Below are 71,830 nucleotides of genomic sequence, written 5' to 3' on the forward strand. Positions count from 1 at the left end.
CAAGCGCCCTCAAGAAGCTCGCAGCAAAGTCACAATGGAAGAGCAGGTGTACTGCCGTTTCTGGGCCTCCAGGATATGCATGAATGACCCGTATAGCTAGATCGCGATAAGCAAGGTACAGTGCCTCCCAGATGAGTGATAGGCTGGGTAGCCAATGCAAGAAGGCTGATTACTTTAACCGCTGATGATTAGCCGGCCTGCACGATGCGTGCGTGTCAAAAGAGATCTTTCTCCCCGACGGCCCGCCCCGACGAAGCAGTCGTTGTGGTTGTGGATGATCTAGAGTCGCAGCTCAAGGTCAAGCTCCTCGCCGGAATTGGAGGGCGCGACGGCGGTGTTGGCGATCTCCGGGGGGGCAGAGATGTGGGAGGCCGTCCTCCAGTTGAGCATTTCCACCGTGCCACCGCTGCTGGCCCCCGCCCCCGGGTGCAGCACGTGGTCGGCGAAGAGCCGCGCGCCGCCGCCGTCCGGCGCTTCGACCTTCACGTCCGTGACGCCGTGGGGAGCGATCGGGATCGACAAGCCAAGCGCGTCCAGTGAGGCGGCGGCGGCGGCGTCCTCCTCGTGGCCGTAGACGTGGGGGTTCCAGCCGGCGGCGGCGCGGTCCTTCTTGTGTGCGTTCTGGTGGCCGCCGAGCGCCTGCGACTTGAGGAACGTCTTGTCGCAGAAGAGGCAAGCGAACAGACGCACCTCGTCCACCTCCTCACGGCGGCGTCCAGCCGCCGGCGCCAGGGCCAGGGACAGGTGTAGCTCCTGCTGCTCCATGGCACTGCAAACCTGCCTTGCTAACTGTTCCAAAAAGCACCCAGCAGCCAAGCTTGCTGTAAGCAGTAGCCAGTAGGAGAAAACAATTAGATTGTCAGTCCACACCGGCTCCGACCAATCGTGCTTGGTTTTGCTAACAATGGATCGGAGCGAGATGGCGGCGGCGATTCTCTGTCCAGAAATGGTACGAGCTAGGAGCCTAGGACGAACGGGACAGACGCATCGCTGGGGGCCGGGGCCGGGGCCGAGACGGGAGCGAGGTGTGTGATGGGCACGCGCTAGTCCTTTGGCAAGAGCGGATGGTTTGGATACCAAGTCGGCGATCAAGTACATCATTTATAGGGCGAAGAACAGCACTGTTATTCTCTCTATAACCATTCTTTCAAAAAAAAATTTCTCTCTATAACCATTTTGTTTCATTAGAACATATACAGCACTGCTAAAGTTTTTGGGAGAAATCTTCTATTATTTCCCATTAATTGCAATCGCTTATTTGCGAACGGTATGTCATTGATGCAGGAGGCCATAGTGCATTAACAGTAAACAATTTGGAATTGAGCAAAGATGATTGAGTCATATAAATATATATAAATATTGCTTTTGGTGGTGAATTAAATTGAGTAATATAAAAATATTTTGTAATACTTTAATACCTTAATAGATTACGGCAGACTGAGTAATTAAGAACATCTAGTACTCCCTATGTCAGAAATCCTGTATCCAGACACGGCTCAAAGCTTATTGGAGATGAAAAAACTTTAAAACCCGTGTTATTAAAATGCATCTCCTGTATAGGGGCTGCTATCGGAGATGCGTCTCAACAAACACGCATCTCCTTCTGCTCTCCATATAGGAGACGTGGGCTGTTAAACCGCAGGCTCCAATATTATCGTAAACGCTTGCTTTTAACCCGCTTTCTCGGATGATTTGTCATAGAGACACGTTTCATTTTTGGAAGCCTAGGAGAACATATTAGAAACACGTTTAATTAAGGCACGTCTGTGATATTGTTTTGGAGACGCATTACAAAATCAGTGTCTCCAAATAGGGTGTCTTACATAGTGACTCAAATTAGCTTTACATCATAATTTTACTTAGATCATAAAGCAATGGAAGCCCAACCAATTTAGTTCCCTATCTAAGGGCGTCTAACAAGGGCCAAATTAGCTTTACATTGTCGGTGTTTCGATCACCAGCGAGTAAATTTTCGCTGCACTTCTTCATAGCTCAATGGCTAACACTTAAAGACAAGAGCTTAGACGGGTTCGGATAACTTCCCTACATCCAGTATAGGTGGTGGTGCACTTCGTATTCCTTGCGTTCGAGTGCTGGATGCTTACAATGGTGCACTTATAAACGGGTAAAAGTGTCTATCGGAAGTGTTCAGATCAGATCGTTGGAAGAAGGCCTAGCTCCACCTTGTATATCTCAGTCGGCTGGGCTACAATGCGAGAAGAAGGGATGCCTCGCCCCCCGGGTTGGCATCCTGGTAGGGAGGTTGGGGGCCCTACAGGTGTCCAAGCTAGGGCACTCAGTTGGTTCTTTGTCCCGGCCCGAAGCCAAGTCTCACGTCCACTTGTTGTGCGGCACCGCCTATGAGGTAATTGATACTGACAATTACATCATAATTTTGGTTATTCGGAACAAAAATCTAGGGTTTATTCCTGTCCTTAAAAAGGATTTGACGACAATAATAATCTCATAGTTCTAGGAATTGGGTGGTCATAACCACCTTTAATTTGATTATATTATTGCAGGTGTGATTGTGCATCTACCAGCAAGGTTCAATGCTGGTTCGAGCCTTTTCCAACTCAAAATTTGGTGTCTGTTTCTTATACAAAAATGATCCGTGACATCCAACTCTCATGAAGATTCTATCATAAAGTAATTCCAATAAACAGGTAGAAGTACATTTAAATTCTCAAAAAAGGCATGTTTTTGCATAAAAAATATAATTCACAAACATGCCAGGGAAGATGAGTATCAGGGTGAGAGTCGGAGGAAGTAAAAAAACGGTTAAGCCCACAAGGTGCAAAGCTACCATACCAACTACTTTGTGAGAGTTGTTGATCCTTCATGGGAGTTATGCAACACTCTATGAAATTATATACATAGTTTCCAAGAGAGTGTTGTGATCACCTGCACGAAAACAAACATTTCATGATGGTCCATATAATACCTTCACAAAATATGTTCTCATGACAGTTCTTTTGTCACGTTCACAAAAATAAACATTTTCACGAAATTTCCATTTTGTGGTAGCTTGCGACCAATAGGGGGTGGGTTTGTCGGGATGAAATGAAACTTTCGTCACTACACTGGTGTGGAACACAAATTCCCGATTTTTGAAAAGAGTTATATATACACTGTTTTATCTAGAGGAAACATCTCCCCCTCTTTCTTTACAAATATATATAATGTCATATTTTCATATTTACTTATATGGCACCCAAGTGTAACTCCCAAAACCTAGCTAGCTAGTTGGAGCAAGCAAAAGCAAGAATACACCAAAGCTGCCGGCGCCGCCACCTAGTCCGATCCACCTCCGATCCTCACGGCGTCTGGCCGCTGGTATGCCAGGGACCAGGGATAGGTGTAGCTCCCCTGGCTCCATGCCACTGTAGGAGAAAACTAGTTAATAAATTGTCAGTCCAATCCCCCGATGACCAATGTCCAATAGTGCTTGGTGTTGCTAACAATGGAGATGGCGGTGGCGATTCTGTGTCTAGAAACCACTTGGGAGTAATATGTTGACACTCAAAATTGTCACGATGAAGGTTTTCTGGACAATCTGGGCAGGACCGGTCAGACCTCTCTCTTGAACCGGTCAGACCTGTCAAGTTTGTCAAATTGCAAATTGGACTGCACCATTGCGTAGATCTCGTCGAGACGATCGAAATACATATATAGAACGTCTAATTCGGAGTCCGGATGAGGGAGTTATGCCTCCCGGAAGACCTGCACCCCGGTCCAGACCGGTCTGACCGGTCCGAAATGCCCAGTCCGAGTTAGGAGTTGTATTTTGACACGAGATTTGACAGGGTTCCAACTCCTAACGGGTACAGACCTCCCCACCCTATATATATTAAAGGCCACGGCCGATTGAGGGTAATCCCAATCGATTCACACATTTATCCTTTACCTTTTACCTCCAAACCCTAATTTTTCCATTCTCATCTGCTGTTCTTCGCTCGTCTCCACGGCGTTTGATGGCATTCTGAGTGGCCTGCCGACTTCAGAACAACCCTAGATCCACGAGCTCCGACGGGGTCCCTCCCGAGCTCGAGGTTTTAGGTCTTCGCGGCGTTCTCTGTAGAACCGGTCTGACTGGTTGCCATTACCGGTCTGACCAGTCTGTGCGCAGGGAGCCCGTTGGTGAAGATCGTGTCGACGATCAACGCGCGTTCTATCGCATTCAAGTGTGTTGGCGCAAATTAGTGTCAACATACTTTTTGTCGACTCCGCTGGGGACAGATTAATCTGTTTTTTAAACCGATCTAATCTAGTTCTCAAAGACGATGGGCATCATCACCGACCTCGACGAAGGCAACATCTCCACATCTATCGAGGATCTCAGCGAGGAGGAGCGCCAAGAGTACTTGGTGGTCAGGGAGCTTCAAAGCACAATTCTTGAAGGGATTCAAGAAAAATCAGCAAGGCCAGGTCACGAGGGTTCAAGAATTTGTGATGCCATCCTTCACGCTCAAGAATAAGCAAGTCGAGGTAATAAGCAATGTAAGCACTTCATCTTCCGACTTGTTTAGCCAATTATCATCTATTATGGATAAGAAAATTGCTGATATATATAAGCCCATGAATGATTTAAAAGATCAAATAGATATCATGAAAAAAGACAAATCCGTAGATGATAATTGTGCTTTCCAAACTGCTAATTCATCGGCTATGCCAGCATCTATTCAAGAACCACTATATGGCATGCCGACGAACTATTTTGCAGGGCAAACATCACCATTGCAGCTGGTACAGCCGAATGCGGCTAGACCGGTCAGACTGGTCCAACAAACCGGTCAGACTGGTCCAACAAACCGGTCAGACCGGTGCGATGGTGGTCAACCCAGTAACATCTACACCGAACACGTCTCCTCTTTGCTCGGCAATCCTTAGCCGAACCAATGAGATGACAAATTGTGTGCAGCCTTCTCCTTCACAAGAATCTGGTTCTCCACATGAACCGATTTTTGTTAATGTACATGAAAAATTTGCGGGGCATGCACCGATAAGTTCGGTTCAGACGATGGTACAAGATAATTCTATAGAACATCGTCTTACTTCTGTAGCACAAGCATCCACGAGTGGTAGATGCAAAGCCGATCCCGCTAGGTTAAAAGAGGATCCGGCTAGTGCGATGAAAACTATATTCGGTGTGGATATAGGTAATTCTACATTATACCAAAAGCCATATCCTCCTGAATTTGATTTAGTTTCTTTTCCTGCTGGTTGGTGTGTTCCTGATTTTGTGAAATTTAGTGGTGATGATAATAAAGCACCTTGGGAGCACATTGACCAATATATCTTACAACTGGGAAAAGCTGGTTTTCATGAGGCTTTGCGCATTCGCTTATTTTCATTATCTTTAACTGGAACCGCTTTTTCTTGGTTTTCTTCATTGGCCCTGAATTCTATTCAATCTTGGAATCAGTTGGATCGTAAGTTTCATGATCGTTTTTATAATGGGCACAATGAAGCTAAACTGTCGGATTTGGCATCGTTTAGGCAAGGCCAAGATGAGCCTGCTTCGGATTACTTCCGAAGGTTTAAAGATATAAAAAACCGATGTTTAAATTTAACAGTTTCTGAAAAGGAATTGGCTGATTTGGCTTTTGATGGTTTGTGTTCTTATTTGAAAAAAGAACTCGAAGGCTTTGAGTACCACACTGTTAATTATTTGCACATGAAAGTCTTGGGTTTAGAATTTAGACTCCAGAACACAAAAGATGCCCATAATACTCATCGGTCCATACATGTTGATTGTAAATCTAATTCGGACGATGAGAAAAAGGAATTTGCTCAATTCATATGGCCATCAGAAGCTAAGCCATGTTCTTGTTCATCGCTTAAGCCGATTCCGAAGAATCGGCAAGAACAAGTTCGTTTCACATTTGATGTTTCTAAGTGTGATCGCATATTTGATGAATTGCTTAGAAGCGGAAACATCAAGTTGTCACATGTCATACTGCCACTTGAGGAGCTAAAGCTGCATGCATATTGCAAGTGGTATAATACTTTTTCTCATGCAACTAATGATTGCAATATCTTTCGTCAAAAAATCCAATCAGCCGTTAATGAAGGACGATTGGCAATGCATGAGGTAAAAGATGACAAGGCGTCATTCCCTGTCCATATGATTGATTTGGATAAAGCCAAGGTACTCATTCGGCCGGAACAAGCCGAAGGAGCAAAAGGAAAAATGTTATCATTGGTGAGCCAAGGTCGAAAAATGTCAATGACAAGGTTCGGGCTAGGGAAGTAACGATGGAGAAGACTCCTAATGGAGAGGAGTCACTGAAGATCACTGTCAAAGCTTCAAGGCCCGGAGGGCAAGAGAGTTCCTCACAAGACACTAGTCGGCCTGCTGCCCAGTCACGATTGGTCTATCGATCGCCTTAACCGGTCAGACCGGTCAGGCAAAAAGCCGACCCAGAACTTTCAAGTCTAAGCACCCAGAAGAAGGTACTAGGAAGGTTAATGAGTCAAAGGTGCATGGGAGTTTTACAAAGCAGAAGCTCACCTTTGCTCAGCTACTGAACAAGTACACAAAGACCGTTCCAAAAGATCGGCCACTAGAAAAACAACCAAGTTCACCTCCGCGTCAAGGCAAGCATTCTTCTCCTAGGGGAGAATCCAGCAAGCATAGGGGTGATAGCACTACAGTGTTGCCTCCTCAGAAGGTGTATGCTGCTACGTCATGGGCGTCACCGGCATCGGGTTTTTCTTGTCCTATATGGGGGCATGAAGGAATTTGGATGTATTGTTATCCGATGCTATACCCACCATCTCACCACAGGGAGGAGGATCACAGAAGGCTTGTGTTCAGCAAGGTTTCACGACCAGAGCACGACCGATTGGGACCCCACCAATCAGGTCAGAGGTGGCAGCCTGCACCGGTCATACCGGTCGCCACTGACCGGTCATACTGGTCTCATCAGAGACCGGATAAAACTCATTCTCCAAGACAGGTTTACAGTGTCAAGGAGAAGAAAGAAGAGGTACAACCCACTATTGATCCAGAGAAAGATAAAGCCGATGATGTTATGCAAATCGGCAATATCAAAGTGGTTGTCAATGATGCGGGTACAAGACCGATGGTTCCTGGTAAATCGGTCAATCCTTCTATCTAAAGGCCGATCATGGCTAATGATCATGAGGCTAGCAGCAGTAACTCGACATCAAAGTGCTTTCAACCAAGATGGTGTCCTTCGGGGTTGACTCGTACTCAAAGAAGGAAGCTGCGTGCTCAGGAGAAGAAGGAAAAAGAGTTCAAGAGGCTGAGGGACAAACAATCCGACCACTACAGACCAATGGTCCCACAAGGCAAGGTATGGAGGGTCAAAGTAGTTGACCAGCCAGCACGACCGGTAGAACCACCTCAGGAGACCGGTCTAACCGGTACAAGCGACCGGTCTGACCGCCCAGAGTAACCGGTCATACCGGTTGAGGTTGCAGTAGAACAGAAAGCCGAATCGGCAATGCCTGTTTCGGTTCTTTGCGATGGAGAAGCACCGCTAACATTCTGGGTACAAGGCAATGAGGAGCTAGTGGATCATGAGGCTACACCAAAAGAGCACCAATATGGAGCTCGACGACATTTAAGTGCTCGGGGGGCAAAATATTGGAAAATGATAATTTACCTAATGAAGTTTCTATGCAACAGATCAGTTTGCAAGGGGCTCTCAAGACTTTGATCATGTATTTGAGGTCTTGAGCTGCTTGAAAATTATAACATCAGCGAATAAAAGCCGAATTAGAAGTTTTTCAATTCGAGCTAGAAAATTGGCAAACTATTTGTAATAAGGCATATTGATGCTCTTACTTCTATTCTTCGGTTAAAGAATGAAACCGAATTTACTTGGGGCCAGAATAGCAAGAGGTCTTTGAAAAGATCAAGGTTTATTTGTCTTCACCACCTGTGCTCAAGGCACCTAGGAGAGGGGTTCCTTTCAGGCTTTATGTGGCTGCTGAAGACAAGATCATTGTGGCTGTTTTGACTCAAGAAACCGAAGACAATGAGTATGTCATCACTTATATATGCCGATGACTTATTGATGCGGAGATAAGGTATACTCTTACTGAGAAGTTATGTTTGTCTTTCTATTATGCTTGTACCAAATTGAAGCATTATCTACTATCTAGTACTTGCATATGTGACATCCCGGAAAATTTACCAGATAAACAACTCGCTAAATTATTTTCAAAATTAATTTCCGTCGTTGAGCTCAGAACATCTCTTCCGTCCGAGGCTCCTAATTTTTTTCGAAACCCTTCCCAACGATTTTCGCCATCCCGACACATGAATTTGGTTGTCGTCCCATATTCTTTTTCCCACTCCGCGCGACGCGCTGTGTGTCGCCCGACAATGCGCGCGTGGCCGACCAGCCACGGTCGCCGCCGCGGATTTCGCTAGCACGCGCACGATCTCTCTCTCTCTCTTCTTTCCTCCCCCCTTCTCTTTTTCCTATTTTCTTTTTTTTCTTCTTTTCTTTTTCTCTCCCTCTCTCTCCTTCCTTCCCTCTCTCCTTCCCCGAGCGCTGCTCAGCCCGCCGGCCACCCCGGCCACGCCCCGCTCCGCGACGCCGCGCCATGCCTCGGCCGCCCGTATGCCGCCTCGCCCACACGCCGCGCACCCGCACGCGCAGCCCGGCCCGGCTCCCCCTCAACTCTCCCGCGCGCTGCAGAGCGGCCAGCTCGCCGCGCCGCCCCTGGCCGCCTGGGCGCAAGCGCGCGTGCGCACGCCCACGGTGCTCGGTGCGCCGAGCCGTGATGCCACGCCACGCTGCGGCCGCTCGCCCATGCGCTCCACGCGCACACGCATGCACGCGCCACACGACACGCGCCGTGCCGCTCGCCGCTTGCGGCTCGACGCCGGCCTCTGCTCCCGGCCCCGCCCACGTGCACCGCCCCTGTGCACGCCCACGCGCGACACTGCTCGCCGTGCCACCCGCCGCCAACCACAGCGCCGCTGGCCTACTCGCCACTGCTGGCGCTCGCGTCCCATCACCGCTGCGCCGCCTCGCCGCTCGTGCGCCGCTCCGCGACAAGCGAACGCGGCCGAACGCCATTAAGGCGCGCCGCTCGCCGGCCGCCACCACCTACTACTCCCCTCCCCCGCCTCGCCACCGCCTCTCCCTGCCTATAAAAGGAGACCCCGACATCGCTCTCGTCCCCCACGACTCCGGCCGCCACTCCCACTGCCCGCAGCGCCGCCAGCGAGAGCCGCCGTGGCCACCGCCGCCTACTCTCGTCGCCCCACCTCCCTGCTCCACCCCGGCCTGAGCTATGTAGGGGAATAGGACCCCCGCCTCCTCCTCTCTCTTTTCCCCCTCCTCTCGAAGCACCATCGAGCCCAGGGCGCTGGCCCAGCACCACCCGCCGCCCGCTGCCGCCGGCCATCGTGGCTAGGCCACCTCGGGCTGGCTCTAGCCGAGCCGCGGTCGGGGATCGGACCCTCCCTCCTCCCTCTCTCTTTTCCCTCACTCCAGAGCTGCTCCTAGGCCCAGGCCGCCAGCCTAGGGCCACCTCGGGCATGTGCCACCCCCTCCCCTGTTTCTCAGTGCGAGGGGAGGACGAAGACAGGGCAAATATGCCCATACACCCCTGCCCTTTGTTGTTTTTTTTAAAATCCCTACACCCCTTTAGCCCTTTTGCTAATTAAGCCCTACCCTTTATAATATTTACAAAGAAAACCCCCACTATATAAACTTATTTGTAAATAAAACCCTACCCTTTTCCAGAGTAACCCAAACCTTCCCCGAAATTCTAATCAAGTCCTTTCACTAATTACAAATAAGTCCCTGACTCCTTTTTTAACCCCTAAACCTTTATATAACCTGTCATTTCATGCGCCAAACAACCTCGGATTGACCTAAAACTTTACCATGCCTCTCATAACCTAGTTTTGGCCATGACATTAGGAACCTGCCCTAAAATATTACTTCTATCTCCATATCTTAATTGTTTCCGATTCGAGCTCAATGATAAAGCTTTTACTTCTTTTTCTTGATTATGTGCTTGTTTGAATGCGTCGTAGATCACGGTGTGAACGAAGGAGAGGCCGTAGACGAGCAGTACTATGAGCAAGCGAACGAGGACCAGTTCTGCGACCCCGAGCCCGAAGGACAGCACTTCGATCAGGAATCCCCGGAAGGATTTGAAGACGGCAAGTTCAATCCCGCCCTTTGATGCATGTTTTGTCCCAGTTTTTATAAACACAACCTATTGGCCTATTTTATGAAATTGTATATGTTTTGCCTGCTGAAAACATGGTTGGATAGCCACCCCTTGATTTGTTATAACCATTCCTTGACCACCTAGATTAATGTCCGAATGCGTTTGGACGTTGATCGCTGCTAGAACGCTTAGGATCTTATACACAATACAAGTTGTTTTATAAAGAAAAGGTGTGTGTGGGAAGGGATAAAAGTGGAATTTTCGAAAGGTAAGTTTAGACGGGATGGATGGCATTTCTGTGTGATTTGCCGATTGGTGTGCTCGTGCCTGTGTGGCAGGGCAAGGAAGGGAGATATCCATCTTGTCACAACTAAGGACCAAGTTGGTGTGTCGTCTCACCTAACTCCACTATCGTGCAAACCACTCGACCATTGAATGGGCAACGGCTTAGCATAAACCCCACTAGTTAGTCTGATAGCCATCAGGAGAGCTGAGAGCAATGTGTGATCAAGGAGAAGGGATTAGCTCTGTGTGACTTATACCCTGGTTGAAACCTCTATGATAGGTCAATGACCCCTTGGTGGATCCCGTGATGGCTAGTTAGGTCTAGCTAAGGTGGGTAATGGCTTTGTTGGGATCTGCACCGACACTAAGGTGATCGAGTTGCGGTACCCCGCTTATGGGTAAAGTTGCACACCTCTGCAGAGTTAAAACCTATTCGAATAGCCGTGCTCACGGCACTGGGCGAGTTACGGTGTGGTCACATAACTAGTGTTTACTTTGGGATGGGTTGGCGTGAGTTGTTTTGGAATCGAATCTGGCAGTTGTGCCGTGTGCTACGGCGGATGAGGAGTCCGGTAGCAGCTTAAAATTTGGGTCCTGTATGGGCCAACATTATGGGTTAGTCGGTACAAAGAGAACTTGCAATGAAAAATCATTTCTTTCAAATGAACCCCTGCATAAAAATTTGCTTTCCGTAAATTAAACCCTAGCCTTATCCTTGATTTACCCTGTGCATTATATTCTGTTTATACCCCTCCGTGGGTGTGGTTGGACTTACTGAGTACGTTTGTACTCACCCCATTTCTTAATTTTTCAGAGGAGGATCCAGACTTTGTTCCAGAAGACGTCGAGTAGGGTACCGTCCTGCACCCAGCCTAGCCTGTGGATTAGGGTCACCCGCAAGAGATACCGCATGGCGCAAGACTCTGATGACCCTCTTTTTATAATTAATATCGTTGTGTGGGTGTGGGTTGTAATCATCGCGATAGTGGCGCTCCTCTGTCCATTACCGCGTTGAGTTGTACGGTGATGAACCATCTGATGTAATAAATGTGTCATCAGCCTCCTGAGACTGATGTTTGCATCACATTTACGTCTTCTCTTATGAGGGGACGCTTCAGCATAGTAGTATGTCAAACCGATGTGCTCAAGCGCATGTTACAAAAGCCAATTTTAAGTGATAGAATCAGCGAGTGGGCTTATGCTTTAGTTGAATATGATTTGGCTTGTGAATCCTTGGAATCTATGAGAGGCCAAATCATAGCGGATTTCATTGTTGAGCATCAGATTAATGATAAGCATGCTTTGGGAATCGGCTATGTTACTTGCACACCACGGAATTATATTTCGATAGATCGGTTTGTGATGATGGTCAAAGAATTGGTGCTGTCTTGATTTCTTCAAGTAGTGGTATTCTGAGTTCTCAAACCGATCAAAGGAGGATTTCATAAATAATCAAGTTGAGTATGAAGCCCTCTTATTTGGCTTGGAATTTTTGCAATCTACAGGCGTGAAATGTGTTCTGATGGTGATTCACTTCTGATGGTGCAGCAAGTATTCGAGGTATGCTAATGATATAATGGATATTTAAATGCATATCTTGACAAGTACCTCGATATTATTTCTTCCTTCAATGAATTTGTTATAAGATATATACAAAGGGAAGAGAATGGATAGGCTATTGCTATGGCTAAGCAAGCATCTGGTTAATAAATTATGAAGAAATATTTTCATATTCGAAAGCCGATGCAAGCAAAAGCCAAATTGCAGGATCTGGACGAATCGGTCCGACCGGTCAATGCAACCGGTCTGACCGGTCATGAGACCGGTCTGACCGTCCAGACTGCTGGAGACACCAATTCGGCTTTGAAAGGTGATTCATCACTAAAGCCGAAGATCAAGACTGGAGGGTTCCTGTAATCTCCTATCTAAAGATCTTGGTCGCGGTGCAGAAAAGGATATTTGGCGGATAACATTTAAAAATGTTTTAGTCAACGATAAGCTCTATCGTTGAATAGCCGAATATTTATTTCTTAAATGTTTGAGCTCAGATCAGGCCAAAGTTGCCATGAGGAACGTTCATGAAGATATTTGTGGTATACATCAATCGGCTCCAAAGATGAAGTAGTTGTTTAAAAGAGCCGATTTGTACGAGCTTGCCATGATGTCTGATTCTTTCAAGCAGTATAAGGGGTGTGAAGAATGTCAGCGGTTTGCCCACTGTTTTGATACATCCTATTATCAAATCATGGTCGTTCCGAGGTTGAGGATTTGGATTTCATTGATTAAATTAATCCTCCATCTTCAAAGAGGCATTGCTTCATGTTAATTGCTACAGATTATTCTACTAAATAGACCGAAGTGGTTCTTTTGAAGAACATGATTCATAGCCGAGATAATTTATACTCAGGCTTATCCTACTTGCACCAGATGACATGGTCATACACACTATCGTCATTGAAAGCAAGAGATGATTGGTGCGTAGGTGCTTCTCATTGTTCAAGTGCATTTTTGGGCTTGGAGATATATTTCTTAGTACGCAAGCTTTACCAAGAAATAGGGGGTCATATGTTGACACTCAAAATTGGCACGATGAAGGTTTTCTGGACAATCTGGGCAGGACCGGTCAGACCTCTCCATTGAACCGGTCAGACCGGTCTAGACAAGTTTGTTAAATTGCAAATTGGACTGCACCATTTCGTAGATCTCGTCGAGACGATTGAAATGCATATATAGAACGTCTAATTCGGAGTCCAGATGAGGGAGTTATGCCTCCCGGAAGACCTGCACCCCGGTCAGACTGGTCCAGAGCGGTCAGACCGGTCCAGAGACCGGTCAGACCGGTCCAAAATGCCTAGTCCAAGTTAGGAGTTGTATTTTAACACGGGATTTGATAGGGTTCCGACTCCTAATGGGTACAGACCTCCCCACCTTATATATATGAAGGGCCACGGCCGATTGAGGGTAATCCCAATCGATTCACACATTTATCCTTTACCTTTTACCTCCAAACCCTAACTTTTCCAATCTCATCTGTTGTTCTTCGCTCGTCTCCACGGCGTTCGATGGCGTTCTGAGTGGCCTGCCGACCTCAGAGCAACCCTAGATCCACGAGCTCCGACGGGGTCCCTCCCGAGCTCGAGGTTTTAGGTCTTCGCGGTGTTCTCTGTAGAACCGGTCTAACCGGTCGCCATAACTGGTCTGACCGGTCTGTGCGCAGGGAGCCCGTTGGTGAAGATCGTGTCGACGATCAACGTGCGTTCTAGCGCATTCGAGTGTGTTGGCGCAAATTAGTATCAACACAATGCTCCCATCAGTCCCGGGTCCTCTTATGGACGCAAGAGGACTTTTAGTCCCAGTTATTAACACCAACCGAAACTAAAACACCCTTTAGTTCCGGTTGGTGTTAATAATCAGGACTAAAAGTACCTCTGTCTTTAGTCCCATTTGGTAACATCAATCCAGACTGAAGGGTCTTTAGTCTTGGTTGGGGTTATTAACCAGAACTAAAGGGTCTTTCACGGGTTAGTTTAAAAATGGAAAAGCATTCTATCTAGTTACTTGTGCTGTGTAGGTGGGATGATAAAGAAGTTGTACACGAGGAAAAGTATCCTATGTTCAAGTCTCGTAGACCACATAATTAATTTAGTTTTACAGATCCATTAATCATTTACTCCTGGTTGCTACAACTGGAACTAAAATGGGTTGCCAACCCGGATTAAACCCCTTTTCTCTGGTAGTGTGACCACGAGGTCCTCTTAGGCAAGAATGGAAGGTGGGCTGGAGGAGGAAGAAAGGTGTGAACGGCTATATATTGTGTCATTTGTGCTGGCGGTTGCTTAGTGGCCCGCCAGCAGAAATGATGTCTATTAGTGTGCTGGTGATTGCTTAAGTGGCTCACCAGCATAGATGGATCGGTGCTGGCCAACTGCCAGCACCGTAAATGGGAGGCGCCAGCACAAACTATTTCTGTACTTGTGTGTAGCATCTCACACCGTAGGGGACACACCACTACGTAGAATTAAGAAAGAGAGAAAAAGATTACTTGTGGTTAACTGATTTAATTCTTTTGTAATGTTTGTAGAAATAATATCACAAGCACAAGATGCACAAAATGAAAAGAAAGCTACTGGTATGTTATTTTCTTTAATGACAATGGTGGTACTTTATGAACATGTATTAGGGCCATTTTTGTTTTGTTCTCTAGTTAATTAATATGGTAAACTCTGGCCTTGATGGCGAATGATATGATGCTTTTTTCTCCCCATTATTAAAATATAGTACTTATTAGACAGTTAATTATGGGAGAGTTTTCGCACGCGAACCAGCGAGGTCATTCTGGGATTGAGTACAGTGTTCCCGTATTGGGATATGGTATCTCCTGCGTGCTACTAGCATTGAACAGGCGTACGTGTCGGCATACATACCCAGGGCCTTTCGTTTGGCCAAAAGCCCTTTTCCGTGTGGGTCACTGGTCAATTATTGGATCTTTCCCTGTCAAAGTAACTGTGTGTGTTCTGGGCGAATCACATGCCTGCCGATAGATGTGCTCCATATATAATATATGTACAGCACCAGTAAATCATATCAGTATGCGTATATCATTGGTCGTTTTCTGGTGATCTAAGCTGGGGCCCTGCCTTAATTTGTTCGCTAGCTCCCTCTTTCATTCAACAGTTAGCGTTACTTGGGGACAAAATCACGTGGGAATGCATCAGCTTTCGCTGAATGCTAGCTTTTTTTCCATAACTGCTGGAGCTGTTAATACACTGTTAGGTATAGTTCTGTGACTTCTGTATCTTTGTCAAACAGAGGGGAGAGTATGTTTCTAATCACTGTAGGCAGACATCAACATGCATTAGCAATCTCTCACACATTGCAGGTCGATCGAGTGCAAGGATGGCAACGAGGTGGCTTCGGATCGGCTGGAGTATCTTGGCATTCAAAACCGAAATCTGAACTTAAACCCGAATCCGTCCCGAACACCGATTAATCCATCCCCAAAACTGAAATCCGCAGATCTTCAAAATCCGATTGGATACCCAAAACCCGCTTTGTATGGCAACATATAGTAAGAGCAATAAGTACTTTCTATAAACATATAAATGATATATATAACATTCATATGTATAAACAAGAGGCGATAAGTACTAAATAATTTCTTGAGTCAAACTAAAATAAATTTAATAATCTATGCAAATAAATTAATTATTAGTATACTATAGAACATGAGTTTTTATTCCAAACAGATATCCATTGGGTATATATCCACGGGTGAAAACCAAACCTGAAATCGAACCCGATAGGTTTCGGGCCCGAACCCTAAAACCGTGGGTGAGAAATCATCCCCAAACCCAAACCCGCTAGTCCCGAAATCCGTGGATATCTGACCTGAAACCGAACCATTGACACCCTTAATCGAGTGACCGGCCAGTGGCTAGCTGGCACGCACCGTGGTAACCCCGGCAAACAACGCGGTCACGCACGTTGCCCAAAAGGGAATCGGATTAAGATTTTTCGAGTAGAGACATGACGGTTGATGGAGACATTAGGAAGCCCGACGACGCTAGTGAGGGCCTCAAGAAGAGTTATCTTTTGTGCTTAACGACTTGCCAACCCTAAAAATAATGGTTCAACCGGAGATAGGGTCCAGTGGTTGAAAGACCACCGCACGTAGAGCACTGTTCGATGTGCCCCTATGGCCCATGACAATCCGAGGGATTGAGTACCTTCCACACCTAGTGATGGGAACAGGGGGTCCCGATCTTCTGTCAGGTTCTGGATAACTATCGTTGTGTTCGGAGAGCGACACACCAATCCGGCTTCAGATCAACAAGATCCGACCCTATAATCTTAGCACTACAACTCCTCTGGCTATCAACCGTATCACAACCCGGTTGACCTCACCATGAAGGATAATCCCTGCAAGCGCAACAAAGAACACAAGTAAGAACTCGAAAGAACGCAGCTCAATTGAAGTGACTCTGCAGATGAATGATTAATCTCACAAGTTGGGGTCTCACAAACCGATCTAGCGGCGAACTGTTCATGACAGAATAACTTAAGCAAAACCCAAATCCTAATGGTATGGCGGCTGCTGTTTATGAAGACTCTAGGGTCGTGCAAGACCCCCTGGACGCACCCTAATGGGCTCCAACACGATACAAGGCCCAAAGACCGAAAGACGGCGTCGCAGCGCCGAAACAGAAACTGGACGTCAACTTGTACAGACGATTCCTGTCGACTCCTGATGAATTTAGGCCTGAAACCAGTGCCATTGGAAGCGTCTTGAAATTATCTTTCCATCCATATAAAGAACGTCCAAATCTAACTCTGTATACAACCTGAGCGATCGTTTTAGTGCGGGCTATTCCTGGAGTCCGAAACTGAAACGAAGTCGAATTGGTTTGGGCCTCCACCTTGGCTGGGGCTACTAGATTTTAGGCCTATTGCAACGGTCTCAAAATAGTAGCAATAGGGCAAAAATAGATGCAATAGGTTGAACATACAACTAAATCAGTTTGGTTGCAAGAAGTTGCAAGTAGCTTTGTGGTAATAGGTGCTTTGCAACTACTTTTTGGTCATGTTGCAATACTAGTAAATGCCACAGAATAAACCATTGCTTTAGAGAGAAGTGGCAACGGCTGATGTCATGGCATTAGAATGTATTGCCACACCATTAAACGTTGCCATAACATATAGTTGCAATGCACTAACTGGCATTTTTTTTTGGCCAGGACCAATATTGTGGCAATAGAGAATGTAGCCACGAAAATTGTTGGTGGCAACAATAAGTTGTGCAACGAAAATAATTTTGAAGCAAGAAATAATATTGCAACAAGTTATTGTTCGTGGTTAGTCAAGATTGTAGCATCAGCACCAAGTGGTTGCAAGAATAAGTGGTGCAACATAAAATTTGTAGAAGCAAGAAGCGAAATCGCATCAAGGTATGGTTCGAGGTTAGTAACTATTATAGCATCACTAAATAGTGGTGGCAAAAAGAAGTGTTGCAACAGAAAATAGTTGTGGGCAACAAGTGATATTGCCGCAAGGTGTAGTTTGAGGTTATTAACTATTTTAGCAACAATCATTATAGGTGTCAACAGCTTGTATGGAGACTAAAATACAGTTGTTGCAATCAATTATAGCATCGAAGAACCATTGCATTTTTGTTATTGCAACCAGCATATCCCTGTCGCTATGGATATTGCATTTTATTTTTTGGATCATAATTTATCGTAAACAATAAATGATAAATACCGAAAATCACGTTTCAAATCACCATGAAACTGAAAGGAATCCAACATTAACTCTGCTAATGAGTAGATAATAAAATGCCAAGTGCCAAATTGCAGTACAATTTCAGAATTGAGAATAGTTCATAGATAGCTAGCTAGCTACTGTTGGGTCAACAACACAACTACATCTGTCTTATGTAGGATCCAAGAAACATTGTTTGACATTGATGCATACTATCTTTGTGTTGATCATGGAAGGCATCAGTGTGCGATTGATCCATTTAGCAAGTTCAAATATCCTGTTGAAGGAAAAAAGTAAATGCAAGCATCATCAGACAGCATTGAAGCAAGCAACATGTGACTAAATTAGATTTACTATTTCTTCATTGAAGCAAAAGAATCGTGCTGCAGTACCACTAAACAAAGCTCTAGGAAAAGATTAAATTAGCACTTGCCATTAAGAGACATATGGATAAGGAGCAACATGACTAGCCACACATATCTCTACTCCTAAAAAGTTCGAATGGGCGACTCGTTCGTCGCCGACCCTCGCCCTCCCGTTTCGTCATTCTGCAAGTGCGAACCAGCAGCCGTTCGATGCACGGCGTCCACCTAAATAATGGTGCCCCGTAACGCTGATCACGTCCCACCTCCCGCTATTCGTCATTCTGCCTGGGCTCAACGCGAGACGTCCATTTTAGTCGTCAAAGCAACCAACGATGCACATTAGCCGCCCATCATTTACTCACGACCCACGACTTTGACCGCATCTTCTTCCATCCTCGATCCGCCGTTCCGCGTGCTCGGCAGATCGCGCCGCCGTCCAGTGCGCTCGGAGACCTGACGGCTGCAACGACCGGCCGTCGCCGTCCTGCCGCAGCAACGTCGACCCGCCCCGTCCTGTCCCTCGCCGTCGAAAATGTAAGAGAAGTTATAATTAGGAGCATGTTCATACCTGCTGGCTTCTAGTCCGTATACGTTTCACAGTAGCATTCATCAAGTTATGTGAACTAATATAATTCTTGTTGGTTTGAGAAAGACTTCTCTTGGCCTTAGAGGATGGTGTTTTCGTTGCATGTATCTCCACTTGCCTTGCTGCCTCTGGGATGGATGCACTTTTTGGTGTAGTCTGCATAGGAAAAAATGGTGCAAGAAGCTAACTTAGGCCATGTGCTAATATTATCAATGGCGTGACAAATACGAAGAAAATTTTGTACCTGAACTGATGCAGCTTCAGTTGCATTAGAATCTGGAGTAGTGGCAGCTCTTTTGTCAATAGGTGGCGTAGCTTCCTGTTGGATGTTTGAATTATTTGGTGCAGGCTGCAAGGGTAACAAATCAGCCAAGTTGTTAATTGGTTCAGAACCTTACTTGATCTCTGCTGTTAGAAATAGATATTCAAATATCTTTTACCTGAGCTAACGTGGTTTGTGTATTTTCATGAAGTGCTGCCATGAATTCATCCCTAAGTGCTTGGATTTTCCTACTCTCTTCCTCTTTGAACTGCTGCAACTTTTCTTCTAATTTCCTTTCACTCTCAGCTTCTTGGTTTTCAAGTTTGCCATTTAGCTTCTCAATATGTTCTTGTAGCTCTTGATTTTTCTGGTTGGCTGCAACTGTAGCACGGGCTTGTTCTTCGAGTTGAGCCTTCATTGATGCCCTCTCTGTTGGACGTGTAGACATGTACCCATGACAATGAACAGTGGATGTTTTGCATCCTATGCTTTCCTTGTAGGTTGCTTGGAAAATAATATTTTCTTCTGAATTTGATATAATAGTGTCTTTTTCTTCACACTTTTCTGCAATTTTGACGACTGCATTCTCCTATTTGATACAACAACAATGGAGTTATTATTGAATTATGAAAATTAAAGCAATAATATTATGAATCATGATGTGAGAACTGAACTAACTGCATTACTCACATAGACAGCCTGAGAAGCTTCATCAGACCATACACCATTCCTCACGTGTGTAATCCTCCAAAGGTTAACATCAGTTGGTTCTTCACCTGTTCCGGGATCTCTCTGGATGGCAGGAATGTATTGCATCAGTTGACACTTGTGGAAAACTAAATATACAACATGCCATTCGGTAAGATATGAAAAAGTATGTCATAGCATACCTGCTCATCGCTAAGTTTGGAGAATGGTTTGAATCCTGTGCAATGATTGGTCCTTTTTTGCTCGCGGTTGTTAGTGTTCCTGTTGCTTACCTTCTGCAAAAAGTTTGAATTAACAAAATGAATTAGTAGTGCAGTAAACAGATATAGTTGGCACGTGTATTTCAATAGAAAAGAAATACCTGGAAAGCTTCACTTCCAAAATACAGGATCAAATAATGCCACTCAACAAGGTCCAAGTCGTCAGGCTTGTTCTTCATTCTTTCATCATAACTGTCATATGCCTTGTAAGTCGCACTGAATGTTGAGCGCCATCCTTTGTACCGCTCCTTGGCCACAGCCCATATTTTTTCTTTACCATCCTCAGTGTTTTCAACCTCCCACCGATTCTGTAAATTTCAAAATCATTAAGAATGTGAAGCATTTGCATGTATGACATGATATTGCTGTTAGCCAATAAAATTAATTTCTTGTGCGTACCATTACATCGAGTGCTATAGAATTTTTCACATTTTCATCTATGTCTTTCCAAACTTTCACTCCAATAAGTGGAGCACTTTTTCTCGTAAACAGCACTACTTCATCCACAAATGCACGATAGTTAGGCCCTATGGGGCCTCCCAGGCTTGATGAAAAATCAATTTTTAGTTTCTGGGAGCCACTCTTTATTCTCTTTATGGCTGCTGATAAACCCTTGAGGGTACCACGCCCTTTTTTTTTACAACCTTCATTTGCACCTATAAGGAAACAAATATGTTCATAATGGTCAGTCAATTTAAACATGGAGGATGTTGTAACAAATTGTTGGATGCAGTACACACCTGTCCCTTTTCTTGATCTACGCCTTGCATGAGATGGCCATTCTTTTTTTGGTGATGGGCTATGTGTACGGTGTTCATCAGCAGCAACTCAAACATTGTCATTGGCATCATCATCTTGTGCATATGCATCTACATATAATGGAATGGTCAGTTTGTCAAATTTATAGTTTGCACATGGTAGTTACAATATATTTATATATAAATAGGAGAGCAGGAGAGTAGATTTTACAGATGTCTCTAAGATAGCCTTTACGCCTCAACCATTCTTTATATGTCTTGATGGTTTCGTCCCTGTAATCATCTCTAAATTCTGCATATCAACAAAGTGTTAGTAATGATATTAGCACTTATATCATACATTATCTTTGATGGGGGGGGAGAGAATTTAACTTACCCGTTTCAGGTTGCTCTTGTTGCAGGATTTCAAGCCATTCCTTGTATGCATCAATTGGTTCTTCTGCAGTAGGTACATCTATACGACTTTTTATAGTTGTCCCCCTTGGTCGCTTCATGGGTGTTATAGACTTCATTAATTCGGACGGTTGCTCTGTTGATATCAATAGTCTGAGTTTCCTCTCAACCTCATTGGCAGCCATCATAGATTCTGTTTGGTGGTCATAATCAAGCAAGATGAGGCTTGCTGAGTCGTTGGCACATCGCTTCAGATAGTACATGAAGTCCCGCATACTGTACCCCAACTTTGTTTTTAGTAAAACTAAGTTGGCCAATGTGATATAGGACCTATCACAAACGAGCTCAACAAATTCTGTATCCGCTGTTGTTGCCCCATAGCGTTGCAAAATTATAGTCCACGTCTCACCAGTGAGACTGCAACAACATATTATATTTTTTGAGTACTCCATGAATGAACAATAAATCTGGAATAAATGAGTTCTAACAAAATATGTTGAGTGTATTCAACATAAACCAGTTGAAATTTTACCAAACTAGTACTCCATGAATGAACAAATAAATCTGGAATTCTGAGATATAAAAAATTAATTTCAGAGTATTGAACATAAACTAGAACTCCATGAACGAACAATAAATCTGGAATTCTGAGATATAAAAAATTAAGTTCAGTGTATTGAACATAAACTAGAACTCCATGAACGAACAATAAATCTGGAATTATGAGATCTAACAAATTATGTTCAGTGTATTCAACATAAACCAGTTGAAATCTGACCAAACTAATACTCCATGAATGAATAATAAATCTGGAATTCTGAGATATAAAAAATTAAGTTAAGTGAATCAACATAATCAGATAGACTTCATTATCAGGGATGTAGCGCACCTGCTTGGTTCAATAGGTTGAAACGGTAGCTCGTTGTCATCAGTGAGCCCTTGGGGTACAGCAGGACGACATTGGAGCTTCTTGATCCTTTGTCGCCGTTGTTTCCATCAGTTGGGGCTCTGCAATGTTGAATTAAATATGTTCAGTGTAGTAGAAAATAACTAGGTGAAATCTAACAAAAAATTCCTCCCATGTAATTAAATATGTTCAGGAATTAAAGATTGCTTGGCCAGATAGATCTTCTGATGCACATTAGCATTCTCCTCCCATGTAATTCCCAGAGCAAACCACCGACTGACAGCAGAGGGACATTCAAAAAACTAGTGTTCCAAGGTTTCTCCTACCCCATCATGGCAAAGAACACAGTTATACCCTTCCTCCAGAAATTTGTTTCTTCTTCTTTTTAAGAGAATTCAGAATAACCCTATAGGTGATTTCTAAGACAAACCCTAGGAGTTCTCAGTCAAGATCGAAATTCTCAGTCATAGGAGTTTCCCTAAAAGAATTCAGTAGATTGAATTGGTAGATGTAAACTTCCAAGACGTAGCGTACCTGCTGGTTTCAGTAGATTGAAACTGTAACTCGTGGTCATCAGTGAGACCTTGGGGATGAGCAGGGTGCTGGTGTGGTTTCTTGATCCCTTGGTTGCCGGCGTCTCCATCAGCAGGATCTCCGTGGTCGCCAACAGTGTTGGAGGCACGAGTCGCCATATGTGGATCACCAGGAAGGACAGACCTCTTCTTGCCCCCTTCTCACCAAGTGATGTACAGATGGGAGTGCGATGATTAGGGTTAGATATGGGAGCAGGGGCGGCGCCCTGATGGTTTCGTTTGGGAAGATGACGAGGGGATCTCGCGGGGTGGGCGGGGTTAGTGGGAAAATTGGGAGGGAAGTTGAAACAGGGGAGAGGGATTTGGCGGCCAGGGAGGATTGGCGTGGGAAAATTGGCGGCCTGGGAGGATTAGCGTGGGATAATTGGTGGCCAGGGAGGATTAGCAGAAAAGTCAAGGGATTTCATCATTCTAGTAAAACATAAATGGTGAGTGTTCAAAAGAACGTTAATAGCCCAATGGTTTGTTATCTTGGTGTTTGCCTAGAGGTCAGCAGTTCGATTCTGTGCCTCACATTTTTTTAGTCAACTTTTATCATTTTTTGTTTCTCGTACTTTAGATGATATATGGATATATGTTTTTTTCGCCTATACATATGAGTCTTATAGTTTGAAAATTACTGTTTATTTTACAGCACGTTTACAAATCTGCTCCAAAACATGTTCTTAGGTCCAACAAGATATGAATAAATACTTATTTTCCGCCATCATTAACACATTTGTTCCAAGATGTGGTATTAGTTCCCACATGAATATGCATATGAGTCTTATAGTATGAAAAGAACTGTTCATTTTCCGCCCTCATTCACCCATTTACTCCAAATGTAATCTTAGCTCCCTAATGATATGATCACTATGTGTACAGATCATCATTGAATAAATCAACTTTGCTATTTAGTTTGATCCACAAACATTATTTTATTACCTCATAACATTTCAGAACTGATAATACACCCATGGCTACCTATGTGATCATGTCTACATAAATACGCATGAGTCTTATAGTTCGAAATAGCTGTTCATTTTTGGCCGTCATTCACCCATTTGTTCCAAAATGTGGTCTTAGCTCCCAAATGATATGATCATATATGTGAAGAGATCAACTCGGCTAAATAATATACACAAGGCTACATGACATGATACACACATGGTTAGCTCCCAAGCGAAAGACACATCATCGTCGTCCAAATCAACTTGGTTAATTATGTTGGGTATATGTGACTATTGAAAATTTTGAGATTACAACATATATCGTACAAATCAAACATTGGAAAGGTTATCAATTCATTCTATAGTTACTAAATAGTGGGCAAACTCCCAAAATTGTTTAGTACATGGGGTCCATTAAAAATATGAAAATGTTTCGAGTTCAAGAATTTTTTTTCCCAAGAAAGTAGAAAAAAACCACCGCATTTGAACAAAAATTCAGAAAGTTAAACATGTTTAAAGTTTTTTTTGATATGGATCAAAATATATCCTTGAGCTAAACACAAGGGATAAGAACTTAGCTCCTACATGTGGGACCGGGATGTCAGTGAGTAATCAATTTTTTTAACCGATCATTGGGTCCCACGTGTAAGCGGCTTGGACTTATCCTCGGCGTCTCTTCTTCCCCCGTTCATCTCCCCCTTTCCCGTCGCGTAGGGCGCAAGGGCGGCGTCTCGTCCCAGCCCCCACGATCTCCTCCCACAAATCGCCGGCGGATTGAAGATGGCGGGCTGCAAGCGCTAGAACCACAACTCAAGGACGCAGCCACGCGACAAGGAAGGGCGCTTCTTCCGCCCCTTTTCGCCATCGCCGTCGCCTTCCCCATCGCCTTCGCCATCACCGTCGTCATCCTGCCTCCCGTCGCCAACTGAGGAACTGATGCAAACCCTAGGAAGATGCAAGGCCGTGAGTTGGGTAATTTTCCCCCACTTACTTTCATTTCTGAAATAGCGCCTTTGTAAATTGGGTCAGTGCTGGTACTTACAAACATGATCAGTAACCTATTTTAATTTGTATTTCAGAAACAGCGATGTCCAGCGGGAGTGCAAATAAATGAGCCAATCGAGGTGAACAAATTCGAGCACAAAAAGGAGGAGGTAATCTATGTGGACTTGTCCTCGTCTGATGAAGCAGGTCCATCCATCAGCAAAAAGAAGCAACAGAAGAATAAATGAAGTGTAGTTAGGATTAGGGTGCCCCTGCGTGGGCATTTTGGTTAGTTGCTCCATGTATGGTGCATCTATGTGTATATATGCTTCTATGGTCAGTTAGGGTCTGTATGAATGAACCCGTATAATACTAGAAATCAATGTGCACCTTTGATGCTCCTTATTGCAGTAGTGGCTAGTCATACCATATTTGATGCTCCCTATTGCAGTAGTGGCCAGTCATACCATATTTGTATGCTCAGTAAGGGTCTCCAGCTAGCTATTTATGACTCTGCATTGCTTCCATGCAATGTTGCTTATGAAATATGCAATGCAGGTCCTTAATTGTATCTTCCAATCTGGAACTTTGTTTCTTAATTGCAATGATTGATGTGCATAACAATTCGGTGACAATGAAGTAAGATTATTTTATTACAAATGGGCACACTTTGGTGACAATGAAGTATGATTATTTTATTACAAATGGGCACACTTTGGTGACAATGAAGTATGATTATTTTATTACAAATGGGTGTGTGCAGCTTCTGATTTGTAGAATGTCGCAAAAAAAAAAAGCTTCACGATTTGTAAAATAGCTCCTGTTCCTCAAAAGCATTGATACTAAATTCCTCTTGTTCCTGACAAACTGCTCCTGATACACACAAATATTAAAATAAGCTTCATAAGAAGTACAGTAAGAGCAAACTGAAGATATTAAGAGAAAATTGAAGATATTTTCATAGGTGCTGCACAATCGTAAAATCTTATTACCAAAAATTATATGAAAAATGCTTCATCTGGTCCTTCAACTTTTGAATTCACAGGTGCTACATATCCATCATCAATGTAGTTGTCGCATGTGTCATCTTCGTCTTCGTCAGCCAAGAAGTCATTTGCTGGCGGTTCAGGAACGGAATCAGCAAGTGCTTTTTTAATAACAGATGCATCACCAGTAACACCTTCGATCCCCGACCTAGTCCAATTTGTCAACTCCTCATCCCAGCATAAATATTCCATGTCTTCCACTCCGACGTCTAGTGAGTCAACATCAATTTGTCCCTCATTTTCTGTACGTGCTGACTCTGGCATGGCAAACAAATTCCTAGGCTTCATTCTTATAACCGATAACAAATTTGATTTCTTGCTGCCTTGCACATAAAAGACCTGCTCCGCTTGCGTGCCCAAAATGTAAGGATCATTCACATATCGCTTTCGAGTTGGATCAATGTCGATTATCCCATACTGATCCCTTTTAATTCCTTTGCCTTTGCTCTTACTAGTAGCAGGTACGTCGTACCAGTCACATTCAAACAGGACGACTTCCTTCTCTCTTGGAAAACCAAGTGCGTAAATCTTTTTAATAACACCATACCATGAGACGTCGGCAGCACTATCATCACCTTTCACTACAACACCACTATTTTGCGGAGTCAGATTCTTTTCTATGTGAGCTGTTTGGAACAAAAAACTATTTATCAAGCATCTGTTGAAAACACGTGCACGATAGTCTGGCCCTTGAGAAAGTGCATGTATCTCAGCACTTGTTTTTCCGTCTGCATATAATTTGTTGATCTGCAAGCAATAACAAAAATATGCATCAACCAGCTAGTACACATGTGCACTCCAAAAGTTATGAAAATAATTTAAGCTCACCTTACGCTCGAACCAGCCTACAAATTGTTCCTTGTGACGCTGCTCAACATTTTTATGTGACTGTTTCCTGAGAATATCCTAGTGCTGACTACAGTTTCATAAAAAAACAGTTTTAGGCAATCAGTTAATAGAAAAATCAAAAGATGGCACCAAAGCAACCATTTAATTACAGCATACTTGACCCAGGGAATGGCCTCATCACAATTTGTTAATATCCGATGGCTCATATGCTGCATAACTACCTTAGGAATGCTCTCCAAGGTAAATCCTTTCTTAGTATAGTCAACTTTGCCAAATATGCTAAGACCACATGGTGGCTCATTTACAGCGGCACTTTCATGTCTCTCTGGATGGTTAGTCTTAGTGTCAATGTCTTCCAAGAAGCGAGAGCAAAAGGTCATGCACTCCTCTGAGATATATCCCTCGGCTATTGAACCTTCAGGGTAAGCTTTGTTCCGCACATAGCCTTTAAATGTACGCAAGTACCTCTCAATCGGGTACAACCATCTATAACATACATGTCCTCCTAGTTTAGCCTCTTCAGCAAGATGAACCGGCAAATGCATCATGATGTCAAAGAAAGCTGGTGGAAAGACCATTTCAAGACGACAAAGAGTTTCTCTAATTGAAACAGTCAATTTCTCTAACTCTTCAATGGTCAACTCTTTTGAACATATTGCATTGAAGAACCTACTAAGCTCAATCAATGGGATAATGACCTCTTCTGGCAAAATGTTACGGACTGCAATGGGTAATAGTTTTTGGAATATAACGTGACAATCATGAGTTTTAAGTCCAGAAATCTTACACCTCGACACGTCCACGCATCTCTTGATATTAGAGGCATAGCCATCTGGCATCTTCACACTGTGAAGAAATTTGCATAAATATGTCTTGTCCTCTGGATCCAAAGAGTACAATTAATGCAGGAGGCAAAGTGTATTTGTCATTCTTGACCAAAGGATGCTGATCCTTTCTCATGCCCAATTCTTCCATGTCAAGCCGAGCCTTTTCGCTGTCCTTTGATTTGCCAGCCAAGTCAAGCAAAGTCCCAAGTAAGCTCTTACAAATATTTTTTTCAATGTGCATGACATCCAAATTATGCCTTACAAGCAATGTTTCCCAGTAAGGCAGTTCAAAGAAAATACTTTTCTTCCTCCAGTTGTGCCATCTGGTTTCTTCGTCATGTTGCTTCCTTTTTTTTGAGGCTTTCCCAAATGTCACTTGCTCAAAGCTTTCATACTGTTGCAGCACCTGCTCACCAGTTAAGGGGACTGGAGGATCTCTGTTTTCGACTTTGTTGTTGAAGCTAACCTTGTTCCGGCGCCACTTGTGGCCCTTTGGCAAAAATCGGCGATGACCCATGTAACAGTGCTTCGACCCATATTTCAACCATAAATAATATGTATCCTTATTGCAGTATGGACATGCAAACTTGCCTTTTGTGCTCCAACCAGATAACATGCCATAAGCAGGAAAATCATTAATTGTCCAAAGCAGCACTGCACGGAGAGTGAAATTCTTCTTCACCTTTGCATCCAACGTTTGTACACCTTTTAACCAAAGATCTTTTAGCTCATCAATTAGGGGCTGCAGATATACATCTATGTTATTGCCCGGAGATTTTGGCCCTGGTATCAACATTGACATCATCCAAAATGATTGTTTCAAGCACAACCAAGGAGGCAAATTGTAGGGTATTAGGATGACAGGCCATGTAGTGTATGTCACATTCAGCATCCCAAATGGATTAAAGCCATCGGATGCAAGACCTAGTCTTACATTATGTGGATCCAACGGATTGAATAGTACTAACCACATGCTAGAAGTAGGAGGTAGTCGAAGCCGGTAAGCTAATTACCTGATTTGCAACGATACTTTGAACTGCGACCTGCTACTCTGGGAGTGGTATGATGGTGGGTGATGGATTGTATGTCGCCTTCGGGTTCTCTAGGAGTTCGCTGTGAGGGGCCCATTCACCCGGGTTTTGGCAGGCGTGGTTCAGACGTCGGGGTGATGATGAGAACAGTTGACATGTGTGGTCCGGCATGGCTGCACGTGTCGTGTGTGCTAGGTCCACCTTGCAAGGTTAAATCGGATCGATTCGCCGTGACTCGCGGTTATGAGAGCCTTGATCTCTTTGTCACATCGTAGTAAGAACTTGGAATGAGAATGGAATGAAGAGAACTGGATTGTGATATTACCAGAGAATTTCACTATTCTACCATGTGTGCTCTAGAAATTCAGGCAAACCTAGTTGGTACGGTTTATACTAAACCAGAGCTAAAATTTGAAAGTAAGGATCCACTGTTAATAGCCTTTTCATTAAAATAAACTCCATAGCCAAAGGCCTTGCATGTCTAGGAGTTGGCTAAATATATACCACTAGTCAGATAAGTCTTAATGAGTATTAGTATACTCAGGGTTTGTTGTTATCTTGTTTTCAGGTGTAATTGATGTTGGTTGGAGCTAACCATGATTCACATCAGTGGGCTCGATGTGACATCCTCACGACTTCGTAGTTATCGTTGTTTTCAAACTAAACTTCTATTTAAATTCTGCTGCATGTTGACCTCTGATAGTTTGTTCAAAACTCATTTTGTAAAGCTCTGCTTTGTAAATTAAATTTGAGAATTTTTGTCTGCTTGTAATTATCTGTGCTCGTCTACGTGCGAGACTTCCAGTGTTTTTTTATCCTTAACCCGACAGACTGCCGGATTATACCGTTTTAAGTGCGTGGTAACTTGATTAACCATTAAGATAATAGTTAGTGCACTTAAGCCGGTTTAATTTGGTCGGTTCTGTTACAGTGTAGTCCAGTGGTAGGGAAGGGTACGCGCGAGGCTGAGATTGTGGGTTCGAATCCTGGTAATGCCTAAAAAATTACACGTGCGCATATTCGCGCAAAAATACCATAGGTGACGGCTCATACTGATACCCGTCACCTTTTACGTACATAGGTGACGGACTTTTGCCCATCACTTTTTTGTTCTAATCAGTGACGATGTACAAGTGACGGGCGCGGTGCCCGTCACCTTAGGGAAATGACGCCCGTCACTATAGGCCTTTTCCAACATAGTGGCCACCAGTATGGCGAGCCATGGTGGCCGCCATACCTGATGGCCGATAAACTCCCCAGTTCCTGCAAGGTTCAACCACCATGGAAATAGAGATCCGTTTGGCTATAAACGGGAGGAAGAAGAAGATAAAATGTTTAGAGCTTCTCCAGCAGATTACTCATATCCCTCTCCTTAATACTAAACATATGTTGTTTTGGTGATCAATATCTCATTGCCAATAACTAAATTTTTTTGGTGGTTGTCAAAACACACGCCCCTCTTGCTCAAATGTAGGGTGATTCCTCACTCCACCCTATCGTTCGAGTAATATGCTATAGCACTGCTGTCAAAAAAATAAATAGTATTATTGGTAATGGAGAAAATATAAGATATAAGAGATAAGCAATCTGCTAGAGATGTTCTTGAACTTTACTTTTAGGACGTTAGTCTGTGACCAGCTCATTTCTCTAAAGCTGAGCCGTCAAAAATTAGCCTACGAAGGTGCTGTCGCCGGTCGGTTCATCGCCATCGGCTACTTTCGCGGTTCCTCGCCCTCTGCTGCTCCACGCCTCTGCCATATGTAGATTTTAATTCTAACTTCGCCATTTATGAAAACGGCAGAGACACATGGGCTAATGTCACGGAGGAAAAAAAAAATACCGAACAGCTATTCGGTAGCTAAAAACGGGCCGGCCGGTGGGCGCCACAATTCTTCGCTGGCCGCTATCTAGCTCCGAAAGAAAAGGAGAAATCGACGGAAGAGAGGCCCACAATACTTCATCATGTGTGCAGCAGCTCTGGCCACTGCGCTTGTCGTCTTCCTCCTAGCTGTTGCCAACAGGTAGGGGCATGTGACTCCTTGTGCTTCGTTCTGTTGGCCTTGGCCACTTCCATATGCCTTGTTTTGCCCAGTACTAGGTGGTAATCTGCATCGGAAGATGTATCTATGCACCTCTCTGAAATTGATGCAGCAGGTTTATTTTACTTTTGCCTGCTGCTTCAACTAGGTCGTATAGCCGTATAGCTAGCATAGGACTGAGGTTTCCGTAGCGCTATAGATAGGACTGAGGTTTCCGTAGAAGAAAATACAACGGTATGGTGTGGCAGCACGGTCTTCGCTCAATCGCTCTACAGTAGTGGCCGTGTCTTTGACTCTTGTGTTACTGAATACTGGCAGTGACTCTTGACACCGGGCTCACTTGTCAGTGGTCCAAAGCTGAGTCGTATTGAGGAGGAGTTGCTTCCAGATTTGAGAATTGTTTCATATCGGTGCATGGGCACAAGTTTTATTTCATACAGTATATTATTACGAGGCAATGCTAGGCATAAATATAGAAACTGAAGCAGTAAGTAAAGAGAAACAGAATTGTTTGTTTGTTGGTTCACCAGAAATTGCATATGAAGGATTCAAGGTAGACGGCCAAAATCGATCAAGATGCAAGCTCACCTAATTGATTGTAACAAGTCACTCATGATAGCTTCGATCATGTGAAGAACAACCAGATCTTGAATCACAATCTGCAAATCCATACGTGGCACACCGATTGAATGGGCCACTTACTGTTTGCCGTACAATCAGCCAGTGAGGTCCATATATGCATCTTTCAGCCTGCTCCTCTTGTCATCATAGCTTTTCCATGTCTTCCCATCCAGGCCCTGTCGTTCGAGGTGCTCTGCGCATCGGATGCCATGTTGTAATCAATTTAAAAGGATGTTAACATAATTAACACACAGCCTCACCATTCAGGGAAAATAATCTAAATCCAGATTCTAGATTGATTGCTACCATGCAAAATAAATGTAACTGTTCATTGCTTTTTTCAGAAAAAGTTTTAAGCTAGGATATAGGTGGGTTTTAATTTAAGAAGAAACAGCTCACCATTTGTAGATGAAAAAAAGCCATAAATCATAAATTACTGAACCTTGGTGGATATATGTATAGCTAGAGGTGTGCAGCTTTTTTTTTAGAAAAGGGAGATATTCCATCCTCTTCAAGCGCACACAGCCATAGTTTTACAGTAATATCAGCTTACAAGCTGATCAAAATTAAATAACAATAATGTACGCAAACGATATGAAGAAATAAAAAAGCAAAGCCTATTATTGCTTCTCCATGCGTTCTTGACCAAAAACGCAGCTAGCACGCTCCACTAAAGACGGCCTGCATAAAGGAGGTGAATCTTTTTTTCCTCAAAAACCACATCCTTACGCGTACACCAAATTGTCCACATAAGAGCAGCAACCCCAACAAAAATCAAAACCTCTATCTTTTTTATTAATACCAGTTAACCAATTTCCAAGCATTTGAGATACTGATTTTGATGGGGGTTAACCCAGTAGCTATATTAACAACTCTCCAAATGATCTTTGCATGTTGACAGTCAAAGAAGAGGTGCTTAATTGTTTCACTATGATCACAAAAGCAACATTTTTTGAGTCCCTGACCAATTCCTCCTAGCTAGGTTATCCTTTATAGAAATAACGCCTTGTTGGAGGTACCAAAGGAATTTTTTTATTTTTAGGAGGATCTTTAGCTTCCAGATAAATTTATTAAAGAAGGGAATGCCCTGGTTTATGAGATATTGATACATAGATCTTACGATCAAATTGCCATCTCTATGTAGATTCCAAGTAAAATTGTCCCTTCCAATAGAAAGCTAGTGAGTTGCTAATTTAGCCACAAGGTTATGCCAAGCAGTCGGTTTATCCCCAACTAAACCTCTTCTAAAAGAGATGTTTAATGATATTTGATTCGTGACATTTGTAATTGTGCTGTGAGGATAAAAGATTATGCTATACACAGGTTAGCGAACTACTCTTTAAGTGGTTTAGAGCCTAACCAAGTGAGAGATGTGCAACTGCACCTTGTTACCCCAACCAATTGAGCTACTAGTTCTGTTCCTTAGTGGTTTCAATTTATAGTGGGAAAATAGGACCAACATTAGCTGACGTTTGGTGACACCGTTGGGAGGGGGAGGTTGATCCTTGAACAGATCTTGACAGGCTGCTCTAATTAAAACATATTAATTATATTTGAAAACAAATGATGATAACTTGTTTGTTATTACTACTAATAAAGATATGTGGAAAATATATACAATCAATGTTGGTTATGATCACCCAATTCCTGAAACTTCAAAGTACCGTTTAATGTTAAACCCTTTTTAAGGACAAGAATGATATGAAATGTAGATTTGTCGGCCTCATAATAATTGCACAATTCCTTAATTTTTATATATAAAACCAAATGTTGTGAGTTTTTGTTGAGGAGGTGTTCTCACAGTACTAAATTTTAGCTTACCAGGCAGTTAATTCTTGAAACAACCATCTTGTTGTCCCATCTCACTCTATCTCCTTCACCTCGTAAAAGTTTCTATTTGAAATTATATGAGACAATCTTTGACAGCTTACATATGCAAATATGCTCTCCCTTCTCGCTTTGATATATAGGCGAGCCATCTCCTTTGCTGTCTTTGTAGAATACTATTGGTGAGGTTCTTTATTAGTACTCTGCCAACGGGCATGCGGTTGCAGGTTAGTTAAGGTATTAAAGTAGTATATTATATTTTTATGAGCTCTGTTACAAAGATTGTAAAGTATCAACAAGTACTTTAATATAATTTTGCCTTTGAATTTTTTTCTAGCCATTGCCTAATGGAAGGTATTTACAAAAACTAAATTAAATTAGTATTCGATCCCACTTTTTGTACTTGGTCCCATATTTTTGTACCACCAGATACTTTAGTTTAGGTACTTTCGGGTATTTCCTATCTTAATCACCGTACGATTCTATCAGATGAACGGTTCTTATTTTTTTCAATCATTGTAAATTTTTTTTATTTTTATATTACTAAATAAAATATATTCACCACCAAAAACTATAAGAAATTATTTTCTTGACGACAGATTTTCTCCACTCCAAAATTTCTGATGTTAATTATAGTTACTGTATGCAAGTACGTACCCCATCTGGACAGATGGAAAATATTATAAATTTCTATAATAACAAATAAGAAGTTGTTCCAAATATATAGGTTTATTATTGAAACAAATTAAAAAGTTATATAGAGAGAATATTCCTCGCCCTATATATGTAGTACTCGATGCTTATTGGCTCAAGCCTTATTAAGGGCACTTGCATCAGCTCCTACTGAAAGGACGAGCCCAATCCATCACTCACCTCCAATAATCTTGGCGCTAGCGATGCGTCTCTCCCATTCGTATGCACTACCGGAAACGGCATAGCTGCCGTGTGCTCAAAATCGGGCACACAGCAAAGGCCCTCTTTGCCGTGTGCTGCAAGGGAGGCACACAGCAAAGTACAAGAACACGGCAAATGTGAACTTTGTCGTGCGCCCAACAGCACGACACACGGCGAAAACTGTTGCACACGGCAACAAGAGATGTTTGCCGTGTGCCTGCATTAAGGCACACGGCAAACTTGACGCAGCTGATGCCATTGCGGATGTCCGTTCTCTTTGCCGTGCGCCATAGCAGGCACTCGGCAAATTCAAAAATTTGCCGTGTGCAGAAGCTCAAGCACACGACAAAATTGTTCAAAAAAATAGATTCCACACTTCCAACTTTTTCTGGTATACACGTACTGCATATGGTACTTTATATTAACACCTGGTATTTTTTTAGTCTATTTTCTATATTTAGTCATTTAATTTCATTAAACACATTTGTTGGAATTAAGTCCAATTTGAATTGCAAATGATTTGAATAACGGAGTAAAATTCATCGAAAAATCATATTCATATTATCGAGTCCAATCTGAGGCCGTATCCGTGAAATGGGAGGCAATAGCGAACATCTTTTTCGCGAGCCATGACCGAGTACATGAGGCCGAATCATTCTAAAATTCTATAAATAACATATGAAGTCTAAAAATCCTAAAATTTATTGTGATATCATAATTTCATGTGCTGAGTATATGGTGAAAAATTGAGAAGGTTTCAAACAAGTTTGACCTATGCTCCTTACAGATCGAAACATATCCGAAGAAGATCCATAGAGTCGAGAAGGAATCGTTCAGATTTCGAGTCAAAGTGACGGTCGAATTGGATTTTCAGTTCACAACTTTTTGTATATCCAATACCCAACTTAGATCCCTTAATGCCAAATTTTAGTAATTTTTCGAATCTGTTTCTTAATTTTAAATTTTTTTGGAAGTTAAACCGTATCATGTGATTTACATTTAAATTGTGCTTTAACTACATGAAATAATGGTTTTTCCAAAGAATCATCAAACATCAAATGTTTATTCACTTTGGCAAAAGTATTTAAAGTTCGTTCAATCAAATTTCATTAAACACGCACTACCGGAAATTCCAAGAATGCCGGTTTTAAATGACCTCGGATGTAAATAATTTATATATCGAAATTGTAGAGCTCATTGAGATCTAAAATCTTATAGTTTACAACTTTAAGATTTGAGTTCATTTAGCCATCCAAAATTTCGTTACAAGCACGTAGAAAAAACATAATAGCCACATCAGCAATCCATGTGTCTACAATGCTGGCTTTTGATTGGCTGAGGTGGCCCAAGCTGGATCCCTCCCCTCTCCCTCCCCATCGCATGGATAGATAAGCCAACCCCACCCCCTCTCTTTCTCCTTCACTGGCGCTTTCTCTCTCTCTCTCTCTCTCTCTCCTCTCTCTCTCTCTCTCTCTCTCTCTCTCTCTCTCTCTCCGCCGGCGGGCGGAGTCCTCGGGCTTGGGCGCGGCGACCACGGGCGGCGGCGGCGGCCTCGGGCCTTAGCGCGGCGGCAACAGGCGGCGGCGGCGGCCTCGGGCCTCGGGCGGCGAAGGCCGGCGGCCTCGAGCGGCGGCGGCGGCCTCGGGCGGCGGCGGAGTGGCCTGGGGCAGCAGCGGCGGTGGTGGCCGGCGGGGCCACCTGCGGGCGCCGCCCCCTCTCCTCTCCTGGTGGCGGCTAGCGTGGCGGTGGTGGCCGGCGTGGTGGTGGTGGTGGTGGTGGTTCCCAGCGTGGCGGTGGTGGCCGGCGTGGTAGTGGTGGTGGTGGCGGCGGCGGCCGCCGGCGTGGTGCTGGTGGTGGCGGCCGGCGGCATGGTGGTGGTGGCCAGCGTGGTGCTGGTGGTGGCGGCCGACGGCGTGGTGGCGGCAGCGGCTGCCATTTTTTTTTTTGGAAAAAAGTTTGCCGTGTGCCATGGAGTAGGCACACGGCAAAAATTTTGCGACCCACGGTAATTAGTCTCTTTGCCGGCTGTTGTATGCCGTGAGTCATTTGCCGTGTGTAACACACGACAAAGCTTTTTGCCGTGTGTTTAACGGTTACCATGTGCCTTTGGCACACGGCAAATGAGAGGCATCCGGTAGTCGTCCTGCTAGCTCCTCCCATTTCTGGAAACAAAATCCACCGCCGCCACGTGTAAATTTAGGGAAACCAAGCGCGACTGGTCGGGGTAGGGACTGTCGGACTGATCGCAGTTTAATTTTTAATTTTGCTCCTACTACTCACAGTCACAGTATCGAGTAGCTACGCTTGGGCTACTTCCTGCCTTCCTGGAGCACTTACTTGGACGGCAGCCTTGCATTGGCATGGAGCAGGAGCCACCATCGCCGCCGCTGCCTGCATCGGTGCTGCAGCTGTCCCTGGCCCTCGCGCCGGCGGCGGCCGGACGCCGTGAGGACGAGGTGGTGGCGCCGACGGCTTACGTCGCCGGTAAGCAGGTGCGGCTGTTCCCTTGCCTCTACTGCGACAAGAAGTTCCTCAAGTCGCAGGCGCTCGGGGGCCACCAGAACGCGCACAGGAAGGACCGCGCCGCCGCCGGCTGGAACCCCCACGTCTACGGTGACGACGGCGCAGCCGCCGCGGCGGTGCCGCCGCCGGACGCGCTCGGCGGGGGTGGTGCCGCCAGATCCGCCGCCGCCTTGTCCGTGTCGATCGCCTCGCACGGCGTTGGGCCCGGCCCCGCCGGCGTCAAGGTCGAGATGCCGGGGGGCAGCGCCCGGCTCTTCGCCGACCACGTCCTGCTCCCGGGTGCGGGGACAGCTGCCGACCCCTCCGCCGTGTCCTCCGGCGGGCGCGGTGGCACGGTGGAAATGCACAACTGGAGAAGGGCCTCCCGCATCTCTTCCCCACCGGAGAACGCCCACGCCAGCACCGCGCCCTCCTCCAGCTCCGGCGAGGAGCTCGACCTGGAGCTGCGACTCTAGATCATATCATCCACAACACGTGTGCTTCCTCACGGTGAGAGAGATCCTTCAATTTGACACGCACGCATCTTGATCTTGTCTACTGCCACAGTACCTTGCATGCTTCAATTCATCTTCTCTGGCTCTCCAGTCGTCTCATCCCAATTAAGCTTGGTACGGTTCATCATTATCATTCTTATTTGCTACTGGTGCCAGTATCATAGCGCCGGCCATCAGGTGTTGCATGCTGACCGGTGATATAATGGTGTGTGCATATATATCTCAACATCTCAGATTACTATATATATCACTTTATTAAGCACTGATGAGTGTGTGTTTGTAGCTTTTCCTGCTTCAGTGGAATGAAGCTCATATTCTATGTTGCTCGTATTTCCGAGAAAAGAAATCATTACAGGCGTTGGTGTGTGTGTGCATATCTAAGGGGCGTCGATCTGTATGTGAATTATTATTATATTTTATTATTCACTCCATTTCAACCGCGGATACATAATTTATTACTATGTATTTAAATATATAGAGAGTATATCTATGTGTATAACAAAATTTATATACTTAGAAAACCAAAACGATCTATAGTTTAGGATGGAGGGAGTGAGATAAAAGTGACATTTGATTTTATCATTAAATATAATTTTCACAGTTTACAGAAAATAGATTTGATCACGCGGTGACTTTGCGTAAATACTATTTTTATATATTTTTGTAAGGCCGATATTTTTTTTCAACAGAGTCTAAGGAGTAATACTCCAGTAGTTTACCGAAGCATGGTAGACAAATAAGCCCTCGGGCAAGAGGCTAACAGTATGAAAACGACAGATGATGAATAACATCGTACTATACAAGGCTGGCAGTGATCAGTGGCTTGGGCTACATGTGACTGTGGTTGAGTAGACAAGGCTCCCGGTACGATTGAATGCGACAACAAAAAAATAGAGGTGCTCGCTACTCCCTCCGTCCCTTCCATCCTAATAATAATTAAGTGCCCCCTCCGAAAGCATGTTTGTGAGGCAATGCTTCCCAGTGACACTTATTTAGGACCGGGACAGAGCGAGTAAGCTGCTATGCTTTCCTATCCTATGGAGAGATCTGCTTTGATTAAGAGGAGATGGCTTTGTAGCTACTAGACCATAATTAAAGGAAGTTTTATTCTCATTACTGAATAGTATATATAGTATCATGTGAGCGCGTTTTTAATAATAATGTACCAAAGAGTTAACAAATACAGAGGTGTAATGAGTTTCATAGGATGAAATACTATATATACTGTACTACCACAGCTTACGTCTTGCATGTAGTTTAGAAAATAATAAAATAAATATAATAATGCATTGTATGAAACTATTTCAGCTACTAAGTAAGTGTCCTTTTGTTTATGTGACATTCTTGGAAACACAACTATGAAATCTCTTGTTGAGAATGACCTTAGAACAGTCATAACCCTCCATCTCAGCTGATTCCTATAACATTAAATATGTTCCCATGTAAGAAAAAAGCTGGGGTAACAATAAAGTTAATGAGGTGAGAGAGGAAAAATGAATTTGTTTCTCATGAGCAAAAAAATATGTAACAAGCAGAAGGAGACTCTTTCATGATCAATATTTTCAGCCCTCTAATCTCACCTTTCATGCTACTAACCCCATCATAACCTTTTCCATGAATTTGAGTAACAGTCGAGTGATGGGCTAGTGGCTGATGATAAGTAAAGACTAGATCGGTGCCTTAAGCTCCAAAGAAGTGGTACTATCTACATGAACTGCAGCAAAATAAGGAATCTCCCATACACCCTTTAAAGTTTATCAACATAAAACAAGCAAATTGTTAAACAATTGTTATTGAGATCTCATTGTTCTTTATTATGTGATACATCACTAGATTAACCAGCTAAAATTGCAAAGTGGTCATCTAGTATCCAAATAAAGTGTCGGATATCTGATCAATATCCGATGGATATCAACAACTATTTGTTCGTATCCAATATTCAAGTAAAATTTTCAAATATGTATCCGATATTCAAAAAGTTACTAGGAATATCTTGATGGTCAGTCAGAAAATACACGTACTATTTGCAGACCATATGCAGCTGCTAGCTAGGTAGATTGAGAAACACTAAACCGGTGAGGACTGATAATGGATCAGAACTCTATAAATAACCTAAGGACTGTTTGGTTTTTTAAATAGCTGTCGCATCGAATCTTTGGATGTCAATTCGAATGTTCTAATGCCAACTTATTATAAAAATAATTGCATAAGTTGCAATTAGGTCTCTAGACGAATCTATTAAATATAATTACTACACGATGAGCGGATGGTTACTGTAGCAATTAGTGGTAAAAAATTATGAACTAATTAGACTTAATAGATTCATCTCGTGATTAAGTCACGACTTATAAAATCAGATTTATAATAAGTCTATATTTATTGCTTCTAATTGATGCGTAAACATATGATGCGACCAAACTTATGATTTAAGGTGAAAAAAATCAAACCCGGGCTAACTCGCTGATGGCTATGTGCATGCCATGCCTACCGGAACAGAGAGCCAGTGAGAGGGAGAGAGAGAGCGCAGCAGCAGCTGCGGCACCTACAAAGATATAGGTCGTGTTTAGATATTTTGCAAAAAAAATTACGATTGAATCTTGCGAATTTAAAGTACTAAATAAAATCTATTTACAAAATTTTTTGCACAGATAAGTTGTAAATTGCGAGACAAATCTAATGATGCTAATTAATTAATAATTAGTGGATGGTTACTGTAGCATCACTGTTGCAAACTATGGATTAAGTAGGCTCATTAGATTCGTCTCGCGATTTACAGTCTATCTATGCAAAAAGTTTTGTAAATAGATTTCATTTATTACTCCATGTATGTGTCGAAATATTCAATGTGATGTTTTTTGTGTTTACGGGGTTTATGAGGGTGTAAACTAAACAGGACCATAATTGGTGGGCAGGATGCTCCATCAAAAGATGCCAGGATTGAGCAGGAGGCCGTGCGTCGCCCGAGGGGAAGACGACGCCGCGAGGCGCAGAAGCATGTGATGCTTCTGCAGACTGCTCGCACCGTCCTCCGCAGCCACAATGTGTCGTGCGGGCCTACAAACTTTAATTATATTTGCATGTTTCGGCAGTGTACGGAAGAGGATTCCGGTGGTGATTACTTGGGGGTTATTTTAACATTATATAAAGACCTGCATTACATATATTTATATATATTTCCAGCTTGTTGAGGGCCCACAATCTCCAGAAATAAAATTACAGGAGAGAAGACTATTTTCTACTATTTTCTGACCATTATTTTCTACTAGTATAAGACATTTAATAAGTATAGCACAAGAATCATGCTATATATCTTTAAATGACCTAATTGGGGGGCGATTTTAGCTTTACCATTGGACCACGTCTACATTAAATACCAGCCGTCCGATTCCTATCGTCCGGTCAAGGTCTCCGCCACCTGGGCGCGGCTTCTCGAAGGAGCTTTTCATCGCCTCCGCTTCGCCAGCCGTCGCCGCGACCTCCGCCCCCCGGCCTCCATCCTTCCCCTTCCTCCTCCAGCTCCTTGCCGGCGACGCGGCCACGGCACAGACGAGGCCCAGCCCTGGCGGCATGTGTGACGGCCCGGGGCGAGCTCGTCGCGGGCGCCGGCGTCTACGAGGGCGTCCCACGCGCCGCCTCACTCCTCCTGCTCCGCGCGGGCGGGTCCTCCTGCTCCGCGCGGGCGGCCCGGCCCCAGCGCGACCTCGTCGCAGGCAAGTTGTACCCCCATGTGGCGTGTCCTCCGGATCGGCACGGCCAGCCTGCAGATTCGGCGGCGCCGCCACGCCGCAGGGTCCTCGCAAAGACGAGACGACCGGCCAAGCGCTGCGTCGCGGAGACTGTCGCGGCCCGGAACCGCACCCGCCAGCTGCTCGGCACCGCGTCTGCGTTCCACTTGCTGGAGGCGGAGGCCAGGAACGCCAAGATGAGGCCCCCTCACGCATGTCCAGCCGCCGTCCAAGAAGAAGACCCCGAAGAGCAGCGACTCTAACAGAGACAGGGATAAGCAGCTCAAGCTCACAATGCATGCAGCTGCCGCTGTGCCGCTGCAGCAGACACCTCGACACCATTCGCCACACCATCATCCCAGGATAACAAGAAGGCTATGAAACAGGAGGCGCAAGCCGCAAGGTGAGCAAACACACCAAAACACTGCAGATTGGCAGCCAATTCATTATTCTGTAGAATGATTCCTGTCAAATTTGTTGTAGGTTTACCTAGGTTTTTTGTGAGATATAAAACTGAACATGCTTGCATACATAGACTTGAGCTGGTTTGGCTTATGGGAGCATTTTGGTATTGATAAGAAAGCAGCTTCAAATTATATATGCCCAAAATGTTTTTCACGCTTCAATCTGAATTGGAACATCAATATGTTACAATACTTTTGTTTTCAGATATGTGGGAACAGATATCCCAGTTTCTTTTCCACGTATGCTTTGATGGTTAAAGAACATGATCGTTTTTTTACAGTTACATGCGTATGAGAGTATGAAGGAATCTCTCTTCAAATCAGCTGCTGATAATGCCAAACTGAATTCTGGACACATGGTTAGTTTCTTAACTTTTACCTTGCTAAACTATCTTATTTTTTATGTTTGTAAATAGTTACAACTGAAGTACGAAGTAGAACCTGTTTGCAACTTGTGATACTAATAAAACAAAGAGAGCTGCATAGAATGGCGCATTCTAGCATATCAAATACAACAGATCAAGCTTTCATGTACAAATTTTGGTCGTTTGACTATTGCTGTGTGTACAGCTCCATTTGATGTCGTGAACACAAGAGCACAATTACAGTTAATATGATAAATGCATATGCCACATTCAGAGTTACTTTATATCAGTGAACTAATAACTTGTAATTGGGACATTTATCGTATATGTTGCTTGTATTGATACTACAAGTTGTAGTCCTGCACAAATAGCATCATTCAGTTCAAACTTGAAGTGGATATGTTCAGCAGAAAACTAACGGTTACAGAACAACTGATACTCTGCCTTTCTTCGTGTTTATTAGCCACCCAGCTCTGTTAGGAAGTATGACGAAGTTATTCATGCACTAAAACAAATATTTGGGCAAGAAGGTTGCGTCGTCTTTACAGGTAGAAACAATTACGACAGGAATATCATGCTTATGAATTTGCGTTAGTATTCATTCATGTAAGAAAAAGATCTTTTGTAAGTATGCAAATTATGAAGCAACAGGTTTCCTCATACGAGATTGACTCCAAGGCTGTGGTTGTGTATATCTGAAGCATATGTATATCTCAAGGTGCTATGTTCTTTATGCCTTACAAATTTCATGGCCAAACAAGAAGGCAGACTCAAAAAAGACATAGAAGCACATGTACTTAAAGAAAATGCTACTCATACGTAATTCACAGTTTTGGCAGACCAACACAGACCTAAAATATTATCTAGAACTGTAGTAACCATATACCGCATATAGTTTCATTCTATCAAAAAAAATATAAACTGGTCTACAGGTCATGGCGCGGTAACGCCGTGCCGGTATTTCTAGTGCAACTTTATTTCGGGACAAATCTAACCTCTAATCAATTTTGAATAATGTTCCCTGGTCAATATTCTAAAGATCTCATCATGATGGTTTCAGCAGAGACCTCTATGTCGCTCTTTCATTTTCGAGAACAGACCTAGGTCACCACCAGTGTGCCAATCTATAGGTCATGGCACAATTAAAACTTAGTGGTTGTCTTGTGCGATGGCCAACAAATCAATAAACGGGGATGTCGGAAGTGTGCTGCACCACAAGATCAAGTGACCTGCCGGAAATGTGGTCTCATCTCGATATAATTGGAAAATTATTCTTAAACAGTTCAGGGAAAGTGAAGGGCACGCGCACGTCCACTACCAATGCAACTGCTGAGGTTTCTGCGGAGCCCAGAGGGCAGACCCCACCCATCCGGGGTTGATGGGGTACATGGCATATAACAGCGTACAGCGTTGGGTTAGGGTGGGCACGTGTTGGGGTTCCTGGGACTGGACCAAAGGACCAGCTAGTAATATAATTAGCCACTCACCTAATTGATTGAGAGCTGAGGCTCTACAAAGTATGTTTATTGAACTACAACATGATCTTACGTACAACTAAAATTTGACATTTATTGTTTTAATATTTGTTTATTGAACTATTTTAAATGTTGATATATACTAACTAGTGAAGTAAATTGAAAATCAGCTAAAGTTAGTTCAAATTTAGAAGGGCCGAGGGTGCATATATATAGTGTGCCAAGATGGAGCCGAATGTTCCTTGATGGTCCTCGATCAAACCTTTGTAGACAAGATCGAAGAGGAAGAAGCAATGACATATGTTATCCATGCATATATTATGGCAATATGATATTTAATAGGCACTACTACATAAACGGTTTTTAGGGGCAGGTAAAATTGCATTTCTAGGGACGGGTGCGGTGCCCACCCCTACTTCTCGCAGCTAGAAATGCTGTTGGTAGGGGCGGGTCACGCTCCCACCCCTGAAAATATATTTTTAGGACCAAGTCCTGCCCTTACCCACACCTAGAAATCCATTTCTAAGGGTGAGACACCTCTATCGCCCCTAAAAATTGATTTCTAGGGCGGGCGATGGGACGACCTGCTCTTACAAATTGAATAAAGAAAATTGGCCCCTACCGCCGCGGCCACCAGCTACTCCTCCCTTCCCTCGCCGGCTCGTGCGATCACAGCCTCCTCCACCGCCTTGGAGACGACTGTGGCCTCCCCACCCTTGCGGACGGAGAGAAAGGTGAACACCAGGAGCCATTCGCCCCCATGGCCCTGCGACGAAGACCGCGGTGCCTCGGTGCACCATGGCCAGCAATGTCTTTCTCCAGCAGCACCGCCGTGGCGTCTACTCACACACGCCTCCTGGTGCAAAAATGTTGAGGTGGGCTAGAATGGTCTTTTTAGGATAAAATAATGAGCGATTTTCTTATGCTATAGAAATTTAAAAAACTAAAAAAATTGAATTTAAGCATGTACAAAATATTATGTAGCAACTTAGATGCATACGTGAACTCGATTTGTTATATTGATTCGTGGTCTCATGTTAACTATAACACATTTTTCTTTATCACCATTGTGCTTTAAGCATAATATTAAATTTATGACAATTTTTATATTCATTCTATGACGATTTTAGATGTTTGTCACAAAAACTGGGCCCAAATTAGGGCCCGTATGGGCTATTTGTAAATCTATGACAAAAAATCATAAATCATCATAGATCATGTCTGTTTATGACGGTATTCATAAACGTCATAAAAAATTTGTCATGGATCAACAAATTTCTTGTAGTGAAATGGAGACCGGGCGGAGACGAGTTGGTTATGGATATGAAGTGACTGGAAAGTAAATTTCCGCCTGTGTTGGTTGAGGACCGTACCGTTGTTGGCACATTGACCGAGGCTTGAAGTACTGACCACATACCGGGAGTAGGAGGTAGTCGAAACCGGTAAACTGTGTACCGAGTTACAACGATATTTTGAATCCCGACCTGCTACGCTGTGCGTGGGATGATGGCGGGTTCTCCGGGAGTTCGCCGTGAGGGGCCCTTCACCTGGGTTTCAGCAGGCTGGGTTCAGAGGTCGTAGTAATATTGGGAACAGCTGACGTGTGTGGCCCGATGGGGCTTGCACGTGTCGTGTTGGTTAGGTCCACCTTGCAAGATTAAATCGGATCGATTCGCCGTCTCTCTCGGTTAAGAGAACCTTGATCTCTCTGTCACATCGTAGTAAATGATGGAAATGAGAATGGAATGAAGATGTTTGATTGTGTTTTACTAGAGGTTTAATCTGATCCACAATGTGTGCTCTAGATACTTAAGAGAATTTAGTTAATACTCGATATACTAAATTGAGTTAAAATATTGAAAGTAAGGATTCACCGCTAGCAGCCTTTCAGCAAAAGAACTCCAGAGCCAAAAAGCTTTGCATGTCTAGGTAATGGGCTAAGTATACCCATAATCGGGTAAACCTTGCTGAGTATTAGCATACTCAGGGTTGTTGTTGTAACCCTTCTGAGCAGGTTGTGTTCCTGCTGACTTCGAGGAGGTCTGTGCGTCCTGGATTGGACAACCGCTTCCTCCGGGTTGGACCGTCGAGTGGGCCCCGTCTTCCCCGTGAGGATCGGGCAGGTTGGCATCACATCGGTGGGCAGGATGTGGAGCTCACCTTGTATCGTCGTTCGTAGTTACCATATTGTATTTCGAACTCGGTTTTAAACTTTCGCTGTGTGTTTGAACTCTGTAGTTTGTATTCGAACCTTTTATGTAAAATTGTGTTGTAAATTAATTTGAGAACCTCTGTATGCTTGTATCACATGTGCTCGTCTTCGCGTGAGACTTCTAGTGCAAATGTGATTCTGTAGTACAGTAGTTTAATCGGGAATTATCCGACGGACTGCAGGAATACACCGTTTTAAGTGCGTGGTAACTTGATTATTCATTAAGATGATAGTTAGTGCACTAAAGCAGGTTTAATTTGGGCGGATCCGCTACAGTTGAACGGATAAGGAAAGCAGAAAATGGAGAATAGAAAAAGAAGGGAGGAAAAATGAGAAAATGAGGGGAAAAGGTAAGGAGAAAAAAGAAATTATTGGTTTAGTCTATAATTAATATCATTAATCACTACTATGTTATTTTATATGAAATTATGTTTATTACCAAATCGCATTATAGATTATGGGAAAATATAAAACTATAGCTAGAGCACGTTGGACACTTGACATCTTCCATATATTCATGAAAAAAAAGGAGAAGCTGTTGTACCCAACAGTTTCAAAATGGCTCTGTATCTATAAGATAAGTTGCTCCATTAGAGAAGCCACAACTAGGGATGGCAACGGGGAATTCCCCGCCGGGTATTAGCTACCCATCCCCGCCCCCGTTGAGGTAAAATTTCCCCGTCCCCATCCCCGTCAACCCTCGCGGGGGGGCATTTTCTTCCCGTCCCCGTCCCCGTGCAGGGAATTAATCCCCGCGGGGTCCCCGTCCCCACATGTCGTCATGTTCTTGCCCGTGATGTGCTAGGGTCTAGGGGAGAGAGACAGTGTGGTAGAGAGTAGATACGGAGTGAAAGGGAGGCAGGAGAGGTGAATGGATAAGATTAGAGTTTGCTTTGTGCTTATATCTACTCAAGCTAGGTCGTAGTGGGCCTTCGACCCTTCGTGGGCTGGTTCTCCTCCTTCCGGCCCGTACTAAAATGCTAAAAGTTTACAATTTGGAAGCTTGTAATCGGGTCCTGCGGGGATCAGGGACGGGCACGATGGAACATCCCCGTCCCCGCCAGACCCGACGGGGGATAAATTTTTCCCGTTTTCATCCCTGCAGGGATGAAATTCTCTCCATCCCTGTCCCCTAATAGAGGAATTCCCCACGGGGAATCGGGTATCGGGTCCCGGTTGCCATCCATAGCCACAACTAGAGTTATTTTAGACACGGCTAGAGGCCTAGAGCCCTGCTAATCTATCCCTAAGTCGATTGCCTACAATACACAACAAATGATACAAACAAATGTTGTGGTCGCTCCTCTTTGCTCAGAAAAAACAAAAAACTGTAAGGCACAATCTAAACTCAGCAACTGAGTCGAATTAAACAGGGAACTTCTCCATTAGATGCATCAGACGCGAAGAACGCTAATCGATTTCAAATATATGGAGGAAGAAGATGGAAGACAGAGAAATCAGTAGAATAACTACAGAAAATGGAAGTTAAAGAAAAGAATTAGAAACAACAGCAGATATATATATATATATATATATATATATATATATATATATATATATATATATATATATGGAACTATTAATATTCATGGCCGAGATGACATGTAGGCCAATTTATGCAGTCATATGGGCTAAAAACAAATAAAAAAGTTGTACAGTAACCAAAGTGGGAAAAATAATAATAGGTTCGGTTGAATAAAAATTGCAATATATATGCATTAATATAGCACGCATATATATAAGTTTTGCATAACATTTTTTACCGAAGTCAGAAGGAGGCCTTAATTTATTTTTTAATATAATTTTTTTGTCTAATCCATGATCATTTTTAATTAGCTTCAGTCGAATCTAGATATGCTAGATGCTACCTAGGTGCTCTAACATCTACACTAGATATCCTTTCGTTAGATAATAATCAAAATATTGCAAGACACAAATCGATGTCCAACATCTAAGTTACAGATTGTTGGCAAACATCACTAACACATACATATAAATATATTTATTTATAAAAAACTTTGTATAAAGATAAACATGTACAGTATGCATGCATATTCAAGGTGACCCAATATTAAATTCATTTCTAAAATTTAGATTTTTCAAGCTAAAGTACTAAAATATGCATCTATAATATAGAACAAAGCAACATAAAAATCGATGCTTGATATGAACTCTTATGCATAGAAAGCTGCATATAGTATTATGCAAGAGCAGATGAGAGGTAAATACATATCTTTTGTCAATGTAAAAAATCTAAAAAACTAAAAATAAAAAACTAGCTACCCACGCTAATACCTTGCTAGTTCAGAAATATTTGCTTGTTGTCGGAGCATGAATAGTTATTCATTGATTCCACTCTCGTAAGAGTCTTAGTCCTTTTGGTCCAAATAAATTCCTGGCGAAATCCTCAAGGCCCCACTACTCTGGAATATGGTGAAATATTATTTAATGCATGGCAGTACCAAAATCCAGAAATTTCGTTAGAGCCAAAAGCACTCACAAAAATAGCCAAAGCTGCCAACGATCCATGACATTCAACTCGCATGAAAATTCTCTCAAAAATTAATTCCAATAAATAGGTAGAAGTACATTTAAATTCTCAAAAAGGCATATTGTTGCATACAAATTATATTTCACAAAGATTCCAGGGAAGATGAGCAGAGCGGGTGTAACAGGGTGCCAGAGCTGCGAGGGAAGTAGAAAAAAAAAAGCCCACAAAGTGCAAAGCTAGCATGTACTGACTATTTTGTTACAGCTGTTGATCCCTCTTGGGAAACTGGCACACCTCGCATAAAAATCATTTTTATGAAATTATGTATATAATTTCAGAGAGTGTTGAGATTACCTGCACGAAAATAAACCTTTCATGATTGTCCATATAATACCTTCAACAAGTATGTTTTCGTAAAAGTTTTTTCTCACGTTAAAAAAAAAACATTTTCATGAAGATTGTTCATTACTATCACGAAATTTCCATTTTGTGGTAGCTAGGTTGGGATTATTAAGGGATGCATATATAAACGCGCGCCTTTAACAGAAAGAAGCTGCTGCTCGCCATCGCTGTCCATGCATCATCATCGGTCCGTACGTGCACAAGGAATCCAGGTCCCGACGCACAGGTCAGAGCTGGAGAGCCATTCGAGAGCACTGGCAGGCACAGCGTCCACTACTCCCTCTGTTGTATGCGAGAGAATTTATGCTATTGCTGTAATATTTCCAATTTTATCTGTCTGTAAGTAGAAAAAAAAGATTATTTTTCTAATTAATATTGTAAATTTTTCAAACCGAGAAGAGAATCTTTTTTGTATTTTCCTAAATAAATTCTTTTTTACTTTTCCTCGCAAAAAATAAAAAAATTGTAAGGAAAAATAGAAAAAAGATTATCTCCTCTGTTTGAAACCACAGTGTGTATTTTGATTTCTTAAGGCAAAACTTCACCGATAATTCAGCGATATGATTTGTCCACGATTTTTTTTTTTGAAAAGTCATTTGTCCACGATCCAAGTAGCGCCAAGCAACTAACTGTGCCCACTGAAAAGGGCAAAGGGTCCTGCAGATCAGCAGAAAACAACCAATAATATGCGCCCAGTGCAATGACATGATGCAGGAGCACATCCGATGGGCATGTGGTTCGTCCACGATGTACAGCAGTACTGCTAGTGACCCAGAGAAAAGGGCCGTTGGCCAATCGCCGGGAGTAGAGTGGTATGTATGTATGCCGACACGCCTGTTCAGTACTCGTAGCACACAGGAGCTACCGGATCCAATACGTATACAATGCAACGTACGTTGTGTTGTTAAGTTATTAGGTCAAGGCTGTGACCAAGATGATTATTACTCACTGTTAAGTTCTTAATATTTCTCATTTTTTTACATGGGAGCTAGAGCTCGCATGTAGTTAATAAACTACTAATAATTAACAGTATATATCTAAAAAGTATTCAAGAAATGAAGAGAGAGAGAAAACAGGGTCTAATTGATGTACCGAACCGCATCCACTGTACACGTGGACCCCACTATCATCAGCTGGTCCAAGATCATACTAAGGCCATGTTTAGATAGAACACAAAAAAATTTTGCGACGGAATTTTGCTAATTTGAAGTACTAAATGAAGTCTATTTACAAAACTTTTTGCACAGATGGTTTGTAAATCGCGAGACGAATCTAACGATGCTAATTAATCTATGATTAATTCATAATTAGCGGATGGTACTGTAGCATCACTGTTGCAATCATGAATTAAGTAAACTCATTAGATTCGTCTCGCGATTTACAGCCCATCTATGCAAAAAGTTTTATAAATAGACTTCATTTAGTACTCCATGCATGTGTCGAAACATTCACGTTTTTTTTTACGGGTTTATGAGTTGGGAACTAAACAGAGGCTAAGCAGCAAAGGTTTCTTGTCGGGTCGGGCGACAGCAGGAAGAACATCCTACCTACCATTTCCCAGCAATTTGGTGGAGTCGAGCGAGAGCTATAGCTGTTCTTTGTCCGCGCTGTCGATCTTGTGCTTGTCCACGTGGAAGTAAGTGGAGGTAGTACGTCCTTGTGCAGTTGTGCTTTGCCCCCAAGGAGAAGTCAGCAGAGCTCTTGTATAGTGTAGGCTTTGTCTTCTTGCATGCTTGCTTGGACAAGTCAGCAGCAGCTATCTATCTTTGGAGCTGGCAACAATGGCATCAGCTTCAAGCAAGTGATGATGATCAGATCAACACGCTGCATCTTATCTCACTGCAAGCTAACTGTACTTGCAGCTCCTCTCCCTCTCTCTCAGCATTTGTTTAGAAGCCATATTTGGTTACAAACCATAAAAAAAATTTCACAAAAACATGAATGTATGCATAGAGTACTAAACGAAATTTATTTGCGAAACATTTTCACGGATGCTACAGTATTATAATTGTGGAGGTTGTTTTGTAATTAGACTTCATTTAATACCTCTAATTAGTGGTCAAATAGATAAAAAGTTTTTCACTCCTAACCAAACAAGGCCAGAAGTAAGTAGTAACTACAAAATCATGTGCAATTTCTTTTAATAAAAAAGAAGTAGCTAGCAAACCCAGCAAGGGCACTTGAAGCTCTCGCTAGATTGAGCAAAAATGGGAGATGGACATGTCAGCGTATCAACGTCAGTATGGAGTTGTATCACCATATATCTGTCGTCCATATGCATGGAAAGGTAAAATGCACACACCATATTCAATTCCAAGCAAGCAAGCGAAACAATTTACAGGGTCGTCAACTCGTCATGGATGATCCAGAACGTATGCACGCGCGCTCGTCGACCGATCCCCGAGAGCTTAAGCTGCCTACAGCCTCAGCTCGAGGTCGGGCTCCACGCCGGAGGCGGTGGCGTCCGGCGCCGCCTTGGGGGCCGCGGCGGAGGCCTTCGTGCGCCTTGTCCAGTTGAGCGTCTCATCGATCGGGCCGGCGCCGCCGTGCAGGGTTGCTGGCGGCGCGTGGCCACCGGTCCACCTCTCCGGCTCCAAGCTCAGCGCTGCGGCGGCGCCGGCCCTGTAAGACGCCTCCCCTGCAGCCCCGGCGCCAATTGCGACCGCTCCGCTGCAGTGCGGGGCGCCTGCCACGAACACCGACGACGCGGCCGGAAGCGCGCTGCCGGCGGCCGCGAGCGCCGCGTCGAGCTCCACCGCGGCGGCGTAGGAGGAGGTGCCGCAGCCGGCGTTCCAGCCGCTGCCGGCGACGCGCTCCTTCTTGTGCGCGTTCTGGTGCCCGCCCAGCGCCTGCGACTTGAGGAACGTCTTGCTGCAGAAGAGGCACGGGAACAGCCGCGTGCCGCCGCTGCCGTCGACGAGGCCGCCGCCAGCGGCGTCGGAGCAAGGTGAAGCACCACGAGAGGACTCCATTGTGTATCTACAGGAGCTGCTACTTCAAAAAAAAAAAGAAATGGTTACCTGCCGTGCCCAGGAGCTACACTACATGCATTCTGCTGCTCATGGAAGTTGAGGAGGATTCATGTTTGGACGGGAAACCGGATCTGGCTGGCACCAATACCAGTAGAGGCAGGCAGGAGAGTGAAGGACGATGTGATGTGCCTGTGTGTTGGATGCATGAGCCACTTTACTGCTTATAGAAGCAGGCTAGGCATCAACTACAGCATTGTTGGAGGTTGCTAGCTAGTTTTTTTTTTTCCCGCAGCCGTGACTAAGCTAGCTAGCTAGTGAGGTCTCGACGCACTCTCTAATTCAAAATTTCAAAACTATCACATCGAATGAGAATTATACATGTATAGAGTATTAAATTTAGACGAAATAAAAAACTAATTACATAGTTTGATTGTAAATTATGAGACGAATCTAATGAGCCTAATTAGTCCATGATTAAACACTAAATTGCTACAGTAAACATGTGTTAATGTTGAATTAATTAGTCTTAATAAATTCGTCTCATTGTTTATAGACGAGTTCTGTAATTAGTTTTAATACTTCAAATGTGAAAAGATTCTCTTTCAAAAACTTTACAGCCTGCAACTAAATGAGGCCAAGTAAATCTTGGATGGTGTTAAAAAGTAATTGAACTAAAGTATGTGTAACAATATTGGATTAAAAGGATTATTACATCTTAGTATATAGTTCTCTCCATTGAAAAAAAAAGAAAAAAAGTCCGATTTACACCCTCGAACTACCGTAAAATTAAACACCGATTTTCATCCAAAGCTTCATCTACGAAACCGGATAACAGAGGTCATCCAACTGAACAAGAATTTGGCCCTTGAGTTGTTTTGTATTTTTTTTAAAAAATAAAAAATTCTAATTAGATCTAAAAAATCAAAACTAATTTATTTTAAATCAAACAAATATGAAACTAGTACCAAAATTTTTCTGAAAAATAACCTATCTACCATTGTTCTATTTGAATCTCTTATTCAAAAATAAAAGGCTTAACTACAATCAACCAACCAAATATTATGAATATAAAATAATTGGATCTGAATAACTGACAAGTATCGTGCCAATAGAAAGGTTATACTTTTATAAAACTTTTGATGCCCATTTTGTATTTTTTATTTGAAATATATTATTTATGAATTTTTAGTTTAAATTTGAATATTTCTAATTCTCAAAAAAAACTCACCTTCGAAACCATCTAAGGGGCTAAATTTGTCTGGTTTCAACTGTTGGATGATCTCTGTTATCCGGTTTTGTGGTTGAAAGTTGAGAATCAGATATTTATGATAGTTCGAAGGTGTAAATCAGATCTTTTTTTTAAATGGCATTTGTGTCTTTGTGATGTACGACAGATTTACCATGTAAGTTTTTGAAGAACCGTGCGCACGTAGTATTTGGATTATCACAAAACTGAATGAATTTTCGCACCACAATATTTGGTTTAGACAACAGTCAATATTCTGGCATGACGTGGCCCTGTTTAATTTGCATTATTGCTAGAAACCAACATCGCAAGTGTTGCCTATTCCCAGGAGGGGCGGATCTAGCGGTGAGTGTAAGGAAAAAGAAAGAGAGGAAGAGGAAGAGGAAAAAAAAAGGAAAAAGAGAACAAAATGAGCCTCCCCAATTTTTTATTATGTGGCTAGCTCGCCTCCGCCACTGTCTCTCGCTGCTCCTTGTCCCTCCGCCCCTCTCAGCGATGACGAGGACATCCCTTCCCTCCACACAGGGGCTTTATTTCCTTGTCGCCGTTGGCATCCCGAACGTCGCCGTCGTTCGTCGTACTCGCTCGATTCATTTTACTCTATTCATCGCTGTGCTATTTTTGGCGTCGTGACGGGAACAGTAGTACTGTAGTAGGTGGCTAGGTGCTGCCGCCAACCTCGCTCTCCGTGTGGTTGAGCACTCGCTGGTGGTCGGTTCTGTCGCCGTCGGCCTGATGAAGAACGTACGCCATGGCAGGCATCGCCAGCATATGCAGGGTTGCCTGAAAACGCCACAGCACATAACGCTACTGCTGCTGGCGGGGAGCTGGATCTGTAGCATCATCCATGGTTATACATGCATCATGTATGAGTATGATCAGATCAACAGGCCGGTGTACAGGCAGCTAAGGTTCCCTTTCGGCGGCCATGGCGGCTAGCTATGCATGCAGTTGTACAGCTACAGGTGGTGTAGTGCGTGCTCTACTCCCTGCTGTGAGCAGTTGCTCGCTGTTCCTTACTTGTTCCTCCTCCGATCCCGGCCGACGACGACCATGGGCACGGCACACTCTGATCTGTCGCCGCCGCGCTCGATCCGCCGCCGCCTACCTCCGGTGGTCCAGCTAGCGCAGCGCCAGTGAGAGAATTAATATATGTTTCGGCCCACTGGTCTGGGCCCAATTTCACGGCCATGTCGGACTGGCCCGGCCTGGCCCGGGCCTGCCCACCTCTCTCAATGCTTCCGGCCGGCGAGGCCCGTACGTCGTACGGAAGCCCAAATCGGTTGGCAGGCCCAAACATGTGGTTTGGTGCGGCGGCCGGCCCGCCCTAGCCAGGCACGTCGTCCGATCCGTCGCCTCCTCGACTGACTGCTTGCTGCCCGGAACTTAATTAATCAAGGTTGCTTAAGCGCTTATGTAACCATGTGACTAACTAAGTGAAAATTTCATGAACATAGTTATCTAGACTGAGAACTAGGTAACTGTGCCAGATGGGTTTCATAGTGATGAAACTCTCCTCACATCCTAAAAAATTCCATCATTCTTCTCCTTACTATGTCACCAAAAATAATAGTATTTAATGTTATAAAATCCTCTTTGAAACTTATATTGAGACTAGCCTTATGGAACTTAACTGCCTGCCTGCCCGCCTTTTGAAGAATCAATTATGTATATAGCTTATCTCCGAACATCTTTTTTTTTTCTTTTGGCAAGAAGAAAAAGCCAGAGGATAAGCTAGGCTACATGCCGAGTGTCTTCACGTACGTATATAGCACATGTATAAATATGTAATGATGTAAAGAAGATTTCACGTACGCAAGCAAGCTATTACTTACTATCTCGATCTCTATTCCAAATTATGTCGTCCGACATTTTTATCCTAAGTTTTACTCGTCGTCTTATTTAAAAATTGGGAAAATAAAAATTTGTACAAAAGATCACTTCTTTTCTTTGAGCCTTGCTTTATCAATACAAATTTTTCGAGAATGACTTAAATTTAACTATGTTTGCACAAATTTTTGGAATAAGATGAGTGGTCAAATTTGAGATTAGAAAGGAACGAATGAAGTAGTAGTAAAGTTGAAGAGGCTTGGATCAACGACAACGAGTAATAATTAAGCAGCAAGAAATACCTGCAGGCGGCGGCCGATCTGGTCGGTTGGCGGCCTAAGGTTATCCGCACACGTTGTATTCTAAATTCGTCTGACTTTTTTTATTTTAAGTTTAACCACTCGTCTTATTTAAAAATTTATGTAAAATATCATTTTTTTGTCGTGGCTTGCTTTATCAATATAAATTCTTCAAGAATGACTTAAAATTAACCATGTATGCAAAAAAATATTAATAGATGAGTGGTTAAATTTGAGATTAAAAAGTAAAACAATTTATAATTTGGAATGAAGGGAGGAGTAGTAGTAAGCTGGAGAGGCTTGGATCAACGAGACAACGAGTAATAATTAAGCAGCAAGAAATATCTGCAGGCGGCGACCGGCCTGGCCGGTTGGCGGCCTAACCTAGTCACTTAAAGCAGCAAGAAATACACTGCTATAGCTTGTACTCTAGTCTAATCTAGGGCGTGTTTAGATGGAACACAAAAAAAAATTTTTGTCATAGAATCTTGCTAATTTGAAATACTAAATGAAGTCTATTTATAATTTTTTTTGCACAGATGGATTGTAAATCGCGAGACGATTCTAATGATGCTAATTAATCCATGATTAGCCCATAATTAGCGTTGGTACTATAGCATCACTGTTACAAATCATGGATTAAGTAGCCTCATTAGATTCGTCTCGCAATTTACAGCCCATCCATGTAAAAAATATTGTAAATAGACTTAATTTAGTACTTCAGACATGTGTCTAAATATTCAATGTGACGTTTTTTTGTGTTTAGGGGATTTACGTGTTGCGATCTAAAACAGAGCCCTAGTCACCTACGACCAAATATCTTTGCACATTGTGATCTAAACAGAGCCGTAACCTACGACCAAATATCTTTGCACATTTTGATCTAAACAGAGCCCTAGTCGCCTACGACCAAATATCTTTGCACATTGTGATCTAAAAAGAGCCCTAGTCCCCTACGACCAAATATCTTTGCACATTGTGATCTAAAAAGAGCCCTAGTCATGATACGACAAAATATCTTTGCACATGTATATGTGTGACTCGAGTACTCGACCATCATTGATACCTATCTAGCTAGCTGCTAGTGACGTGCTTCATCAAGCGTTCAGGTAGCTAGTTGCATGGATCCAAGCCGTCGATCGATCGACGGTCGTCAGTGGTGGTGCTGCGCGCGTGTGTACTAGCAGTACGTAGCCGTCACCGTCAGGCAGGAAGAGGACGACCTCCGGCTGCAACGTGGACGTCGGCAAGGCCGGCCGGCCGACCACTCCCGACAGGATGGAGACATGCGATGGACAGGGGTCGCTCTCGCTCGCATCCGTCGTCCGCCCGGCCCCTACATATGCACCTGATCGAGCTGACCTGATCTGATCACGATGACCTGACGTGGCAGCTCTGGCCTCTGGCTGCTCCGATATATCCTCCGTGCAGTGCTCCCGCCGCCAAGTGGACCCGTCGCCGCCGGCCAGTAGCCAGCCGCGGCTCCACGCATCTCAATGCACGCAAGCTCCGTACGCCAGCAAAGTGATTGCCAATATATATATAGCTGTTAATGTGCTTGATAGATCATCGTTTACGCTCTCCGTAGTTCTTTTCCTCACGTGGATATATATACTCATATAGATCGATACATTTTTTTTTAAAAAAAAAGAAATAGTCTTGAGCCTCTATATTCTATAGCCGCACACAGACAACTTTACAGCATCGGTATAGTAGGCGTGTAACACAAATAAAAAATTAAAGAAAAATCATGAGCAAAGTTGTGCATGCATAAGAGCCCTTCATTATAATAATTAAGTTAGAATTGAGAGTTATTGCCGGAGTTGAAATAAATTGAAAAGCTTCTATAAAATAAAAGCAGCCCCATTAGTGTTTAGAGGGTCTGATTTTTAGAGACTATCCCTGCAGATGCTCTGATGCATGCATGGCTCTCCTAGCTATACCAAGAATAATACACACATATATATATAGACACACACATGCATCGACAACGTGGCCTAACTGTGTTATTGGTCACGAAGATTCCAAAATCAGCCGTGGATGGATGTACATGGGACAAATTAGTGTGGCGCACGTGTCAAGGCAGGAAGCTGCCGCCGCGGCTGTAGCTCCACAAAGTGCGGCCGCCACCACACCGTCGGGCCGTCGGCATCGGCGCGTCTCCGACCGGTCCACGACAGCAGCTAGCGAGTAGCGACGGCGCGCCACCACCTGCAGAGGGGTCGTCTATGGTGGTGCCTCATCGTCGGCTATACTACAGGCAGCCCGCCATGTGTCGCCGCTCGCCGGCTGACAGGTGTACGTATTCTTCTTCATCAGGTTGGTGACACTGACACGTGACACCTGACAACTCCTGGACCTGCGTCCGTGTAACTGCCCGTATCCTACGACGTGTGTTCGTCCTGACATGAGGCATTTAATTACGCACGTGCACCGAAAAAAAAACATCACACGCAAGGTGGACGACTGTGTGCTAGCAACTTGTACGTAAGATACACTGGATCTTGCCCAGATTCTCATCTAATCTGTGGAAATTAATCTAGCGGAGCATGCATCAGCAGGTTCCTGCAGCCAGGCCACCTCGATCGGCCAAACTGTTTCCATCGATCTCAACTAAGCGTTATAGGATAGGCTACTAGCACAAATTAAGCAAATGATATACAGTAGTGTGGGCGTAAGCGCACTACCAGATACTGTCCAGATTCCCAGCTCAAGTTGTTATTATATCAGGCAATTAATATATATGTATATATATCTGCTCAAGGCAAAATTATTGGCATGCATGCACTTTTATTTATCAAATATATATACTGCACATCTTTCATTCTCTTAATTTGTTGCATTGGCATCGATCTCTAATAGTCTGTGTGAATTATTGTGTGATCGTTTCTAACTTTTGAAACATATACAAAAAAAAGAAGAAAATTAAAACGACCATTTTCAACGGCTACAATTTTCACTCACATCGTCAAACCGGTTGTGCTTCTTCCACTGATCTTGCGTGATCTGACAGAATTTTTGTTGGACACACATTGACCTCGTCCCTGTCATTATTGTAAAAACAGAATGTTAATCCTTTTTACACTAGTACTAGCTAGCTCTCTGCATGCATTCCTTTGTTCTTATCATCGTGAAGTCAATGGTAGCTGCAGCAGGCGTACTTAACCGGACGACATCCACTAATTTCAGGTCAAAAGGCATTGCAAGGAAGAAGCTAGCTAGCTAGCTAGCTCTTGCTTGCATTGCCTGGATGTATGCAAATCCTCCACTTTGCCTTGAAGTAGACTAAATAAAGTACTCTCTTGATCCGACATATGCGGTGACGTTTGGAAAAATGCAACATTTGCATCTTCGATCATCAGTAGTCGTGGTACCGTGCAAAACTCTGGCTAGTTCTCCATGCGTGTGTGCTGCTCTCATGCCTAATAAGCTAATTAAGGTGCCGGCCAGCCATCAAAATCTATCTTCTAAAGGTATCCAAGATACATCCATCTCTGGCCGGCTCTTGGTTGTCGTCGTCCCTCTTTTTTTTTCCAAGCGTACGTTGCACCACAGCCACAGCAGGCACTGTATGACGACGGGAACTAGAAAAAGTGTCGGTGATGCATGCTCTGATTGTAGAAGCAAAGAAGCATTAATTGCTAAGTCTATTTGGATGTTGACACGGTCTCTGATAACATCATTCTGCTTCACCAGCACCATATATGAAGGTGTGTGTGTGTCTTAGGCCCTGTTTGGTTTGAGGGACTTTTGCAAAAGTTCTTGAGACTTTTGGGGCTAAACAATCAAACAGGAGGGACTTTTTGGGGCTAAAAGTATGTTGGGAGCTAAAATTGAAGAAGTCCCTCAAGAGGTGCTTTTTGGGACTTATTCCACCGCATGCCCCTTGGCCCAGCAAGCCCATGAGGCCGTGACCCCCGTGAACCCCCTTCCCGCGAGGCCCGTGAGGCCGTGACCTCCTGCTCCGCTCCCCCGTGAACCCCCCTCCCGCGACCCTCTCCCCGTCCGCACCGCCGGCCGCGCCGCCGCGTCCAGGCCGCCACTCAGCACCTCGGCGACCACCACCCGCGCCGCGTCCTCCCGCTCCACCTCCTTGTCCGTGCCCAGCCTCGACGTCGCGTCCTATACGTGGGCAGCTCGTCACAAAAACAAGGTGCAGATCCGGCCGGCGCCCGCGCATCTCGCCGCCGCCTGCGCATCTCGACGCCGCCGGCCGCGCAGTCGTGCGTCCGCCATGGCCGGCAACGACGACGACAAGAGGGATCTCTTCTCCAAGTCGGGCATCCTTCACCGCCCGTCCACCATGGATGACTTCGGCCAGGCTTCGTCAGCATACGCCGGCGTTCAAGATCCAGGGAGGGTTCTAGGCGGCCTCGATCTGAACTCGCAGGTCGAGAGCTACCCCGATTTGGAGAGGTACCAACAAATCCTCCAACCTGAAGAAGATTTCGGACACGGGCTACCCCCTATTCGCCCAGGCAGCAGATCCAGTGGTCTTTGCGGAAGATTACCACAAGGAGGAAGCGGAGGAGCAAGCCGCAGCAAGTCTGCGAGCTCTGGCGCGGGATCTAGCCGTCCGATGCGGGGTTTCGTCCCCCCGGGCTCTGCTCTCGGTGGTGCAGGCCGTGGGCGCGCCGGAGGAGGTGGCATTGGGGACCCCATGGCATACAACGCTCATGTGTTCGGTGGTGGCGGCCGTGGCTTCTCCATGCCACCTGGCACTCCAAGCTCCGGACGAGGTGGCATTAGGGACCCCATGGCGTATGGCGGTGGCATTGGGGACCCCATGGCGTACGGCGCTGGCCGTGGCTTCTCCATGCCACCGGGCGCTTTGAGCTTCGGAGGAGGTGGCCGCGGCCGAGCTTCGTCATCTGCAGCACCTGTAGAGGATGTTGACGATGATGACGACATCGAAGACGAAGATGAGAATGCGCCTGATGGAAAGGTAAATCATTCATGCCTTTTACTGCTATTTTTCTGTGCAACAAGGCTGCAATAATGATCATCAGAGGATCAACAACTTTAAGACGAAGAAAAAAGCTTTAAACTGATGGTGAGCTGAGAACTGTAACTTGAGGTCAGGTGGAGTCCTGTCTGCATCCACCGTTATGTATCTATCAATAGTCACAGAATTTCTGTAAACGGTGATCTTGTAGCTATGTTGCGAATTGCAGAGGGGCCTAAGCTACAAGGGGTCTCGTGATGATGCACAGTAGTTTTTAGTGGGAAGTGCAAGTGCTTGCTTTCCTTTTCAGCAAACGATGGTAGTTTTGATTAGTGTCAAGGAATATGATGGCCTTTACTCCATGGTGTCGCCCTTCGAAACCTTTGCTCTGATTCTGGTACCTTGGCAGCACAGCAGTGCTCTTTGCAACTTTTGATCACAATTTGTTTGTAGATCTATACTTAAGTTTTGTTCAATTTCTTGTGTAGATCTTTATGATAATTAGGATATGTATTAACTCACATTTTCTTTACTAGAGTACATTTGACAAGGCTAATTGGACAGAAGAAAATATTTTTACATTATGTGACATAGCTTGTGAAGAAGCTAGGGATGGAAATTGTCCCAATGGAGTTTGGACAACTAGAGGATATCAGAATTTGAAGACCAAATTTTTTCAGAGGGCGCGACTGAGACACTCATCCAAACAAATTAAAAACAAAATGAATCAATTGAAGAAATGGTATGTTGCTTGGGTGTGGCTGGGAACCAAGACCGGAAAAGGGATAGTAGAAAATGGTGATTATGTTGCACCAGCTTCGTGGTGGGCAAAGAGAATCAAGGTATGCAGAAAATACTGCAATTTCCATTGTAATATGAGGGAAGACACCGATCTAATTGTTCATTTTCTATGCAGGAAAACAAAAATGCCAAGAAATTTCAGTTTGGCAATCCTGAGTACTTGGATATGCTTATAGAGTTGTACCAAGGTGTGGCAGTAGATGGATCCACTGCATACTTCCCTGGAGATGAAGAAGATGAGGGATTTGTGCAGCCAGCTGGTGATGAGGATGCGGCCGGTGAGGGATTTGTGCAGCCACCTGGTGGACGCTTTTCTGGTGATGAGGGGTTTGTGCAGCCACCTGGTGGATGCTTTTCTGGTGATGATGGATTTGAGAACAGCCCCATGAGCACCAGCAGCCGCAAAAGGGGGACTAGTTCTTGTGACAATTCAACCGCCACTAGTCCTGGCAAGAAAAGTAAGAGCCCAGTGGTCAAGCTCATGAGGGGTCTACTGACTTCTTTCCAGTCTGATAGTGAAAAGTCTACTCAACTCATAACTGAATTAGTAAACAGAAAAGTCAAGTCAAGAGAGAAGAGTCAAAACATCTTTGTTGAGGAGTTGACTCGGTGCCAGCAGTTGGCAATAGAGTGTGGGGCACCAGAAGAGTCTGTTGAGTACTTTTGCGCAACACAATTGTTTGCTGAGCCCCACAATAGGATCATGTTTATGAACATGAAATCTAAAGAGGCCAGGCTAGTGTGGTTGAAGAGGTGGTGCCAGCAAAAGAATCTGATGTAGCTTAGGATTACAAGAAGATGATGTCATTTGCTTGGTGTTTGCCTTATCTATGTATTTGGACTTCTTTTGTTTGATGTGTCATGTAATGTACCTTTGCAGGATTATGTGCTGAACCTATTTAATTTGATCTTTCATGTACTTCACCCTTTAAAGTTGTGTGTTGTTTGCTGAATCAGTTTTATAGATGTCATGTAAAGCCATATTTGCTGATTCCACTTTGATGATTTATTTTGGGTGTAGGATGATAGTGATGAGGCCAGTGCTGATGATGACAGTGATGATGATGACCTTGTTGCCCAAATGATACTCCAACAACAGAAGAAGCGAAGAGTTGTTATGTTAGCCAGCATGATTGGTATGTGTTACTTGGACTCTTACTCCAATAAAGGGCCTATAAGGGTACCAAAAGAAACTGGAATTGAGTGGGTTATAAGGACACTAGGGAACCCAACTGATTGCTATGATATGTTTAGAATGAGTAGGACAATGTTTGAGAAGTTACATAATGTGCTATTTGAGTCTTATGGTTTGCAATCCACTAGAAGAATGTCTTCAACAGAGTCTCTGGCACTATTTTTGTGGACAGTTGATGCCCCTCAATCAGTTAGGCAGCAAAGAAATAGATTTGTCAGGTCTCTGGAGACATGTAATAGAAAGTTTGAGAAAGTGTTGGCATGTTTAATCAATCTAGCAAAAGATATCATTAGGCCAAAAGATCCTAAGTTCACAAATGTGCACCCAAGATTGAAAAATAGAAAGTTTACGCCATTCATGGATAATTGCATAGGAGCAATAGATGGCACACATATTGAAGTTGTGGTGCCAAATGCCACTGCTGTGCAACATAGAAATAGACACAAGGAGAAGAGTCAGAATGTGATGTGCGTATGTGACTTTGATATGAGGTTCACTTTCGTCCTTGCCGGTTGGCCAGGATCGGTTCATGATATGAGGGTGTTCAATGATGCTCAGAGTAGACTTGGTCATAAGTTTCCACATCCACCACCAGAAAAGTTTTATCTTGTGGACTCGGGATACCCAAACAGACCGGATTATCTTGCACCAATAAAGGGTATAACATATCATTTCCAAGAATACCGTGATGGCATAATGCCTATAGGAAAAAAGGGAGCACTTCAATTACTGTCATTCTTCACTTAGAAATGTGATAGAGAGGTCATTTGGAGTCTTGAAAAACAAGTGGAGGATTTTGATGCACCTACCAAGTTATCCGCAGCGCAAGCAAAGCAAGATTATTGTGGCGTGCATGGCAGTACATAATTTTATTAGAGAAAGCAAGATATCAGATACAGATTTTGACTTGTGCGACCAGGATGAAAACTATGTTCCATTACATGCACGAAGTTCTAATGCCAACGCTACAGATGAAAGGGATAGTGCCGTGATGAATCAATTTCGAGATTGGGTAGCCGATGGCCTGTGGAGTTTGAAATAGATGTAATATTTGTAATAACGAGAATCATTGCATTTTGGTTTATTTTATTTGTGTTTTGTAATAATACTGAGCATCATTTGTGATTTGTAACAATTGAGCCAGCATGCAGGGAGGCTGCTGTGCATAGCGTGCATGGAGGCTGCTGCGCATGCAGAAAGGCCCGTGCAAGAAGATACATGCATGCAAGGGTATTTGGGTCCTTTTAGCATTGCAATTAATGATTTTTAGTCCCTTTAGTCTCTCAAACCAAACAGGGAGGGACTTTTACTTTTAGCCCAGGGACTTAAATTAGTCCAGGGACTTCTAAGAACCAAACAGGCAGTTAATTATTGGAGAGCTGCAAAAGTATTTTCTATATATAATAAGTCTAGTACGGTCAATCTGTACTGAAATTCACTTCTTGATTTGCTGAGAGTTAACATATGGCTGACGGGATCTTTGCATTTTTTATGCACTAGTCAGATTTGTCTGATCGGTAAATCTTCGTCGGTGATTCCTTTTCACTCACAGGAAATATAATGGAGCAATCATAATAAAGCACCGTCGGTCATTAGCAGGAGAGAAAACAATACAATACAAAGGCGTTGTTTGGATCCCTTGGCTATTTTTTAGCACCCCTTTCAAATAGTTCTAGAGGAGCCAAACAGTAAGACAAAAAAATATCCCCCAAAGGGGCGCTATTTGAGGCTATTTAGGTGGGGCCCATTGATTCTCTCTCTTTCTCTTGAAAAAGTCGCTGCCAAATGATTGGAAAAATATTTTAGGAGTCAAATAGTCCTCGGATCCAAACCCCTCAATGGCTATTTCATTGAAGACTTATTTTTTTTGCTAATCTTTAGCCCTTAAAATAACTCTCGGCCATTTCTCAAAAGTCCAAGCCCCGTCTGCCATCCGCAAATAACTTTGTTAATAAGATTCTGATGATGATGATACTGACTAATCATAGTCTTAGTACACTCGTGGGACCCACGAACCGGCGGGATTACGCGGGAAATATAGGCGCATTCCACGTGTTGAAATCGACGTGTACGTGTCAGGCGACCACAGGCCCGGCCCACCTGAATTTCCCAGCTTGCTTTGCCTTCTTCTTGGAAGCTACCAGGGGTGTGTTTAGATCCCACAAACTTTTCAAACTTTCCATCACATCGAAATCACATCGAAACATTAAATATAGCAAATGACTCATGCATGGAGTACTAAATGTAGGTAAATAAAAAAACTAATTGCATAGTTTTGATGTACGTTGCGAGACGAATCTTTTGAGTCTAATTAGGTCATGGTAGGACAATATTTACCACAAACAAACGAAAAGTGCTATAGTGTGCTACAGTGTCCGATGTGACTTTTTCTCCCACATTTTTAAGGATATAAACACACCCCAGCTTCTTTTCAAGTTGATGGCTTGGCTGGAACCCAGGAAGCGGCAGCTCAGCTGATGGCTCCACTCCAGCACTCCACTCGGAGCCGGAGCCGGAGCCGGGGGTCGTAATATTCCTCCACGTGTCCCATCGCCTGACGTCACGGCGGGGCCGCTAATTGTACGCTGTCAGCAGGATTAGCAGCCGGGATTCTGTGAGGCCGACACACCTGCGCCTGTTACTGTTGCTCTGAGAGTGAGGTGAGGGCCAATGAAACCGGTCGTGACTTAACCTGGCTGGCTGGCTACCGTATCCCCACGTAAACGTGCCCTACCTTTTTGGCCTAGGATCGGACGACCGAGTCGTATGCAAAATGCAACTGCTTTTTTTTTTAAGACCACCATCAGCAATAGCATTATTTATGGCTAGCAGCTGCTTAGTACATGTCAGTACTTCACTCGTTTCAATTCGTTTTGCAAAACGTGTATTAGGTTTATTATTTGAAAAAGAATTCCGATCACCACTCGATTTCTTTTGCAATATACTACTACTACTACCAATAATTAGTTTCTTCGAAACCAATAATGTCGAACTGAAAGATATGTCAAGGACTAACTGTATTTATACTGTTAGTCAGAATATACTACTAAGTCTGATTTCTCAAAGTATGAGGCATCTTATTACAAAATAACGGAAATGCACAATCCTTCCTTTTCATTTGTATTGAAGCTTGAAACCTAAAAGAAATGTAAATGTGTATATATATCTAGGTAATGCTCTTATTAGCACACCAACACTCCTACAGTATGTCAGTGTGTATATATATCTAGGTTATGCACTAATGCATCTAGAAAACTCAAAACGATATAGTATAATTTATGGAACAGGGTAATTATTATTTCAGCGTATCCAACCTTAGCAGACTGCCATTTTCTTTCATTTTCAAAGTTAAATGATGCCACCCGGGCGGTGGTGACGTGTGCTCCGACACACACACACCGTTTTGGGCAAGCAAGCAAGCAAGTGCGAGCGCAGCAACAGTGGTCTGTCACGATCTGCCCAGCTAGCTTATTAATAATTAGCATATACTAATCCATTGATTAATATGCAAAGGTATGGTCCGATGAGTGACTAGCTAGTGCGACGTCAGGAGGTTAATTAGTCGCTGGGCCAACTAGCTCGCTCGTAGTACTAGCAAAAAGGTTACGCACGAAAACGGCACGATTCCGCGTTGAAACGGTCGCGAGATGCACCGGAGAAGAACACTTTTTTTTCTCCCTGCGTGTGTGCGCGGTCGGTGCATGGAGTGGTGATATGACGGACGCCCCGGGACCGACACGTGCGCGGAAACGTGGACACCCTCCATTGGATGGAGACGTCTCTCTCTGTGTGTGTGTGTCTGTGTGTTGCCAACCCTAGTATGTACTGTGCACTACTAGATACAAGATTGATGATTAAACGATCGAGGAGCAGAATGCAGGTCGTGATCGATCGATGATCCTTGCTTAGCTTGGACGACAGAACCACCGGCCGTTCTACTTTTCTTTTCTTTTTTGATGGGGTCAACACGGCTTCAGCTTCTGATCAGAGCAAGATGAGGCCATCCACAGCCATGGAACTGCAAGCACTAGGGGAAGAACATACACTTTGACGAAGGAGCTTGACGAAGCAGAGGTCAAAAGCCTCGAAGCGAGGTGTGGCGATGAGCCGGACCGGATCTCTCCGCCGCCCTAGCTAAGGTTGGGCGCAAAGCTAGTAAGGGGACTTTAATTTGTGGCACGCCAGGCAGAGCCGGCACAAAGTTAGTTCCTGCTGGCCAAGAACAAATTAATACCGGATCTTTTCCTGTAATGTAAAAAATACCTCTAGAAAAATGCTATATATTTCAGGTTACAAGATGATGATCTGATGGAGTAAGTGAGAATTTGAGGTTGTCTGAATCAAGCATTTCAAACTTCTGCTGCACATTGCTTTCTTGTGTTGAGTGTGTGGACACACGCACACAAACATCCCCTCAAATGGAAGGTCTCCCAACACTTTTAGTTTTGAATTGTAGAACTATTATAATGTATAAATGAAAACTAGGTGTTTTGGAGGCCATTATTATTCCAAAATTACAAATCTGAAGCACCATAAATTTAGGTATTGGAGTTCTCCAATATGCTCTTGTGAAATTTATATTTTCTCTAAAAGAATTATATAAGTGATGTAACTCATGTGTAAATTAAAGTAGTTGTGAACTAACTATAATTAAGGTATAGATGAACATTTCAAGTTTTAGGAGACCATAAAACATCCACTCACCATCCTCTCAATCACAAATCTTGGCACAAAACTGATATATAATACACCAACATTGAGACGTAGGGTTCCTCTATAATAATTAGACTATGTTTTAGCAATTTCTAGAAAAGGGATGTGATTATCAAAAAACAACAACAAAAAACAGATCATATAATGAACCTGAGCCACTAAACAAACTTGCTGTTGATCAACACTTTTGAGAGACTAAACCGGCATATCTTGAGATTGACGAAGTTATCACAGGTGTCTTATTGATGTCATGCTAGGGTGTCTTACAAACATGAGGGGACATTTCTAGTCTAGCGGAAGGAGGTCGGTCAAGGATAGCCGGTGGCAATGGTAGGACAGGATTATAGGTAGAAACTATGAGTGACGACAGAAGGAGATGACTGCAGCAGTGTTTTGCATGGGGCTATCTAATTTACGGGGGACCGTATGGTCAATTTCCGACCAGAACTACCATCCGTGCCTAGTTTTCACGTATCCTTTTTCTTTTTCTATTTTGATAATAAACTACAAACACAAAAATGCCATACAAAACATTTATATACACAATGTTTGATCAAATCACAATGATAAAAATTGTAGAAAGAGAAAAATTATATAAAAGCTTATAAACAAAAAATGTAAAAAAATTGGGAAAAATTTTGTAACAAAACTTTAACGAAACTTATAAAACTGGAAAAAACTTCAGAAAAAAATTTGAAAAACAAAATTTAAGAATAAACTGGGAGAAAAAAAATTCGAGAACAAAAATCAGAAGCAAAATATTGGAAGAAAAAAATACAAGATCAACTTTTATGTGGGTAAAATACAAGATCAATGTTTTTTCGTGTAAAATACAAGATCAACTTGGTAGACAAAGTTTTTAAAATAACTTTTGCAGAACAAAAATATCAAAAGCAAAAATTTTGGAAGCAAATTTAATATCTAGTTTGGAGAAAAAAGTAGAGGAACAAACTTAGTCACCGGCTAGAACTAGGTAAAGAAAAAGAAAAATGAAAAAAAGAAGAAAATTATGCTGGGGAAGCGGGGCTCCTTTTATAGAAAAATAACTCTTAGGAAGTCGGATCGATGGTAAATTTTACTTACAGTCATATATTAAACATTGGCGTTTTGCACAACTATGATGCGATGTAGGGGCAAAGCTGCAGCTATCGGGATTGCTGGACCCCAACGAAATTTGCCAAAATCAATGGAAAATTACCGTTTAGTACTGTTCGTCTATGTGTCCGATCGTTTAATACATCCAACCCCGGCGGCTTTCTCATTTGGCTAACCACGTTCCTCAGTACATTTTTGAAACTGAAACCAGAAGAATGGAACCATGGCGAGGCTTGACCTAATTTCCATCATATCAACGGAGGCGCACCATGGCGAGCGAGCTAGCCGGCGGCGCACCGGACATGCAGGCATGGAGAAGACGAGTTGCGTGCGGCGGCACCGTGCGGGCTGACACGCGGGGACACCCGCGAGCATGAGCATCTCAACCGAACCATCCATCTCTCTAGAACACACGCAGCACCCACCCCAACACGCCCCAGCCATCAGCGTCGCCGCTGGCCGCTGCGTCTCGCCACGGTGCCACGTCGTCGTCGTCCTCCTCCCCTTTGACCGCCCTGTTAGATTTATGGGCTTGGCCCATATAAATAATCCTAATAAATCTCAAAGGCCCATTAGTGCTAAGAGGAGGTACACCATCTATTAGTCTCGTATTGCTAATGAACGAGAGTGTAGGGGGTTTTTTTCTCCCTTTAAATACAGATCACCTCCCTCATGGAAAAAGTGCACCATAGATCATTATACGTGGAGTCCCCTAGGTTTGGGAATTCATAGTACGATCTAATCGAGTTAGGGTTTTGCCTCTCCTCGCTGCTGCGCCGCCTTCGTAGTTGCTCCATCCCGAACGCCGGCGTGCACCGGCGAACGAGAGAGCAGGTCTCAGGAACCGCTCGCTCTTGTGATCCTGCACCGGGAGAGGGCGAATAAGGTTTTTGGGAAGCGCCAAGCGCGACTGCTCATCTTCTTCGCCACGATTCGTTCTCCATCCAAGTTAGGAGCTGCGGCGTACCGTCGTCTGCATCGCCGGTTGCTGTGCTCCGTTCGATGGACCATCTTCGTCTCGTCTGCGCCTTTCGTCTTCCCGGCGGCTCCCGCACAGTACGTATTTTGTGATCAGATCTGTTTCATAATCATGTTTTCTGAGATTATGTTTATGATATATGTACTGTCTAGTATGTTAGAGTCATGCATGCTAAGTTTAATTCTCATCATGATAAATCCAGTTCGGAATTTAAACTTACAGTTGTCTATTTCTCCAACAATCCAAAAATCTTATAATAGGCAATCTGTTGATTTAACAATGGCTGGTTTTGCTGAGTCACTGAGGCCAGAAAAGTTTACTGGCGTGAACTTTAAGATATGGAAGTCCAAGGTTCGCCTCTAGTTTACTGCTATGCACATCTGGGACATGAGACTTGGCAAGCCTGAGGGTGTACTTACTGCTGAAGAGCAGAAGAAGTACGATAAGGCCAATAATCTCTTTGTCGGATGTATCATTAGCAATCTGTCAGACGGATTAATCCGTGTGTACATTGATGAGACAGAGGCGAAGACGTTGTGGGATGCTCTGGTTGCAAAGTATGATGCAATAGATGCGGGCAATGAACTGTACCTCATGGAGAGTTTCCATGACTACAGGATGGTGAATAACCGTTCTGTGGTGGAACAGGCGCATGAGGTGCAGTGCATTGTCAAGAATCTTGATCTCCTTAAGTGTCCTATTCCCGAAAAGTTTGTGGCTGGATGCATTATTGCAAAGTTGCCTTCCCAGTGGAGGAACTTCGCCACAACTCTGAAACACAAGAGACAGGAGATATCAGTTGAAAATCTGATAGCGACTCTTGATGTTGAGGAGAAAGCTCGGAAGAAGGACGTGCCTGAGAAAGGAGATCAAGGCCAGTCCAGCGCCAACCTGGTCCAAAGGTTCCCACATGGCAAGAACAAAGGGAATAACAAGCCTAACAAGACCACTACCTTCAAGAAGAAGAAGAACAAGGCTTTGGAAAAGTGCTATGCATGTGGTAAGCTTGGACACTTCTCCAATGAGTGCCCAGATCGGGCAGACCGCAGGGCCAAGAAAGCAAATGAGTCCAAGGATGTCAACATGGTGACCATAAGCAACACTGGAGATGAGTACGGTAATTTACCTACAGTTCTTTCAGTTTTTCAATCCACGAGTTGGTGGCTTGATACGGGTGCTAATGTTCATGTGTGTGCTGACATCTCTATGTTTTCTTCTTACCAGACCGTCCGGGACTTCTCCGTGCTGATGGGGAACGGCTCACATGCTTCTGTTCATGGTGTTGGCATGGTAGATCTGAAGTTTACTTCGGGGAAGATCGTGCAGCTGAGGAACGTACAGCATGTGCCCACTATCAACAAGAATCTGGTCAGCGGGTCAGTCCTATTCAAGGATGGATTTAAGGTAGTGTTAGAGTCCAATAAATTTGTCGTGTCGAAACATGGGCAATTCGTTGGTAAAGGCTATGATTGCGGAGGCTTGTTCCGCTTTTCTCTTGCTGAATTTTGTAATAAGTCGGTGAATCATATTTGTGGCAACGTTAGCGATGATGCGAGTGTTTGGCATTCACGTTTGTGTCATGTTAATTTTAGTTTGATGTCTCGGCTTTCCAGCATGCGTTTAATTCCGAAATTCACCATTGCCAAAGGTTCTAAGTGCCATAGTTGTGTGCAATCAAAGCAACCTCGGAAGCCTCACAAGGCTGCTGAGGAGAGACACTTGGCACCTCTAGAACTCATACATTCTGATCTATGTGAGATGAATGGTGTGTTGACAAAAGGTGGGAAAAGATACTTCATGACGTTAATTGACGATGCGACTAGATTTTGCCATGTTTATTTGTTGCGAACTAAGAACGAAGCGTTAGACTACTTTAAAATCTATAAAGCGGAAGTTGAGAATCAACTAGAGAGAAAGATCAAGCGTCTAAGGTCAGATCGTGGTGGCGGGTATTTTCCCAAAATATTTGATGAATTCTGTGAGGAGCATGGAATTATTCATGAGAGGACGCCTCCCTATTCTCCCGAATCAAACAGGATTGCCGAGAGGAAAAACCGCACGGTGACTAACTTGGTTAACTCCATGTTAGACACAGCTGGTCTTTCTAAGGCATGGTGGGGGGAGGCTATATTAACTTCGTGTCATGTCTTGAATAAAGTTCCAAACAAGAATCAAGATCAAACTCCATATGAGATGTGGAATGAGAGAAAACCATCACTTTCTTATCTGCGCATGTGGGGGTGCTTAGCGAAAGTTAATGTGCCTATTCCAAAGAAGCGCAAGTTGGGACCTAAGACAATGGATTGTGTCTTTCTAGTATATGCTCAGAGGAGCATTGCTTATAGATTCTTAGTCGTTAAATCTGAGATACCAGATGTGCATGTTGATACTATTATGGAATCTCGTGATGCAACATTTTTTGAGAATATTTTTCCTATGAAAGATATGCATAGCAATTCTAGATTTTCGACAGAGATAACTCCTCAACCTGCAGTACCTATCGAGTCTTCTGAACAATCCGATGAATATGAGCATGTCCTAGAGAAGGATGACAGTGAAGCTCCTAGAAGAAGCAAGAGACAAAGGATTGTAAAATCCTTTGGTGACGATTTCACTGTGTACCTTGTGGACAATACTCTCACGTCCATTGCAGAGGCATATGTATCTTCATATGCAGATGATTGGAAAGAAGCAGTCCAAAGTGAGATGGACTCAATTCTTTCTAATGGAACATGGGAGCTCACTGAACGACCCTATGGTTGCAAGACAATAGGATGTAAGTGGATATTCAAGAAGAAGCTTAAACCTGACGGTACTATTGACAAGTACAAGGCTCGGCTTGTTGCTAAAGGGTACACACAAAAGGAAGGCGAAGACTTCTTTGATACTTATTCACCTGTCACTAGATTGACCACTATTCGAGCATTAATTTCCTTGGCTGCCTCATATGGTCTTATCATTCATCAGATGGATGTTAAGACAGCTTTCCTAAATGGAGAGTTGGATGAGGAGATCTACATGGATCAGCCTGATGGATTTGTAATGAAAGGTCAAAAAAACAAGGTGTGTAAGCTTTTGAAGTTTTTGTATGGGTTGAAACAAGCACCTAAGCAATGGCATGAGAAGTTCGACAGAACTTTAACTTCTGCGGGCTTTGCCATTAATGAGGCTGATAGATGTGTGTACTATCGCTATGGTGGGGGTGGAGGAGTGATATTATGCTTGTATGTGAACGACATACTGATCTTTAGCACAAACATTGATGTGATCAATGAGGTCAAGTCCTTTCTTTCAAAGAGCTTTGATATAAAGGATCTAGGAGAAGCTGATGTTATCCTTAACATCAAGCTTATTAAGGTTGAGAATGGGATTACTCTTTCACGATCCCATTATGTGGAAAAGGTCTTGAGCCATTTTGACTATATCGACAGCAAGTCTTCTCCAACACCTTATGACCCTAGTGTGATGTTGAGAAAGAACAGGAAAATTGCCAAAGATCAACTGAGATATTCGCAGATTATTGGTTCACTCATGTACTTAGCTAGCGCAACGAGACCCGACATATCTTTTGCTGTGAGCAAATTGAGCAGGTTCATGTCAAACCCGGGTACTGATCATTGTCATGCACTTGAAAGGGTTATGCGCTATCTAGCAGGTACTATGAGTTATGGGATTAACTATTCTGGGCACCCTGCTGTGCTTGAGGGATATAGTGATTCAAACTGGATATCTGACGCTGATGAGCTATATGTCACGAGTGGGTATGTATTTACCCTTGGAGGTGGTGTGATATCATGGAGGTCTTGCAAACAGATCATTTTGACGCGGTCAACCATGGAAGCAGAACTTACTGCTTTGGACACAGCCACTGTTGAGGCAGAGTGGCTGCGTGAGCTCTTGATGGACTTGCCTGTGGTTGAGAAACCAGTGCCGGCCATCCTTATGAACTGTGACAATCAAACGGTGATAGTTAAAGTGAACAGTGCTAAGGATAATGCAAAGTCATCAAGACA

At 43.6% G+C, this 71,830-nt stretch overlaps 4 protein-coding genes and 3 long non-coding RNA genes across 9 annotated transcripts; 3 read left to right on the forward strand and 4 right to left on the reverse strand.

The window, feature by feature from the left end:
• Positions 1–279: 279 nt before the first annotated feature.
• Positions 280–765, reverse strand: LOC120694969 (zinc finger protein 6-like). Its single transcript, XM_039978305.1, has one exon. The coding sequence runs from the start codon at positions 763–765 to the stop codon at positions 280–282; it is 486 nt and encodes a 161-aa protein (XP_039834239.1).
• Positions 766–17,742: 16,977 nt separating this feature from the next.
• LOC120695858 lies at positions 17,743–19,061 on the reverse strand. Its single transcript, XR_005683924.1, has 3 exons — positions 18,908–19,061; positions 18,646–18,819; positions 17,743–17,989 (listed from the first exon to the last, which is right to left on the reverse strand). It is a non-coding gene; the product is annotated as an uncharacterized LOC120695858 (long non-coding RNA).
• A 786-nt stretch (positions 19,062–19,847) lies between these two features.
• LOC120695859 lies at positions 19,848–22,025 on the reverse strand. Of its 3 annotated transcripts, none has more exons than XR_005683926.1 (6): positions 21,934–22,025; positions 21,028–21,461; positions 20,634–20,943; positions 20,293–20,549; positions 19,995–20,201; positions 19,848–19,908 (listed from the first exon to the last, which is right to left on the reverse strand). It is a non-coding gene; the product is annotated as an uncharacterized LOC120695859 (long non-coding RNA). The 3 variants fall into 3 exon arrangements; XR_005683927.1 differs by having other exon boundaries at positions 19,882–20,201; positions 20,634–20,762; positions 20,863–20,943; XR_005683925.1 differs by having other exon boundaries at positions 19,882–20,201.
• Positions 22,026–35,735: 13,710 nt separating this feature from the next.
• Positions 35,736–37,083, forward strand: LOC120662040 (zinc finger protein 4-like). Its single transcript, XM_039941107.1, has one exon. It carries the CDS (start codon positions 35,952–35,954, stop codon positions 36,567–36,569), a length of 618 nt encoding a protein of 205 aa, XP_039797041.1. The 5' UTR covers positions 35,736–35,951; the 3' UTR covers positions 36,570–37,083.
• Positions 37,084–40,001: 2,918 nt separating this feature from the next.
• On the forward strand, positions 40,002–41,895 carry LOC120662043. The gene is made up of 3 exons (XR_005670170.1): positions 40,002–40,736; positions 41,079–41,156; positions 41,626–41,895. It is a non-coding gene; the product is annotated as an uncharacterized LOC120662043 (long non-coding RNA).
• An 8,080-nt stretch (positions 41,896–49,975) lies between these two features.
• LOC120662047 (zinc finger protein 36-like) lies at positions 49,976–50,995 on the reverse strand. The gene has a single exon (XM_039941126.1). It carries the CDS (start codon positions 50,712–50,714, stop codon positions 50,160–50,162), a length of 555 nt encoding a protein of 184 aa, XP_039797060.1. The 5' UTR covers positions 50,715–50,995; the 3' UTR covers positions 49,976–50,159.
• Positions 50,996–58,323: 7,328 nt separating this feature from the next.
• LOC120694970 lies at positions 58,324–60,616 on the forward strand. Its single transcript, XM_039978306.1, has 3 exons — positions 58,324–59,034; positions 59,571–59,876; positions 59,951–60,616. Exons 1-3 carry the CDS (start codon positions 58,324–58,326, stop codon positions 60,614–60,616), a joined length of 1,683 nt encoding a protein of 560 aa, XP_039834240.1.
• Positions 60,617–71,830: the final 11,214 nt, after the last annotated feature.

The sequence above is a fragment of the Panicum virgatum genome, chromosome 2K (assembly GCF_016808335.1).
Source record: "Panicum virgatum strain AP13 chromosome 2K, P.virgatum_v5, whole genome shotgun sequence".
Taxonomy (NCBI): domain Eukaryota; kingdom Viridiplantae; phylum Streptophyta; class Magnoliopsida; order Poales; family Poaceae; genus Panicum; species Panicum virgatum.

Bases quoted from the DNA above. Each gene is read 5' to 3' on its own strand.
- LOC120694970 (XM_039978306.1), top strand. From the start codon at position 58,324: ATGGCCGGCAACGACGACGACAAGAGGGATCTCTTCTCCAAGTCGGGC. The intron at 59,035-59,570 runs GTAAATCATTCA...TTTCTTTACTAG, and splicing joins AGAATGCGCCTGATGGAAAG to AGTACATTTGACAAGGCTAA. The intron at 59,877-59,950 runs GTATGCAGAAAA...TTTTCTATGCAG, and splicing joins GGTGGGCAAAGAGAATCAAG to GAAAACAAAAATGCCAAGAA.
- LOC120694969 (XM_039978305.1), bottom strand. From the start codon at position 765: ATGGAGCAGCAGGAGCTACACCTGTCCCTGGCCCTGGCGCCGGCGGCT.
- LOC120662040 (XM_039941107.1), top strand. From the start codon at position 35,952: ATGGAGCAGGAGCCACCATCGCCGCCGCTGCCTGCATCGGTGCTGCAG.
- LOC120662047 (XM_039941126.1), bottom strand. From the start codon at position 50,714: ATGGAGTCCTCTCGTGGTGCTTCACCTTGCTCCGACGCCGCTGGCGGC.